Below are 72,089 nucleotides of genomic sequence, written 5' to 3' on the forward strand. Positions count from 1 at the left end.
GCAAACCAAGTAAAGGAATTACGCAGATCAGATAGGGGTACCGATTCAAGGACAACCTTAGCGTTTGAATGGTGGTAGTCAAACGCAGGTCTGAAATCACGTCCCTAATCTTTAGGTAAAAGAAATATTGGGGAAGCATAAGGAGATGTGGAAGGTCTAATCACTCCTTGTTGGAGCATCTGAGATATCCTAGCTTTGAGTACTGTATCTTCATCTTAGTAGCTAAGAGGCGGTATGGGGACTGCCCAACTGGAATACTGTCGGACAGACGTATATGATAATCAAGAACATTAGTAACACCCAGGTTATCACTAAGTTCAAAAAAATGGTTCAAATGGCTCTGAGCACTATGAGACTTAACATCTATTGTCATCAGTCCCCTAGAACATAGAACTACGTAAACCTAACTAACCTAAGGACATCACACAACACCCAGCCATCACGAGGCAGAGAAAATCCCTGACCCCGCCGGGAACCGAACCCGGGAACCCGGGCGTGGGAAGCGAGAACGCTACCGCACGACCACGAGATTCGGGCTATCACTAAGTAGCTGGGGAAAACTGTGCAACAAATCGCGTAACTGAGAATCCTAATGGGGCAAGAGATGGGCCAGATCAAACTCGTTAGCTACGGCCTCAACGACCAATGCCCCAGCAGTTCGATGAACGCTAGATCTAGCGCTTTCGCAAAGGCGAAACTTCTCTCCAGGAGCGAATTTAAAGAAAAGGGTGAGTCCGGAATAATTCAAGACCAACCTGGTTTTATTAATGAAATCACACCCCAAAATTAGATTAAGTGGGAGTTCCTTATCCAAGGCTAAAGCAAAGGCCAGGAAAATTTGTCGACCGATATACTCCTCCGGACCCACCCATACAGAGGCAACACCTGCTCGTTGGCCACGCAACATCTCTGCATCGGCAAAGGGACCGACAGAAGTTTCATGAGATGCCCAAATTCCTAAAACCACTCGAATCTCAATAATGAAAGGGAACTACAAGAATCCTGAAGAGCACAAACCGGCTAGCCACCTACCCGAGAACAAACGTAAGGCAAGGGGGGTGATGAGGGAGCGACCACCCCACTACGCTAATGTCACCACTTCTATCTCCTGATGGACCATGTTAATGAGTAATCTTACACAGACGCATGGACAACATCACAGCTCGCATCCTGTGACGCCTGATTCAAAACACTAACATGTTTACGGAGGTGACAGTAGAACTTTTGATTTGGTCACCACGTTGGTGTGGGCGTGGAGGAGCCACATCCTATAGAAAAAAATACGCTAAAGTCTGAAAGCTCGCATCCGGCTTTGCTGCCCAACCCGGCATCATATATTGGCCCTGGGTGCATGAGACTGAGCACAAGAGCGCACCAAATGAGCCATACTGCCACACCTGAAACAACGCCGGGGTTCCCGTTTGATAACTTCAGCGGATGTAGATACTGCGGAATCAGCGCCGACGTCCCGCCCCTTAACCTTGTGATGTACATGGTTCTCAAGTGGTAATGCGGATGCTGCTATGACCACGTCACGGAACCCTTCCCAGGTTGAAGGCTGCTTACGGAAGACAAAATGTGACTTACCTGCCTCACGCATTCCCCTAACAACGTTAGAGACCAATTCTTGTTCAGGTAAATCAACTAGCAAGGCCAAAGGGGGTATATGAACTCTATCGACATACTGATTGATGTAACTGCTCCTCACCTTGCTGCAATTCCCAATGTAACGACACTCAAGCTGCTTACGAACCCCGATGGTCAACCTTGGCCTAGTTACTAGTTCCCGTAATTGCTGCAAGGAAAACCCTTCCGCCATGGCTATCGAGAGGAGGTTCTGCAACTCGCCTCCAGGTAACGGGTACAATAGCGACACAATTACTTCGTTCGGAACATGAAAGGCCACCGCGTGTTGTCTCCACCTGATCAAGTCGCTCCACAGCCAATTCAGTAATATCTCGAAAGAAATAGGCTAGAGAATTAGGCAACCTGGCCAACACAGCATCTAACTTGACAGAGGGTGTAACACTACCACCCCACGTGCTGCCTCTCACTCTCTCCCTGACAGCGCAAGTCCCTGCCATCAACAATCCTTTCATCCAACACCAAACACGTAAGCTTAAACTGTAATGCGCTCACCAAAGTTCCGACTCAATGGTTAATTTTTTGTGATGATCTTTCAAATCTAACGTGCTTAAATCCGCTATCCGATTAGTTAAATGCATTAACTGTGTTCGCACCCTACCCAACTGACTGTCACTAGGTTGGGTTCCCTCCAAAAGACAATTACTGTCCTCAAGGCCTTTAATAGCCTCAAACAAAAATTCTGTTGCCGCTCCTGTCTCACCCACCACCGCTAGCGTGACGTCAACCGGCTCAAGAACGGCAGCACGCAAACGGGTTACCAGTTCTGGAACACTGCTCTCAACCGGTTGGCGCCGTATTGCCAACTCGTAAACAAAGTCCTCCTTTCTGAGCAGGCCGACCCACGGACACTGTCTGAGTGCTATGACGGTAAGCACCAGAAACAAGTAACAGCCAAAACAATATGGTGCTACAGAACACAAACGAAAGAAGAGTGAAACTGACAGCAACCAGAATGGCAAGCAAAAGCGCAATCACGCTCTGCTACCAATGAAACGCCCTGCTAAACCTGCAGGATAGGACAGGTAATTTAAGTCGTGAAAAGGGGCCAAAGTAATCGGCTGTCAGTTACATTCGAACATACAACCCTTTATTTGATCAAACGCTACAAGAGCAAAAAAAAAAAATTAAATTAATACACAGCTTTGGTTTTGGAACTTAATTATCAGCTTAATGCGCCGTACAATCTCGTGCCTTAAGGGGAAGATCACTTTAATTTAAAAACGGCCGAAAGCCAATAACTTAAAGCTCAACCAAAATCATAAATTCAAAAGGCAAAGCCTTAACTTAAAACAGTTCCTTAATTAAGCTGAAGGCCCAAAGAATCTGACACTTTAACAGCAAATCACTTAAATTCAAAATCGGCTGACGGCCCAACACATAAGACTCAATCACACTAGTTTTAAAAATGTCAAAGGCTTTACGTAAAATAGTTCTTAAATTAGGCTGAAGACCCAAACCATGTAACACCTTAAGAGCAGAACAGCTATAATTTAAATTCGACTGAAGGCCCAAAAAATCTGACACGTTAAGAGAATAATAACTTAAATTCAAAATCGGCTGAAAGCCCAACACTCAAGACTCAATAACGTCAATTTTAAAAATCCCAAATGCTTTACATAAAACAGTTCTTAAATTAGGCTGAAGGCCCAAACCATCTGTCAGCTTGGGAGCACAACAACTTTAATTGAAAATTGGCCGAAGGCCCAAAAAATCTGACACTTTAAGAGCAAAATGACTTTCATCTAAAAATCGGCTAGAATCCATATAAGTACAAACAACAAGAACAAACAAGAAAAGGCAGTACACCCAAGGGTGCTCAGACGTTCCGAGGATCGGTCTGGAATTCAAACACTAACGCTCGCTTAGGTGAGACAGGCAGTCGGTCGAACCATTGTCGATCCGACGACAACCAAACCGGCAGACAGTCAACGGACCTACCGACAAGATATCCTCCACTTCAACTCACCATCACACAACAAGGAGTTCAATGGAATAACGTAATAACGTATAAGGTCTTGGTGCCCACAACTAATTGTATATTGAGCTGTCAAACTACACATCGTGTTGGACAGCGACAACATGATGAGGAAAATACACTTCCTGAATTTACGTCAGTTACCAGGGCAGGTAACCGGAACTTTAACGGCCACAAGACTGAAGATGCCGCTGGTGCAGTTCAATTCAAATAACCAAGTAAACTCCACTGGAGGGTTACTACAATTTGCCAACTTGAGACCATACGTTGTTGCTGGTAGATTAAGTCAAAATCCAACTTTCGTGTCCAGAATCGGTGAGCCACGAACCTCGTAACAACGAAAACAGCAACACACACACCAACACTGCATAGAGGCCGCCAGCAGGCCTGGCCAAACGACACACCGTGGAGATTTCCTCGCTGCTCATTGCCAACCGACCAACAGCCCACAAACATTCCAGCTGGAAACTATAAGTACCAGGCCCAAGACAGACCAAGGAGCGAATATCGATACAAACCACTGTTGCCACCCGTAGAAAGAGAGCATAAGCTATGATCGCGATAACTGTGGAAGACTAAACACAGAATACCAACCAAGGTTTAATCCAACGCATAGCATGAGCCAGCTATGGCTCAAACTGCTAGCCTGTGGTTCCGACCACCGCTCACCACACATCTTCCGCGCACGCCCTCTAGGCCGGCAGGGGTGGCCGAGCTGTTCTAAGCGCTACAGTCTGGAACCGCGCGACCGCTACGGTCGCAGGTTCGAATCCTGCCTCGGGCATGGATCTGTGTGATGTCCTTAGGTTAGTTAGGTTTAAGTAGTTCTAAGTTCTAGGGGTCTGTTGACCTTAGAAGTTAAGTCACATAGTGCTCAGAGCCATTTTGAACGCCTTCTAGCACTTCCGTGTAGCTCACAGTCAAAATACTACAACATCTGCCGAAAAACAAGATCGATGGGAGAACACACGGCTCAGAATTGTTGGCTAGGATGTCCCATTGGATGGATTCAGCCGCTCGTTGGGGAGGATATTCTTCCTCAACCCACATTGCCCAATTCCTTGTTGATATGTGCCGTATGCGTGTTTGTAGCGTGAAGTTGAGTGCAATGGTGCATCTATATGACAGTGTTACGTTTGCGTGGTTTGATTATAATGAAGGATGAAACCTAATGCCACCACGACGCCTACCTACTCTCGAACTGCGCCAAGAATGCTGCCAATTTTGAAGTCCCCATCCGACAAACGTCAACAGTGCCACGTATCTTCTCTTCTTACCGCAGAGCCGTGAACTTCGTAATTTAATCCAGCATATTGTGGCAAAACACTCGTGATCAGGAACCTTACGCCTGTCTTCTCCTCCACCACCAGTATTCGAACTGGTTAACCTCTGAGTTCAGATCCCCCACACCAGAATTCGTTGGTGAGCTCGGCTAGGGAAGTAATTCATTTCTGGTAGGCTAGAAAACTTTTCCTGTCAGGCCAATGTACATGGCTATGAAGTCGTCTTGATTTTAGCTGTCTTTTATGGAGATATTTCTTAAAAATTCTGATAGCAATCTGATCAACTTTCCTTTCCCATCCTTACTGAGATGTCACAGAACTGTTCAAATGTGCCTTCTTAACAAGAACAAACTCAACTTTTTCCAGGTTCGTTGCTGAAGCTCTCATTACCAGATCACTTCTCTTCTTTGACTTAAGCCTAATAGCAGAACATCTCTTTCTTACTTCTCACTTCTTGTTGCCCTTCTCCCCACTTAATCTTCCCAGTTATTTTCCCAGCACTGTCAAGACGCATCTTAATGTCTCAGATGTTTCGCTCCTATTCAACAATAACATTGTCTCGTACACTAAATTACCACGGATGATTCTTAATTACACCATTATGGGCTCCGCCGCCACCAAGACTGTACTGTAACGAAAATTAGCTTTCCTATAGCAGCTCAAACACTTAGCTGTCATGTTTGTTTACAGAAACTATACTGATATCCTGTAGTCAGCATTCAACGCGATGTGTGTACACTTATTAAGTGCAAAGACTATCGAAACATAGTTATCAAGACTGTACTGTAACGAAAATTAGCTTTCCTATAGCAGCTCAAACACTTAACTGTCATGTTTGTTTACAGAAACTATACTGATATCCTGTAGTCAGCATTCAACGCGATGTGTGTACACTTATTAAGTACCAATACTGTCGAAACATAGTTATCTGAAAATTGATCCAAATGTTGCTAGCGAAAGTTTAGGACTACTTCCGAGTAAACACAATTCGAAAGACAAGCGATATTAAAAAATAAAACGCAAAACAAAAATTGAAACCTTTAATTACTCAACTAGACAGGCAGGTAATGTATTTATCAATGAAAAGTGTTCTTAAATATTATATTAGAAAATCATGAAAAAATTACTATTTTCTCATGCGAAATCATAACGTACTCAGTGAGGCGGAAACATTACACAGCACGGAGCTACCAGTTTGAGTCGTTCGTGTGTGGCGACAAAAACTAATGTTCTGCGTTCTCGGAACGGATGTCAATGGTGAACATCAAAGGAATCCATTAAGAGGCTTTAACAACACGGAACACAAATCTGCTAGATCTTCGTGCTATATAGCAGGCGCATAAACAAACAGCAGAGTGCACTTGTGTCGTTTCGTGTATGCGCTTAACCATTCTATTGATGGCAGTATAAAGCGGAAAATTCACGACAAATTTGCTGTGGATAGCGATTTACTACTCTGACACTAATTTATTTATTTATTTTATTTATTTATGCATCTATTTTACCTGCCAAGATTAGGGCCTTCAGGCCCTCTCTTACACCTAACCAGGCATACTCAGATTGAACGAGCTACAGTTTCTACATATCATTAAGGACATATAACGTATTATGCAGTATTGATGTTAAAGAAAAAAGTAGATATTATGACAGTAGTATAATGATAATTCTAACAATTAAAAATAATTATAACAATCAATAATAATAATAATAATAATAATAATAATACTAATAATAATGACCATGTGTATGAAAGTAAACATACTTTTCTTTTGTGAATATCAGTCCCATTGTTAGTTGGGAATTTTCTCGTTATGTTCTTGCAGCTTGTGGGTTATTCTCATCGAACAGAGACATAAGACGATAGAATGGGGTGAAAGAGATATGTAAGAGGTTGATAGGTTAGAGGAAGTGAAATAGAATGGTAAAATTCGAAGCTGTGATGGAGAGGAGAAAGAAAGAGATGGGAGGGGCACAACAATGGTCGCTATACCGTCCCTAATATTTAAGTTTTGAGTTCCCTCTTGAATGTTGAGTGGTTCTGGATAAGACGCAGATCACAGGGGAGCGCGTTCCATAGTCGTATGGCTGAGATGGAGAATGACACGGAGAAGGATTTTGTGTTATGTAAAGGTACAGCCAAGATGATAGACGTATCCGATCTGGTATTGCGATTGTGGAATGATGATAAGTGTTTAATGTGAGAAGATATGTATTGGGGGCACCAGTGGCTAAGAAATCGATGAAGTAAGCACATCGTGTGGAGATCATGTGCCTTATGTGGGCGTATCCTACCTAGCTGGGAGTATGAAGGACTGATATGATCATACAACCGAATATTGCACACGTATCTAACGCAAGCATTCATCACTAGCTCGAGGCATCTAGAATTTTCACTATTTGTGCCGTGTTGAACTACATCGCAGTAGTAAAGATTAGGCAAGACTGGTGTTTGGACTAATTTTTGTTTAACATGGGTTGGAAATATTTTTCTAAATTTTTGAATTGCATGTAGGGAGGAGAGCGATTTCCGGCAAGCTGTGACTGTTTGTTCTTCCCAGTTTAGGTGTTCATCCAAGATTATTCCAAGGTCTTTTACTGTTTTTTGGTATGGTAGTTGGGTACCATTGAGGAGTATTTTAGGGTTTTTTTCGCGAAAGTACCGGCTGATTAACTTTGGATGAGGTATAAGTATGACTTGGGATTTCTTGGGGTTTAGTTTCAGACCTAGGTTCTGCGCCCATCGAGAAATAGACCAAAGATCTGCATTCATACTCGCTACTGCGCCAGTAATGTTTCTGGGGCTTGCACTAATGTACAGTAGGATGTCGTCGGCATAAAGATGGTAGTTGCAGGAGTGAATCACTGAAGAAATATCTTTAATGTACAGTGAGAAGAGTAGTGGACCAAGGACGGAGCCTTGGGGAACTCCAGAGCGCACGCTTTTCCGTGATGACTTTTCCGACCCACAAATGACTTGTTGACTTCTGTTTTTGAGGTAGCTGTCGAACCAGTATATTGCGCTGTTTGAGAAATTAAGCTGTTTCATTTTAATTAGTAATATATCGAAGTCAACTGTGTCAAAAGCCTTGTTAAAGTCAAGCAGTGTTAGGATAGTAGCTTCACGTCTGTCCATAGCATGTTTAATGTCATCAGTTACTTTGATTAATGCAGTTGCTGTACTATGGTGCTTTCGAAAGCCTGACTGATATTCGTCATGGATGTTATGAGTTTTGAGGTAATCCGTCAGATGTTCATTGTCCATGTATTCTAGGGCTTTAGATATTGCAGGTAGTATGCTGATCGGCCTGTAGTCACCTGGAGACTTAGGGTTGTCAGTCTTGGGTATAGGCTGAATTAAACTTTGCTTCAACTCAGTAGGATATGTACTACTGACCAGAGACCAGTTGAAGATGTCTGTGATAACTGGAATAATAGTGTCTACGACGTCCTTAATCGTGCCAATGCTCACTCCATTATTTCCTACTGCCTCGGAAGAGATTCTCATAACTGCCTTGTGTAGTGTGCCGGTAGTGACATGTTTTAGGAAAAACGTGTCTCTCGAGAGATTGATATCTTGGGGCTGGTAATTTGTCGCTGCGTGGCAGTTTACAGCTGTGAGAAGAAATCGTTTAATTCTTCTGCAGACGCTTGATAAACAGCGTCAGATCTTCGCTTCCCTATACCGAAACTGCGCAGCTTTTTCCACAGTGCAGCAGGTTTTGATTTGCCGCATACGACAGAGCGGGCATGTCTGATTTTGGCATTCCTCACGCTTTGCTTGGTTCTGTTTCGGAGTTTCCTATAAGCTTCGTACGCCTCGGGAGTTGGGTTACGCTTGAAGGCCCTATGTGCAGCATCACGTTTATTAATTAACTGGCGTAATGCAGTGGTGAGCCACGGAGCGGGAGCTCTCTTTACCTTGACAGTGCGTTGAGGAGCATGTTTATCATATAGTGCAATAATTTTGCGACACAATTGCCGGATTTTTCCCTCTAAAGTCGGTTCATTGCTTATATCATGCCAAGGGATGTCTGAGCAATCCTTTTGAAGAGCGTCATGGTTAACATTTTTTAAGTTTCTGTAGGTTACCAGGTGAGATTTTTCTTTGGTAGTATGCATTGAGTAATTTAAGAATATCACGTCATGAGCAGAGAGTCCCGGAGCGGATGCCTGATTGGCGCGGATTATTTTATCTGGTCACTTTGTTGCTATTATATCTATGAGTGTGTGGCTGTGTGGCGTGTGATGAGTTGGGTCCAGCGGTGTTAAAATCATATCATTGGAGTGGAAGAGTCGCCTTAGTTTTTCGGCAGAGGGAGATTTTAACTGTAAGTCGGTGTTTGTGTCGCCCATAATGATTATGTGTTCATACTGTGTCACGAGTGAGGACAGGGCAGACTGAAAGGAGGACATGGCACCGACGTTTGGAGGCTTATAGATTACTCCAATTAGCAGTTTCTGATTTGAACTCTGCTTCTCCTTCGCCCTTTGCATCCGATGTGCATAGTACAGTAGATGTCAGATCAGAGCGAACATAGGCACCCACACCACCCCCGCGTCGTGTTTCACGATCTGCCCTTAGGAGACTAATACCTAACACCGTTCTGTAAAAGATGTTACGTATCCTTTCATGATGCCACAGTGAGACTGTACATTGTACGTTTCCATTTTCCGCTGAACCATAGCGCAATTGTTTAGGAATGCATAAGTTTTCAAAATTATTAATACTTTCATAATAAGATTATTGTTCTCACTTGTTTGTTCTTTATGGCTTCTTAATCTCTAATGTCTTAGTGATACAAGATTCTTAGAGAAATAATTACATGACAGGACTCAGAAACCACATGAGAATTCTAAAAACCATATTTTGGGATGGATACCAAAAACTATTCTGGTAAGACTAAATACTTCGATAATACATGTGCTGGTTGTTGTAATATGTTTCAGTGACGGTGCTGTGTCAAGCTTTAAGGTTACCGAACTGATGGGAGTACGAAGTGGACAAAATATGCAAGGAACATTAATTACCATCGACCGCTGAGAAATCGTTGCTGAAACCCACCAAAAGAAGCAAGAGTAAAAAGAAGAGGTATGAAAAAGATAACGGAGGGAGAACACCTTCAAAAACAAGGTGAATGTTGCCTTGGAATGCATTTGAGTTGTGGATAGTAGGTAGAGAAACAAACATTACAAAATGGTTAAAAACTATTAAAGAGAAAGGGATTAAATTTTTCATATTGTCTAAAACCATACTTAAAGACTACAATAAGCCTTTTGTTATGGCTTAAATTTGATAATTAAAGGACGAGCAACAAGGTAGTATTGTCAAAGGGAGTGAGCCGGAGTCGTAACATACAGAAACGTGGAGCAAAAACAGGGAAATATGACGAGGTGAAATTTAAATCAAATGGTTCAAATGGCTCTGAGGACTATGCGACTTAAATTCTGATGTCATCAGTCGCCTAGAACTTAGAAATAATTAAACCTAACTAACCTAAGGACATAACACACATCCATGCCCGAGGCAGGATTCGAACCTGCCACCGTAGCGGTCGCCCGGGTCCAGATTGTATCGCCTAGAACCGCTGGGCCACTCCGGCCAGCGAAGTTTAATTTTCGTGGAAGATAAGTACTAGACTCGTGACGAAAAAGACTACTTCTCTTCAGAAGTATTACAAAATATGCTGTATGCAGCACCACTGCCTAGGTTGGCTCTGTTAGACCTAAGTTAGAGATTCTTTGTAATCCAAATGGTTTAAATGGCTCTGAGCACTATGGGCCTTAACATCTGAGATCATCCGTCCCCTAGAACTTAAAACTACTTAAACCTAACTAACCTAAGGACATCACACACATCCATGCCCGAGGCAGGATTCGAACCTGCGACCGCAGCAGTCTCGTGGTTCCGGACTGGAGTGCCTAGAATCGCTTGGCCACCGCGGCCGGCGTATTTGAAGATACGTTTGCGATTGGTGGTGTTAAGTTCATGTCGCAATTTAGCTACCACTTAAAAAAAATAGCTCTCTCCTTCTGAAAGAAAGGAAGAAAGAAAGGGGTGACCTTGCCCCCAGGTCTGAAGGATGAGTTATTAGATCAGAGCAAGTGATAGTTGTTGAATGATGCTATGTGTTCCCATATATGAATCTCTAACCGGCGGTGCGAATGAATGTGTATGTTGAACTGTAACCAACCGGAACGCACGGAGTGAATTCTGGCCGCGTTTGATGTATGCTTCAGATAAGAACTGGTACTGAGTTTTGGTATGGTAATGTCGTCCTTATCTAGTTACCATGCACAGAATGTTCATGGACTTGGCTACACTTCATGTTCGTGTGATTTTATGTAGCAACTAACTTTGTGTCTGTGCACGTCATTAATAGACGTCTGATTACTTTATCCGGGTTCTATGAATCTAATTGCTCACTGTATTTTAATGTAGTTCTATATCGACAGCTTTTGTTTGAGTGCACGTTGTAGATGCACCGTCAGCTTACAGGACTTGCAGATAGTGCTGCTGTACTCCCTGACTGTGTGAAGAAGCCAAGGCTTCCAGTTTCTGATAATGACTTCTTTTATGGTTGTGTCTGAAGTTTCCTCATATTTGTATGAGCTGAGTGGATACACGTTCATGCGCCGAAGTAAATGATATGACAGGATGAGTGCTTGAGAACCAACGGACTATGATAGGAAAGTTACTGTTGTCTTCCTGGTTCCGTTTGTAGAGCGTTAGAAAGAGCTTATGATTTTTTAAAGACAGTTAAATTGAGATTTTATAGGATTTTGAAGGAAACTATTTGACGTCATTTTAAGGTATTTTATTGAAGAGTAGCGCTTACAACTTAAGTCCTCAATTATTTGCTGGATGTGTTCCAATCTCCGTTTTCTTATAAATATTTTACCTTCTTTAGCTCCCGCTATTACCAGGGACTTTATTCCCTGATGACTTACCAGATGTCCCTCCATCTTGTCCCTTCTTCTTCACAATGTTTTCCCTATATTCCTCTTGTCGCCGATTCTCCGGAGAACCTCCTCGTCCATTATCTGTCCAAGTATTTTCAAAATTCTTCCTTTACGCCACATCTCAAATGCTTCTGTTCTCTGCTGTTCTGGTTTTCCCACAGCCTGTGTCTCACTGACACACAATGATATGCTCCAAACGTATATTCTCAAGAATTCCTTCCTCAAATTACGAACTATGTTTGGTTATGGTAGATTCCTGTTGGAAAGGAGGGCCCTTATTCCTATGCTAGTCTGCTTTTTATGTCCTCTTTGCCCCGTCCATGGTGTTTATTTTGCTCCGTAAGTAACAGAACTCCTTAACTATGTCTACTTCATCCGAGCACAACGCTCTTGGTGTTCCACTGTTATTGTTCCCTCTTCGTTCCTGTATATATTGTATATTACCCACATTTACCTATGACTTATCCCTATTTTTTCCAGAATTTCAAACATCTTGCATCATTTTACGTAATCTAACGTTTTTTCCAGTTCGATAGATCCTGTAAAACTGTCTTGATCTTTCTTAAGTCTTCCTTCCATTATCAACCGCAAAAGCCTCGTTGGTGTCTTTACCTTTCCTGAAGCCAAGCTGTCCGTTATGTAAATTAAATGATCCTCAAATTCTTCTCCAGATTATTCTGGTAAGCCACTTGCATGGATGAAATGGTAAACTGATTGTGTGATAAGTCTCGCACTTGTCGGCTGTTAGTGTCTTCGGAATTGGGTGAATGATGTTTCTCCAAAGTCTGATAACACTTCCTCAGCCTCACACATTCTCTAAACCACTGTGAATAGTCGTTTTTAGCAACTTACCCTACTAATTTTAGAAATTCAGATGGAGTATTATGTGTCCATTCCGCCTTATTTAATATTAAGTCTTTAAAAGCTGTTTGAAATTCTGACTCCAATACTGTATCCCTTATCTCTTCGCGGTTCACTCCAGTTTCTTCTTTTATCACTCATCAAACAAGTGATCCTCGTCATTGAGGCCTTCAGTACACTATTTCCGCATATCCGCTCTCCTCTGAATTTAACAGTGGAATTCCCATTGAGCTCTTAATGTTACCGACTTGTTTTTAACATCAGCGAGGGTGTTTACATTTATCTATAGGCTGAGTCCATCCTTTCAACAATGATTCTTTCATTTCTTCACATTTTTCACGCTGCCATTTCGTGTCAGCTTCTCTGCACATCAAACCTATTTCGTTCCTCAGTGAACTGTATTTCTATATTCCTGAATTTCCCTACACAATTGTGTACTTCCTTTTTCCGTCGATCGACTGAAGTATTTTTTCTGGTAGCCATGGTTTCTTCGCAGTTATCTTCCTGGTACCCATGTTTGTCATTCCAGCCCTTTTTTTAGAGATGTCCATTCCTCTTCAACTCAATTGTCTACTGAGCTATTCGTTATCGCTGTTTCTATAGCCTAAAAATTTCATTATAGTGAATGACATTTGATTAAATTTGTATGAGTTGGAGCACACTGACGTTCACGTTTCACGTTTCGTGCTATGCCAGAACGGGAGTTTGGGAACCAACGGACTATGCTAGGAAAGTTGTAATTGTGCTCGTGATTCTATGTAAACTCAGATTTGATACTGATGAAAGTTCGAGAACTTCCACGGGCGGTGTCATTTTGGATAAAACGAAGAGGACTTCAGAAAGTCAGTAGAAACGTCGGAAATTCAGTTTTTTTAGTTGTTTGCAATGACGCGCCCCAATACCCAAAAGTTATTTTATCCAAAATTGATACTACCGGTTTGTACATTGTTACAAAGAGCGTGTGTTTTTCTAAAAGCAGTTGAATTGAAAGGTTACAGCATTTTAAAAGAAAATAGTACTGGCCACTTTAAGGATTTATGTTAAAGAATGTTCTTGTAAAAATTGCATTTTTCAAAAGTGAGCAAGATTTTGAAGCACTTGTACCATTGGTCATTATGCTTCTGGTTAATTTAGTGTGATACTAAGGAAAGGAGCAGAAGAATAGGTTACAGGAGAATACGGGCTTGAGGCAAGGAATGAGCCGGGAGAAAGACTAATTGAGTTCTGTAACAAGTTTCAGATAGTAATAGTGAATACTCTGTTCAAGACTCACAAGAGCAGGAGGACTGCTTCGAAAGGGCCCGGTGATACGGGAAGATTTCAGTTGGATTACATCATGGTCAGACATAGATTTCGAAATCAGATACTGGATTGTAAGGCGTACCCAGGAACAGATACAGACTCAGATAACAATACGGTGGGGATGAAGAGTAGCTGAAGTTTAAGACATTAGTCAGGAAGAATCAATACGCAAGGAAATGGGATATGGAAGTACTAAGGAATGACGGGTTACGGTTGCATTTCTCTAAGGCTATAGATACAGCAATAAGGAATAGATCAGTAGGCAGTACATTTATAGAGGAATGGACATCTCTACAAATGACCATCACAGAAATTGGGAAGTAAAACGTAGGTACAAAGAAGGTAACGAGAAGAAACCGTGGGTAACAGAAGAAATACTTCAATTGATCTATGAAAGGAGGAATTACAAAAATGTTCCGGGAAACTCGGGAATACAGAAAGACAAGTCGCTGAGGAACGAAATAAGTAGGAAGTGCAAGGAAGCTAAGACGGAATGGCTGCAGGAAAAATGTGAAGACATCGAAATAGAAATGATTGTCGGAAGGACAGGCTCAGCATACAGCAAAGTCAAAACAACCTCGGTGACATTAAAAGCAAGGGTGATAACATTAAGAGTGCAACGGGAATACCACTGTTAAATGCAGAGAGGAGAGAGCGGATTGGTGGAAAGAATGCATTGAAAGCCTCTATGAGGGGGAAGATTTGTCTGATGTGACACAAGAAGAAACAGGAGTCGATTTAGAGGAGATAGGGTATCCAGTAATAGAATCAGAATTTAAAGAGCTTTGGAGGACATAAGATCAGATAAGGCAGAAGGGATAGATAACACTTCAACAAAACGACTATTCACTTTGGTGTGTAGAATGTGTGAGTCTGCCGACAGACCATCTGACTTTCGGAAAAGCATCATCAACACAATTCCGAAGACAGCAAGGTCTGACAAGTGCGAGAACTATCGCACCATCAGCTTAACAGCTCATGCAGCCAAGTTGCTTATAAGAATGATATACAGAAGAATGGAAAAGAAATTTGAGGATGCGCTAGATGATGATCAGTTTGGCTTTAGGAAAGGTAAAAGCGCGAGAGAGGCAATTCTGACGTTGCGATTAATAAAGGAAGCAAAATTAAAGAAAATCAAGACACGTTCATAGGATTTGCCGACCTGGAAAAAGTGTTCGACAACGTAAAACGGGTTAAGATGTTCGGATTTCTAAAAAAAGTAGGGGTAAGCTATAGGGAGAGACGGGTCATTTACAATATGTACAGCAGCCAAGATAGAATAATAAAGAGTTGACGATCAATAACGAAGTGTTCAAATTAAAAAGGGTGTAAGGCTGGAATGTAGTCTTTTGCCCCTACTGTTCAATCTGTACAACGGAGAGGCAATGATAAAAATAAAAGAAAGGCTCAGGAGTGGAATTAAAATTCAAGATGAAAGGATATCAATGATACGATTCGCTGATGGCATTTCTATCCTGTGTGAAAATGAAGACTTACGTCATTGCTGAATGTAAAGAACAGTCTAGTGAGTACAGAGGATGGATTAAATCAAAGGAAGACAAAGGTAACGAGAATTAGTAGAAATGAGAACAACGAGGAACTTAACATCAAAATTGATGGTCATAAAGTAAATGAAGTTAAGGAATTCTCCTACCTAGGTAGTAAAATAATCAGTGACGGACGGAGCAAGGAGGACTTAAAAAGTACACTAGCAACGGCAAAAACCGCGTTCCTGTCCAAGAGAAGTGTACTAATATCAAATATCGGCCTTAAATTGAGGATGAAATTTCTGAGAATGTACGTCTGGAGTACAGCATTGTATGGTAGTGAAACATGGACTTCCTGGAAATCGGAAGAGAAGCGGTTGAGCTGTGGTGCTGCAGACAAGTACAGAAAATTAAATGGACTGATAAGGTAAGGAATGAGGAGGTTCTGCACAGAATAGGAGAGGAAAGGAACATGTGGAAAACGCTGATAAGGAAAACGGATAGGAAAGAGGACATCTGTTAAGACATGAGGGAATAACCTCCATGGTACTAGAGGGAACTGTAGAGGGCAAACACTGTAGAGGAAGACAGAAATTGGTATACATCCAGCAAATAATTGAGGACGTAGGTTGCAAATGCTACTCTGAGATGAAGAGATTTGCACTGGAGAGGAATTAGTGGCGAGCCGTATCAAACCATTCAGAAGACTGATGACAAAATAAATGGTGTAGAGTCAAAGTGTTTAAAACGTTTTGCTGTCCCCAATTCGACAGCTTTATTCTTTAAGTAAAGTTGCACTGTTGTATTTATCTTAACGCACATTATTAATAAACGTACGTGTTGAGATGTAAATCAGGACTCAACCAATCGATTCGATCTATTTCTCTTGGGCACCCAGTTAAACACGTAACAAGAAGAATGCTGGTGATGAAAGGTATAGATCGATTAACCCATGAAGAATTAGTGAATCAAATTCGGAAGAAAAGCTTTTTCAGGCTCAACTTGTAAAATACAATGGATCGGTTGATGGAACACGTCCTGATGCAATGAGGAGTAGTTAATATGGTAATGGAGATATTGGGAGTGGAGGGGGGGGGGGTTGGATGAATTTTAGATTAGATTAGACCAAGGCTTGAACACAGTAAACAGATTCAGATGTTTGTAGTATGCAGGAGCTACGAAATTGTGCACAGCATAGTATGTCTTGGTCCAGTCGATCAGTACCATAGGACCTTTTGAAGAGCAGATATCGCCAATAACGTGATACTGCAACATCGCCCTGCATGTACTAGTGTGCGCTGTTTTTGAGCATCATTCCGTATGGGTTACGGCGTATGTGGATACGAACATCGTCGAGGTGTGACAAGAAACGTGATTCATTCAATGAGGCGACACGATTCCATTGATACGGTCCAATCTTGATGATCCGTCGTTACTCTAACCGTAAATGACGACATCTTTGTGTCAAAATGGGAACATACACATCTATTCTGCTGCAGACAGCAATGTTTAACAGTGGACGCTTAACGGTGCTTGCCAAAACAGTTGCACATGGCCCAGCATGGTAGTATTGTCAGCATTACACAGCGGGGGAATTCCCCAAAATCTACATTCTGTGACGGGGCATGGGTGTTCAACGCATTGTCAGCTACTTGTGGTTTCACCGTCCTTCTAGCACTTTCCACGAATACTCACAGGCAGTAGCCATCGAACTGCTCTGCAGCTCTGCCGTTTCCGAGCATCTCGTTCCCAGGCACTGGGGCGTAACAATCTTACCTTTCCCAAAGTGGCTTATATGAGTGGATTTCCACTTATCCGGCCATTATCAGTGGTGAAATGATTTATAGAGGCTGCAACTGTGTAAGTGCAAATATTTTTATATGTGGAACCTTAATAGGTACACGCATCTGTGTGATGGCTGTTTCTTCTCCGACCAACTTGTCACATAATCTACTACCTGATGTTTTCTGAAAAGTCGCAACTACACCACTAAGTGGAATACCTTTCTCAATACTGACTTACTATTTTGCGTCCACGTGTACACACTTCAGCACCTGACCTGCTGCCTAGGGGGAAATGAGCGTTAATGGCTTGCACTTACCGCACGTACGTGGAGGTACCAACCAACCTAAAAACATACTGCTCCTAAAAGCTATAATTATCAGCCATCAAATGACGTAAATACTGTTGTAATGTTGTTCAGTAACCCCGCCACCAACAGAAATATGTGCACTTATACACCTGTCACATCCTGTATATACTCTCGTTACTGCATTAAGTTCTCCCACCAGGCAGCTTTCAGTGTTAGGGAGAGAAACGGTCATACTGTTTTGGCTCATCAACGTATATGACCTGTTCGCTATTAATAATTACCTGTGAAACTACGCTCCTCCTTTACATTCCTGTTTTGTGCTTGTGAGGATCTACGACATGGCTGTTGTTAGTGCAATTTATAACAGATTTTCTCATGCATAGTGTTTGAGACACAGTCTGTGCTGCCATCATAATATTTTACTAAGCTGCGAGATATTCTTTCCCCTCATAAGATGAGGAGTCGTAAAAGTATGGTGGCCTCAAAGTGTGGTACCGCACGCACAGAATGTCTGCTAACAAATCGCGTTCCCAGGTGGCGCGATAGAATAATGTTGCGTCGTAAGTTACCAAAATTAATTTAACCTTTTTCTTAATTACTTACTAGCTAGAAGTTTCTACAAGGATGTATGCAACCAAAAATCATTACCGACGATATTACTCGTTACAGGGGCTACATAATTTCTTATCTCTAATAATCTTTTTTCTTTTACTTTACAGACCTTCACGTTTTTGCGATAAAATAAGCAGTGCCCGCGCCTGTATCTTTTAAGGCTGTTCCAAGAAATTATTAGTATTAATGGATTTTCAAACAGTATAAATTATAGATAATTTTTTCATTTTGGAAAATTATGTAAGAGATACTACTGTTAATAATGGTATGGTGTAGTCAGTGGTCTAGGTTTTTCGTTCAGCAATGCCCGTTCGTGTATACGAGACGAGAGCTGTTGTTCCACATTTACTAAGAAATTTCGTATGCAGTTGAGCAGAACGTACTAGTACCACATTCTTATTCAGTATAATCCGTTGGTCTGCTACATTATTCTTCTAAAATTACTAACGCGACCGGGTACTTCCATAACGAAATGGTTTAATTGAGCATAGCAGTCTAACAAAGGTAAATGTCAGTGTGAAAGAAGAACTGAAGTTATGTGTTATTGGAAGAATTGGTCTAGTTATTTCCAGGATGTATCCTAATCAAGAACTCAATTAACAAAGTAAATATTATGCACTATTCTTCCTTTTAAAGACAGATCTTAATTTACACTGAACAACACACGACCATAGTTTTCAAAATCAAAGGGACACGTTTTCGTCTCACTGAGCTAGATGGCACAGTGGTTAGCACACTGGAGTCGCATTCGGGAAGATGACGATTTAAGTCCGTGTTCGACCATCCTGGTTTAGATTTTCTGCGATTTCCTCAAAATCGCTCCCGGCTTATGGCTTGATGGTTTCTTTGAAAGGGCACGACTGATTTCCTTCACCATCTCTGAGATCTTCCGAGCATTTCATCCGTCGCTAATGACCTCGATGTTGACGGGATCCTGCTTTCTTCCTTCGTTTTCGTTTAGGCAACAATGGTTGGGTAGTTTGGGGGAGGAGACCAGACAGCCAGGTCATCGGTCTCATCGGATTAGGGAAGGACGGGGAAGGAAGACTGCCGTGCACTTTGAAAGGAACCATCCCGGTATTTGTCTAGAGCGATTTAGGGAAATCACGGAAAACCTAAATCAGGATGGCCGGAGGCGGGATTGAACCGTCGTCCCCCCGAATGCGAGTCCAGTGTTAGGCAACAAGTTTAGGCTTCGTATTGCGTGTGTTCTCTGTGTTAACCACCGTTCAGGCTGTGTTGCTGGCGGGGCCGGAAGGTGCTAACTGCCACACCACGTATCGTTGTAAGTCTCATTGGCTCAGCGTGAATTGTTTGTACAACCAACCTACACAGCCTACACCTCAACCTCCAGTACACTAATAAATTCTGATCTGAAGCCTAAAGTCAGGCACCTCTTCAAGGGACCCACGCCCCTGGTAAGAGGTGGCGCACGGCCTGGATGAAAGGGATCTTAATTGTGGTCCCTCTCTTTTCAGCCCAACCGGACCAATACCTATGGTAGATCGGGGAAAACCACCGTTCAGGTCGTGTTGTCGGTGGGGCCGGGAGGTGCTTGCGCCTGATGTACTCTACTAGGAGCCTTGTACGCTCAACACAAATCGTTAGCGTCATTACCTTATTACTTTTGCCACAAGTACCCTTTCATTAGCAACTTTCAGCCAAGCACAAAATCAGTTACATCTCTATTGTATATCGAAAAAAGTTTAGCAGGCTGGACATGGAGGTCTTAGTTTCTAGCTTTAACGTACCCTAATCTCTTCTAGTTAAGTTATTTTTTAGGATGGTAGATGTTAAAGGCAAGGTGAGCGACGGGCAGCGTCTTGAAGGTCACTCCTAGATCCGGTCCGCCGCCCACAACCAGGTGATGGGCAATATTATACATATCCCTTCTCTATTCAGTACTCGTCTTTGCTTCTTTCTTAATACGCTCCTGGAAATGGAAAAAAGAACACATTGACACCGGTGTGTCAGACCCACCATACTTGCTCCGGACACTGCGAGAGGGCTGTACAAGCAATGATCACACGCACGGCACAGCGGACACACCAGGAACCGCGGTGTTGGCCGTCGAATGGCGCTAGCTGCGCAGCATTTGTGCACCGCCGCCGTCGGTGTCAGCCAGTTTGCCGTGGCATACGGAGCTCCATCGCAGTCTTTAACACTGGTAGCATGCCGCGACAGCGTGGACGTAAACCGTATGTGCAGTTGACGGACTTTGAGCGAGGGCGTATAGTGGGCATGCGGGAGGCCGGGTGGACGTACCACCGAATTGCTCAACACGTGGGGCGTGAGGTCTCCACAGTACATCGATGTTGTCGCCAGTGGTCGGCGGAAGGTGCACGTGTCCGTCGACCTGGGACCGGACCGCAGCGACGCACGGATGCACGCCAAGACCGTAGGATCCTACGCAGTGCCGTAGGGGACCGCACCGCCACTTCCCAGCAAATTAGGGACACTGTTGCTCCTGGGGTGTCGGCGAGGACCATTCGCAACCGTCTCCATGAAGCTGGGCTACGGTCCCGCACACCGTTAGGCCGTCTTCCGCTCACGCCCCAACATCGTGCAGCCCGCCTCCAGTGGTGTCGCGACAGGCGTGAATGGAGATACGAATGGAGACGTGTCGTCTTCAGCGATGAGAGTCGCTTCTCCCTTGGTGCCAATGATGGTCGTATGCGTGTTTGGCGCCGTGCAGGTGAGCGCCACAATCAGGACTGCATACGACCGAGGCACACAGGGCCAACACCCGGCATCATGGTGTGGGGAGCGATCTCCTACACTGGCCGTACACCTCTGGTGATCGTCGAGGGGACACTGAATAGTGCAAGGTACATCCAAACCGTCATCGAAGCCATCGTTCTACCATTCCTAGACCGGCAAGGGAACTTGCTGTTCCAACAGGACAATGCACGTCCGCATATATCCCGTGCCACCCAACGTGCTCTAGAAGGTGTAAGTCAACTACCCTGGCCAGCAAGATCTCCGGATCTGTCCCCCATTGAGAATGTTTGGGACTGGATGAAGCGTCGTCTCACGCGGTCTGCACGTCCAGCATGAACGCTGGTCCAACTGAGGCGCCAGGTGGAAATGGCATGGCAAGCCGTTCCACAGGACTACATCCAGATCTCTACGATCGTCTCCATGGGAGAATAGCAGCCTGCATTGCTGCGAAAGTTGGATGTACACTGTATTAGTGCCGACATTGTGCATGCTCTGTTGCCTGTGTCTATGTGCCTGTGGTTCTGTCAGTGTGATCATGTGATGTATCTGACCCCAGGAATGTGTCAATAAAGTTTCCCCTTCCTGGGACAATGAATTCACGGTGTTCTTATTTCAATTTCCAGGAGTGTATTTAATTTCGTTTTGTTCATTAATATCTCACTTGATTTTGTATTAGTTATAAGTTTTTCTAATGCTGCACAAAAAAAGACATCAAACGGATCTAAACAAATAGAGCCCGCCTCCACGTGGCGGGACACGGGCAACGGTGTGAGTGGGGACGGGAGCCGGTGTGGTGTTACTTTCAGACACTCCAGACCCCGGACCCACTCACAGCGACTAAGAAGGCAACATACGACCCACCATAAGAAATTAGACGGTGGGTCATAAAATATATGCAGCTAGTGAAAAAAAGGAAAAATGTGTTAACCATTCCATACGCTTGTCCGATCGCCTCAAAAGATGATTTAATCAAAATTAAGCCAAGAGGAGCGGTTATGGCCTTCACTTGCTGTAGCTCTTCACGTTAGTTTACCCAGAGTAAGCATCTTCATCACTGGTTAACTATTGCATTCTACGGCAGTCCATTTGAATATTGTTACTATATTCATCCTTTGGTCTCCTGTACAATTTTTACCCCTTCCCTCGCTTTTCCTCCACTACTAAACACAATTCCTTGAAACCTCTGAATGTCTATTGTCAATCGGTCTCTTCATTTAGTCAAGTTCCCAAATAACTTTCTTTCCTCCCCAGTTCAGTTCAGTGCATCTTCATTAGTTACTTTATCTACCCATCAATACTTCTGCATTATTCCATACTTCGACATTTTAGAAGTTGCCATTCTATCTTTGTCTGGTTACCATCCACGCTTCATTACCGTGTGATACTTCACTCCAGACAAATACGTCCAGAAAATATACCCTATGACAAAAACTCGATACACCACGAAGAAATTTCCCCTTTGGGCCGATAATCGGTACATGTAATGTACATGTACAGACAAACAAATGATTACAATTTCAGAAAATAGTTGATGATTCATTCAAGAGAAAGAGCTTGACAAACTGAGAAAGTCAATAACGCGTTGGTTCACATCTGGCCCTTATGAAAGCAGTTATCCAGTTTGGCATCCATTGATAGAGTGGTTAATTGTCAACTTCTGTCCAATTGGAGCGTTTGATCGTCAAAATCTCGAGCTCACTGAAGAACCGTGCCGATAATAATCCAAATATTCGCAAGTGTTTGGCAAGCATGAAAGTAAGCAGCAGAAACACTCACCGTGTGTGGGCAGGGAATAGCTTGTAAGTCTTGGATGGCTTGCTATGAAGGGCTCCTTTCTGTGAGCCGGGGTGTAGAATATCGTCGACGTACCGCTATGATGTAAGGATGTCGCAGATGACAGCCAAACGAACCAGCTAAGAAATGAAATGGCGTCACGGACCATCACTTGTGGTTGGCGGGCCGTATGGCGGGCGAGAGTTAAATAGGCTATTCGGTGAGTCTTCAGACAAGCCTTCGCTCGTCGACCGCTGAAGCACCAGTTGCACGTCGGTTTGATGATAATGATGAATGTGGTGCTCTGAGAGCCTTACTGACGACGTACTCTCATCTCTGTAGATCGACCACTTCCATCTTGATGCTGTGTTTCGCCATAGTTCACCCATTTTTGCCGACATTGTCGAATAAAAATGGTTCAAATGGCTCTGAGCACTAAGGGACTTAACTTCTGAAGTCATCAGTTCCCTAGAACTTAGAACTAATTATCCCTAGCTAACCTAAGGACATCACATCCATCCATGCCCGACGCAAGATTCGAACCTGCGACAGTTGTGGTCGCGCGGTCCCATACTGTAGCCCCTAGAACCGCTCGGTCACTACTGCCGGCCATTGTCGAATAGCGGCATAGCTTATATTCAAGTATTGACCCTAATGAATAGCTTAGAAAAGATAAACTTCTTTGCCATTACTGCTAACAGTGACTTTTATTCCCGATAACCGGTTTTGGTAGTCAGTGTCACCATCTTCAGATCTGGAAAGAATTTATCCTGTGTAACTATGCACAAAGCAGTTGGGATATCAGTAACGTGTACAATATAAATGAAAAACCGGAAATACAATATACCTCGGCGGACAGGTTATTGCACATTTCTTAAAATAGTAGTACTTCAAATATGGTTCAAATGGCTCTGAGCACTATGGGACTTAACATATGAGGTCATCAGTCCCCTAGAACTTAGAACTACTTAAAATTAACTCACTGAGGACATCACACACATCCACGCCCGAGGTAGGTTCAAATGGCTCTGAGTACTTTGCGACTTAAATTCTGAGGTCATCAGTCGCCTAGAAATTAGAACTAATTAAACCTAACTAACCTAAGGACATCACACACATCCATGCCCGAGGCAGGATTCGAACCTGTGACCTAGTGGTCGCGTGGTTCTAGACTGTAGCGCCTAGAACCGCTCGGCCACTCCGGCCGGCAGTAGTACTCCTAGGCTGGCAGGTACGTAACAGACTAGAAAACTGGTACCTCGGGATGTCAAAATGAAGACAACTATACACATCATTATCCACCACATACACCTGTCTTATGCTACTCCCAACAGAGCACGTCAGTGCAATGGAGGTGCCACTAGACTCACAGGCGTGACCAGTAAAGCATAGACGTTGACAGATAGGCCGACATGTGTCACTACTGTAACATGTGTATTCATCACATCTGAAGATGATAACAGCCGGCCGCGGTTGTCTCGCGGTTCTAGGAGCGCAGTCCGGAACCGTGTTACTGCTACGGTCTCAGGTTCGAATCCTGCCTCGGGCATGGATGTGTGTGATGTCCTTAGGTTAGTTAGGTTTAAGTAGTTCTAAGTTCTAGGGGACTGATAACTACAGCCGTTGAGTCCCATAGTGCTCAGAGCCATTTGATGATAACACTGCTTACCGATACCGGTTATGGAGAGTAGAGGTTATCGTTAGCGATCTTGGCAAAGAAGTTTATCTTCTCTAATCTGTTATCACAAATCGCTCCTTGCGTAAACTGTATAAGTATTGCATTCATTACGTTGAATCATATTATGCATATTATATGAAACAATAAAAGGGTTTCCAAAAATTTGATAAAGTTGAAAACTCAAAGAGAAAATAGGTTATTTAGTGAATAATTATTGTTCCATATTTCGTGTTACATTATACAAACTAATAAATATATTGTGCTATGCAGTCTTTTAAGCTCCCTATGTTCATCTTCAGTATTCAATCTATCTTCGTACGAAATTTCATCAAAACCGGCTCAGCTGTGTAGTCGTGTAAAAGTAGCAGAGAGAGAGTTACTTTTGCCCATATAATATTAGTATGGATTAAAATTAATATAATATTTTCGCAACAATGCACGTTCGTGTTGGAACCTTGAAGCGCCAAGTTTCATTACGATCACAGCAGGAACAGCAAGACCCTCTGCAATAACGTTGTTTCAGTAACTCCCCCGAGCTCTCTGAGAGTGCCCCTGTTGCAGATAGCGAGCCAGGGCCCCCCACATTACCATAAAACCGTCCCTGCCCGACCGGGCTCTGCTTGGGACGGATCGACGAGCGCCGCAATTATCTGTTGCCGCCCCACGGTAAAAGCGGACCCCTTAATGGCAGCAGCGGAGGAATCAATGGCGTCTCCACGGTAACCACGATCGCCCAATTACAGGTCCCGGCTAAAATCTGGCAGCCCGCCAGCCTGTCAACCGCGCGGCTCCTGAGAGGCCACTTTCCGATGAGTAAGGAACGCACGCCCTGTATCCCGGCATCGTTCCAGTAGGATACTGTGGCCTGACTAGCAACTGTAGCCGCTGAGTAGAATGTTGTGTAACAGTTTACCTGTTCCATAAGTTGTCGGGCGTGTAGCCGCATAAATTCACCTTCTTCTTCTAACATTTCGGCTGAATACCGCCCAGTCATCTTAAGAGTGAACCGAGGTGACTAACGCTCCAGCACTCTTCTACACCCGAGGGCTGAACCACTGCGTATGCGGCCAAGGATACACAAGGCGCCTTGTGTGCTGGAGTGTTAGTCATCTCGTCTCACTCTGCAGATGACTGAACGGTAATCAGCCGAAATATTAGAAGAAGAAGCTTAATTTATTGGGCTGCACACCCGAAATTTTAATGTAACAGTCTTTACGCTGCAGAAACATGAAGAAGCACTACAGTTTAGCTGTCTGTTACCAACTACTTAATAAAAAAAATTTTTCCTTAGTTATTCATATATCGTTTACTTTTCATTCCCTGTTTCACAATCTTTTTACAGTTTCACTTGTTTCTACTGACTTGCAACATCTTCAGGTCTATGCATAATGCAACTGCAAAGATCTGAAGATGATACAGGGAGACAGAATCGCTTTACAAATATTGCGCAACTGCGACTGCAAAATAAACGACTACAAGGCTTTCTCGATCTGGAGCTGAAGACCACGCGATAGTGGACCGAACTCCATGTCATCCTCAGCCATTCTTCATCGGTTGCAGTGACTGGGGCCATCGGGTCAGCGAACAGTACTTCCGGCTGTTGTCGAGGTTTCGACCTTGGATGAGGTTTCGAACTTGGATCACTCATACAGGTCATTTGCCATCACGAGACTGGGTGCACCCCAGTCAGTCCTCTCATCAAGAAAAAGTTCTTGGCAGTACAGAGAATCCAACCCAAGTTCTCCGCGTGGGAGTCGACCGCGTTGACCACGGACGCGGAAAACAACATACAACGATTTCCTTTTCAAATACCAACACAGTTGCTGTATTCTGTCACGACGAAGGTGTGAACCACAGTCAAAATTACGTGTTGAAAGGGGAGTGTTGTAAATGACACCATCTCGAATGTGAAGGAGAACGTTACCGGTATGAAATATTACACGGAAAAAAATGCTCAGCTAAAATTAATGTCGAGTGCGATTCCATATTCCAATATTGTCCACTCGAGGAATGGAAATGAAATACGGTCCCACGCAACTGGATAATATCGCTTGCTGCAAAAATAAAACATCATGGTGTTCAAGATCCATTTGCCGCCCTACCAGGATTTGATCTAGACAGAAGTGGATAAGACTGAACAGGACAAGAATGGGTCATCAGGTGCAATACTATGATGCACAATCGGGATATCATAAACGCTCCAGTCTGCGATTGTGGGTCCCAGGATCAAATCATTCAGCATACTGTCAGAGAGTACTTTCTGAAAAATTATACAGAACCACCCAGTGACTCCCTCTATCAATTAGCTTCATTCCCAAAATTTGAATTTATTTATGTTAATTAACAGTCCAAGTCTTAAATGTTATCCTGGTTTGTATCATTACATTATTAAATTCTGAAATTTAAATATATTAGCTTTGTGCATAAATCCTTTAATGTACAGCTGCGAAATCTAAGTACTACATAATGTTCGCTATTGTCGCCGCTCGATAAATAAATAGATGAATAAAATTCCTTGTATTCTCCACTTGCAGTGACCGATAAACTTCGATAGTTTGTCGTTCCTGATGAACCCTTTTCACTGCAATTGATTCCATCTTTTCCTAGTGTATCCTTGCAATTGCCGCGCGGTGTTAGCCATGGTAGGAGACGAGGCACTGACAGAAGTAAAGCTGTAAGGATGGCTGGGTAGCTCAGACGGTAGAGCCCTTGCCCGCGAAAAGCCAAGGTCTGGAGTTAGAGAGACGATCCGACACACTATTTTAATCTGCCAGGTGATTTCAAGAAGCAATCCAATTATTCCAAAGAGTTGTGTATCAAGTAACAGGAAGGAAGACTGGGTTTAACGTTCCGTCAACATCGAGGTCACTAGACACGGAGCAAAAGCTCGAATTGTGTCAAGGGTAGGGAACGATATCGGCTGTACTCTTTCAAAGGAGCCATTCCGGCATTTACCTGGAGCTGTTTAGGGAAGTCGCGGAAAACCTACATCTGGATTGTCGGACGCGGATTTGAGCCACCGTCCTCCCGGAAGCACACCAGTGCATCAAATATACAGGTGCATGACACAATAACGACAGATGAAGACCGCAGGAAGATTTTGGAATTCATCTTGTTGACCATCAAGAATATGATTCCGCGTGGGAACGACTTGTGGTATCAGTGTTGAGGTTGGTATGCCATTTCAAAAGCCAACATTTTACCTTATCAGTGATGTATGACTGCCTTTCGTGATGTTGGCAGTTGATAACGTGTTCTCACTCACTGTCAAATGGAAATGGAAATGCCGTGTGGCTTGGGCCTCCCGTCGTTACACCGTTCGCCTGGTGCTAGTCTTTCTAGTTCACGCCACTTCGGCGACTTGTGTCTCCATGCCGATGAAATGATGATCATAAGGACAACACAACATCCGGTCCCTGAGTGGAGAAAATCTCCGACCCAGCCAGGAATCGAACACGGGCTGTTCGGTATGACAGTCCGTCGCGCTGACCACTCTGCTACCAGAAAATGAAAGGGCTACTGATGTAACACAGAAAGGTAAACGGTGTTCGTGAAGACAGCAGCGCTCCTTTCATTTGTTGGCACAGCACAACTTGTCTTACTCATCAATACCGCCACCATGTAGTTGATGCCGATGAACGCATTTACGTGGTAATTATCCCTAACACAGATACCACATTTTTGTCATCTTCTGTGCGCAGTTACTTATGGTAGATCCTGCAAGGTGTGAGGTAGGAGAGCCGGCCAGAGTGGCCGAGCGGTTCTAGGCGCTACAGTCTGGAGGTGCGCGACCGCTACGGTCGCAGGTTCGAATCCAGCCTCCAGGCATGGATGTGTGTGAGGTCCTTAGGTTAGTTAGGTTTAAGTAGTTCGACGTTCTATGGGACTGATGACCTCAGAACTTAAGTGCTCAGAGCCATTTGAACCATTTTTTTAAGGTAGGAGACCAGTATTTCCGAAGGCGCAGCACCCAACGAGGGTGGATGCTTTTGGATTTTCAGTTCGAAACTGTTGCCGCCATGTAACGTGTCCAATGGAAACGTTCCATCGAATACCCACAAAATCAAATGAATTTAGGTTCTCAACAGCGTCCAATTCTCGTATCTAATATACGTGCGGGATGCTAGCCAGAATAATTCATAACCTCGTGCGCTCAGCTGAGATATATTTTTCTAAGATGCAACGGAACTTCAGTTTAAGCAAGGCAGCCCGATCAGATAACTTTCGCCCGAATGTTCCGTTAGCTGAGAAGACTGTACCTAGTGTGGGACGACTAGGCGATACGATACTCATCTTCTTTCTTTGGGCTGCGGATAAATCCTCCTCTTCGACTGTTTGTAATGTAGCGTTTCCTACATTTGTCTTCCGATTATCAAATAACGGCTTCTTATCATTTGTCGAGGTAGTTTACTTCCCAAGTGATAATTTGTTCACCTTAAATAACATGTGGTTTCCTACTGCTTGTCCTCAAATCAGCCTGAGTTAGATATTCCTAGTCCTAAAGGTAAGTTCTTTACGCTTTCTCACGTGGTTTCTAATGGGCGAAATTTACTGAAAATCAGGCTTGTTCGATAGTTGCGTGGGCTCTCTAAATGCATCAACTTCTGCTTTTACAAAGTGTGTATTTTCAAATTAATAGAATAAGTGTTTCAATTTCTAAATGTAGCTTTTGTCTTATTCAGTTCCAGCAGCTAATTAGCGTGGTAGTACACTGAACACAAGTAAGCACTGGTGGTTCGCTAGGGCTCACAGTACATGGAGTATGTTGGCATTATCCGTTGCGCATATGAGGCGGTGTCGAAAATGAATAGATTCATTATTCAACATGAAGAAAATTATATACATGCCTCCGGTTATTGGGTCACTCAACAAACATGGATAAGTATAATACCTCCTAATACCGTGTCGGACCTCCTTTTGGTCTGTGTAATGGAGAAACTGGACTTTGCATGGCCTCAACAAGTCGCTGGAAGTCAACTGAAAAAATATGGAGATACTCGAATATAGCCGTCCATAACGCAGTGTTGTCGGCGCAGGATGTATTTTCGGTACACTCTTCGCACTGTGTAGATCGTAATATTGAATTTTTTAACGATTTTCAAAATGGAATGTCCCACGCTTCTAGCTCTAACTACTGTTCAGCGTTCATTGTCTGTTAATTCCCATCGTATGGCCATTATTAGGTCGGAAACCTTTTCACATGAATCACCTGAGTACAAAGGATAGCTCCGCCAATGCACTGACCTTTTATATCTTGTGTACGCTATACTACCGCCGTCTGTATACATGCGTATCGTTATCCCATGACTTTTGTCACCCCAGTGTGCTATTATAAAAATATCAAACATTCCCCTTCCACCGGAATATAAGGAAAATGATCTGCCTATCACCTCTCTATAGCTATCTATTCGAAACCGTTCGCTAAATTCCATAGTCAAGTTCCCATTTTGCTTCGTTCCACCACTCTCCCAGCATTTCTTTATGTTGTCTTCACAGTATCCATTGTCACCCTACTCCTATTGTGATTTTGTCGTTCTTTAAGTAAATTTGTAAAACTCATTGCATAAAACTAAATTTTTGTTCTTTATGTTATTCCTAGTGTGTTTCTAAAACTATGGCGTAAAATACCACAGACAACTTCAAGTGAATGTATACTATTGATTAATGTACTCTCCTAGAACTTATTCTGTCGTCTTTTGAAATAAAAAGTTCTTCAGAGCTCAATTGTTTAAGTGAACAGAAAAAATATTTTGAATTTTGCACTAGAGGGGTAGTGTGGGGGACATTCACCTAATACCTCAAAAAGTTATTTTTTTACTCGAATTTCCTTTGTTTTAAAGACCAGATGAAATTTTTCGCATACTGACGCACAGACATATTATCCCATTTGAGTCCAAATTGTTCGCATATCTGTGTAATTAACAATAATCGGCAGTGGTAACTGCCAGCTAGAACCATATATATGGCTTTACTGAAGTTGTTTGCACATGCGGTAGCCTACTCCAGGTTCGTGACTGAATTGTGTCAACAAATATTTTCTGATTCAGAACGCCAGTGGTTACTGAGATTGCAACAGCCACAAGCACACATTTCCGCTAGTAAATATAATGCGATACAGTCTCTAATCCTGCTAAAGTAGAGCGAACTCCGGAATTTTCTGGTGTTCTTAATTATCTTTTTGCTGGTTCCCTTACTGTTTCTCATAAACAGTGTGGATCTCTTCAGCCTCATAACGAATACTGGAATTCAACACGAAGTCTTTCCATTGTAACGTTACATTCACAAGTGTGAGGATGTACGAGATCGCAGATCAAGTTTTCTTACCCCTAATTAACTTCAGTTCTCAGAACTAACAAAGCTGTTGTGTGATATGCATATCTTAAGGCGCCTCGCTTTATCTATAAAAACTTGCAATTTTTATGACAAATTCTCTCGTGCTGGGAGAAAATTAGAACTCAGCTTCCAAGAATAAAAACTTATTTATGCTTTGCAGCTATATGCAAATTAGTAAACTAAGGAGTAAAAAATGTTCGGAATAACTTGGATTTCAGAAATCGTTGTGGAGGAAGTGAATAACTGTTTATGACCTATGTTATTTGCGAGTTTGTCTAATGGTTCTCTGCTGCTGAGTATCTCTTCGCCGTATGAGCGAACAAGCGGCGTCTTTACCTGCAGTTGCTCGTACGTTAGGGTACTTTGGATACGTACGAATCTGTTCAAAAAGAATAGCTCAGTGTAGTCATAGGGTCGAGCCACGCATGTCTGCTTTCATGCCACGCATCTAGGTCGCTGCAGATAATATCCTACAGCTGTGACCCTGCAGTTCAATAGCCTATGCATTGGCTAGAATTGCAAGTTAATAAAATACACAATAAAGGTTACATGAGTAATTTAATAACGAAGGTTCTATTCGAACGTCTGTAATTGATGTAGATAACAGAAAATTATAGTCAATAATGTTTATCTGAGAAAGAATAACTCAAACAAATGGGAAGTCATCCAGCGATATTCAGTTACTACAAAGACAGAAAATACCCTTATCAAAACCCAAAACAGTTCAGAGTTCAACATGATGAGTTACAAATTATCACATGTGATACAAAAATATTACTCATACTCAGGAACATAGTACAAGTGGAAAACTTACAGTACTACTCTGGAGAACAGTCAGACTTCCCGAAGCATAAAGTCTCTTCAGAAGCTAAAGCATGGTAGCGGCTGTTCACCGCTCAGAATCAGTCACCTGTACAATTAAATACCACTTCTTACCATAGTCTGGTGAGCAAGATGTATGAAACAGGCGAAATACCGTCAGACTTCAAGAAGAATATAATAATTCCAATCCCAAAGAAAGCAGATGTTGACAGATGTGCAAATTACCGAAGAATCAGTTTGATAAGTCATAGCTGCATAATACTAACACTAATTCTTTACAGACGAATGGAAGAACTAGTAGAAGCCGACCTCGGGGAAGATCAGTTTGGATTCCGTAGAAATACTGGAACACGTGAGGCAATACTGACCTTACGACTTATCTTAGAAGAAAGGTTAAGGAAAGCCAAACCTACGTTTATAGCATTTGTAGACTTAGAGAAAGCTTTTGGCAATGTTGACTGGAATACTCTCTTTCAAATTCTAAAGGTGGCAGGGGTAAAATACAGGGAGCGAAAGGCTATTTACAATTTGTACAGAAACCAGATGGCAGTTATAAGAGTCGAGGGACATCAAAGGTGGTTGCGAAGGAAGTGAGACAGGGTTGTAGCCTCTCCCCGATGTTATTCAATCTGTATATTGAGCAAGCAGTAAAGGAAACGAAAAATACGGAGTACGTATTAAAATCCATGGTGAGGAAATAAAAACTTTGAGGTTCGCCGATGACATTGTAATTCTGTCAGAGACAGCAAGGGACCTGGACGAGCAGTTGAATGGAATGGACAGTGTATTAAGGGGAGTATTTAAGATAAACATCAACAAAAGCAAAACGATGATAATGGAATGTAGTCGAGATAATTCGGGTGATGCTGAGGGAATTAGGTTAGGAAATGAGACGTTTAAAGTAGTAAAGGAATTTTGCTATTTGGGGAGCAAAATAACTGATGATGGTCGAAGTAGAGAGGATATAAAATGTAGACTGGCAATGGCAAGGAAAGCGTTTCTGAAGAAGCGAAATTTGTTAACATCGAGTATAGATTTAAGTGTCAGGAAGTCTTTTCTGAAAGTATTTGTATTGAGTGTAGCCATTTATGGAAGTGAAACATGGACGATAAATAGTTTAGACAAGAAGAGAATAGAAGCTTTCGAAATGTGGTGCTACAGAAGAATGCTGAAGATTAGATGGGTAGATCACATAACTAATGAGGAAGTATTGAATAGGATTGGGGAGAAGAGAAGTTTGTGGCACAACTTGACCAGAAGAAGGGATCGGTTGGTAGGACATGTTCTGAGGCATCAAGGGATCACCAATTTAGTATTGGAGGGCAGCGTGGAGGGTAAAAATCGTAAAGGGAGACCAAGAGATGAATACACTCAGCAGATTCAGAAGGATGTAGGTTGCAGTAGGTACTGGGAGATGAAGAAGCTTGCACAGGATAGAGCAGCATGGAGAGCTGCATCAAACCAGTCTCGGGACTGAAGACCACAACAACAACAACAACCACAGTCTGGTTTGCCTCCTTCAAGCACAAACGTAATAGTATGCCCACAGTCGCTCCCTTGAGCTCTTCTCTCAAAAAGTACCAAGTCTTCACTTGCTATCTGCTTTTCCGTTGATGAAAGGCAATCCCCACCAGAAATACATTATTCCTCAGTTCTAGAGACATTATTTGATTTAACTTGACTGCTTTCCCACGCTGAGCTAATGTATTACAATAATATCTAAATAAAAGTATTGGTATAAACATTCGGCGACGCTCAGGCCAAGCACAATGAATATATATATATATATATATATATATATATATATATATATATATATATATATATATATATATTACATTAATAAATAAACCAGCATTCTTGCGTAAGTCCATTCACAACAGACTGTTGTTGAACTCCGTTTAAATAATTATTTTGGCCTGGTTGTCAGTAGTGCCTTTGGCACTCCTCTACGGAGGTGGTATCATTTAACGGATGTGATTGACCATTTCTAAAATTACCACGATTCTGTATTGTCAGTTGCAACTAATATTTAAATAAAGTGACTGGCAAACTAAAAAAAATTGTAATCAAATAAATAGCTAATTGTGACAAAATGTAAGGTATTCATGTTATATTGATTTGTTGTGTAATTGTGAAGGATACGACGTTCGTACAAACATTTTCATAATGAAAAGGTGTAAAAACGTAATAAATGAAGTAATAAAATAGATACTATTACATAGCTTTTAGGGAAGATAGCTATAGAGCAATGCTCTCTTCTGAAATACCGTATTTTGAAGTCGCACAAGACGTTTAAATGTTATTAATTGTAAAAAATGTTAGTGAAAATGTTTATTCGCTGTGAAACATTGACTTACATAGTTTCAAAGATACTGATATGTTGTTGTGTCATTGGGTGCACCTCATTTTTATGATATTGCAAATGTATTCAAATTTCCTTTATACTTTACTATGAATTACTATAGATTCTCAAAGATCTCCCAGTTTGTCTGACACTCCACCATTTTTGGTGCATTTCCTGTAAGAGGGTCATGCGAGCAACAGCCATCCAAATTACCAGCTTTGGGATTTACCCATTTCCCATGACGCTGCTCATACCTGCACTCGTCCATACTGGTCATCTAGCTGGACCTGTGGACCTGCAATAGTGTGTCCTGAGGCTTGGGCGCACTAACATTCAGGCAATTTGATCTCAACTCGTGACACTTCCAGGCGGCTACATTGCTCGCCCACATATGCGTACCATTACACATGGTTTCTTTCGAAATTAAGAATATTGTTTCTCTATACATCCACATCTAACAACTCCGTTACTTGCTTCGACTTCCTCTGGACACTGAATTGGAGAACTACTTTTTTCTTTCATTTAAATTTGTGGTAAGGTCTTATGGGACCAAACTGCCGAGGTCATCGGTCCCCAAGCTTACACACAATTTAATCTCACTTAAACTAACTTGGGGCTAAGGACGACACACACGACCGAGGAGGACTCGAACCTCTGACGGGTGCATCCGCGCGGGCGGACTGCGACAACACGCCTCAGAACGCACGGCCACCCCCGCGCGGCTACTTTTGCTTAATGTACACTCCTGGAAATGGAAAAAAGAACACATTGACACCGGTGTGTCAGACCCACCATACTTGCTCCGGACACAGCGAGAGGGCTGTACAAGCAATGATCAGACGCACGGCACAGCGGACACACCAGGAAGCGCGGTGTTGGCCGTCGAATAGCGCTAGCTGCGCAGCATTTGTGCACCGCCGCTGTCAGTATCAGCCAATTTGCCGTGGCATAGGGAGCTCTATCGCAGTCTTTAAGCGTGGACGTGAACCGTATGTGCAGTTGACGGACTTTGAGCGAGGGCGTATAGTGGGCATGCGGGAGGCCGGGTGGACGTACCGCCGAATTGCTCAACACGTGGGGCGTGAGGTCTCCACAGTACATCGATGTTGTCGCCAGTGGTCAGCGGAAGGTGCACGTGCCCGTCGACCTGGGACCGGACCGCAGCGACGCACGGATGCACGCCAAGACCGTAGGATCCTACGCAGTGCCGTAGGGGACCGCACCGCCACATCCCAGCAAATTAGGGACACTGTTGCTCCTGGGGTACCGGCGAGGACCATTCGCAACCGTCTCCATGAACCTGGCCTACGGTCCCGCACACCGTTAGGCCGTCTTCCGCTCACGCCCCAACATCGTGCAGCCCACCTCCAGTAGTGTCGCGACAGGCGTGAATGGAGGGACGAATGGAGACGTGTCGTCTTCAGCGATGAGAGTCGCTTCTGCCTTGGGGCCAATGATGGTCGTATGCGTGTTTGGCGCCGTGCATGTGAGCGCCACAATCAGGACTGCATACGACCGAGGCACACAGGGCCAACACCCGACATTATGGTGTGGCGAGCGATCTCCTACACTGGCCGTACACCTCTGGTGATCGTCGAGGGGACACTGAATAGTGCACGGTACATCCAAACCGTCATCGAACCCATCGTTCTACCATTCCTAGACCGGCAAGGGAACTTGCTGTTCCAACAGGACAATGCACGTCCGCATGTATCCTGTGCCACCCAACGTGCTCTAGAAGGTGTAAGTCAACTACCCTGGCCAGCAAGATCTCCGGATCTGTCCCCCATTGAGCATGTTTGGGACTGGAAGAAGCGTCGTCTCACGCGGTCTGCACGTCCAGCAAGAACGCTGGTTCAACTGAGGCGCCAGGTGGAAATGGCGTGGCAAGCCGTTCCACAGGACTACATCCAGCATCTCTACGATCGTCTCCATGGGAGAATAGCAGCCTGCATTGCTGCGAAAGGTGGATATACACTGTACTAGTGCCGACATTGTGCATGCTCTGTTGCCTGTGTCTATGTGCCTGTGGTTCTGTCAGTGTGATCATGTGATGTATCTGATCCCAGGAATGTGTCAATAAAGTTTCCCCTTCCTGGGACAATGAATTCACGGTGTTTTATTTCAATTTCCAGGAGTGTATCTTTGTGTATAGACCTTAAATTACCATTAGATATCGATTTCTGTTATTCATCTGTATGATGGCGAGTCTTTCAGATTGATATACTCAAAGCTGGTTCTCTGCCTTTCCAAAGTCTTCGATTCTCGTCATTGTCAATTCTAGACATTCGGTTTTGTAAAGAAAATTTTCATTTCATTGCTTTCTTGTACATTATTATCTCAGCAACCTACGTTGTCTGTACTTTCTGACAGGATACTTATGTCCATGATACACCAATGTTATAACCTCCCCCCCCCCCTCCGAGTTCATGGGTTGTAATATGACAGAACGACCAAGATGTATAGTTTGGGAGGGAGGGGTGATTCATGCAAAAGCGTGCAGAGAAACAGAAGCAAGTTCTAAACATTCATGGTGGTGTCTGTTTGTACTATATCGTGTCTCCCTACCACTTTCGCGCAACGACGCTCTGAGCGTGTTTTTTAGGGAATTAACTAGTTTGAACCTGGGACCTGTTGTTGGTAAGGAGACGCCAGACCACACATGACTTGTAGAATTCAGAAGAGTTCAGTGAGACTAGCGATGATATAACCAAATACTAAATGATCTCAGCGTCAGCTCCACTGCACTCCCTGTAAAAGAATCTTAATAGTAACTAAATTTAGTGGAAAGTGTTCAAAGCTTTCCTATTTTTAGTTAGCTGGTAAAATAACGTCGAAAAAGCAGTTAAGTTTACCATTGATAATTTTATTCTACTCTTAAAACATCGTTTATAAATTGCACTATTGATAAAAGGAAATGTTTTAATACAGGATAGTAAAAACCAACTGCGTTCAACAAAAGTGTGAACGAATATTCCCTGAATGGGTTTCCAAGTTCTACAATTGATCGAAGGATGACCTATGCCAAATCACATCTATAATCTAGGTTTAAATTAAGTTTCACAAAAGAGAAAACTATCAAAATGGTCTACGGTGACTCTCAATTATCTTTAATTACTTATCTAACCTATCGTAAATTACAGTGGCTGATGTGGCTTCTCAATAACTATATAAAACAAAAATCATCGCGTTTCAGATCTTTTCTTCAAGTGGCAAATGTGAACACCATGAGTTTTAATTAACGATCGGCACTAGTATTAAGCAAAAAAGGGGTGTAATAGATGAGACTTCTGCAGTTCTGAGTGAAGCTTTATGCGCTCAAAAATGCGGCATCGCGGGCGTTCATTACCTTGTCGGTGTTTAGGCAGCGTCAGGGCGGCAGCGGCCGGCGCAGCAGCCATCCAGCTCGCCGTCTCGGAACCAACTCTCCTCTAACTTCTCCTTACTACAATTTACCGATGTTAGTTTAAAAAAACTATCTGGCTATGTTTTCATCTGACCAATCAGGGTCTCAATGTTAACCTTAAGCTCCGCCTACAAAAATTCTGTCTATCCTATAAGAAACGTTATACTTTTCGTGGTGGGGCAATGTATTTAAAGTTTGCAACGTAACAGAGACGCTAAAAAGTCTCACGCTAAAACCTGCAGCTGGTGTGGTCCTTTTAGCGTTATCGTGAGATCTATACTGTTCTTCTGGAGGGCTCTATCTTTTAACATGGGCTGGGGAGTGATCCTAATGTAACAGACACGCGAAAAAGTCTCACGCTAAAACTTGCGGGTGGTAGTGGCCCTTTTTGTGTTATCGTAAGATCTATACTGCTTTTCTGGAGGGCTCTAGCTTTTAACATAGGCTGGGGTTTGTCCTTGACATACCTGAGACGCGAAAAAGCCTCACGCTAAAACATGCGGGTTGTATAGTTGTACAGGTAGGCTCGCGGCGTGGGTGCCCAGCCCCTCCCTTATCTGCTTAACACGGTTCTGCTCTCGGCTTCTGTCCTCGTTTCTCCCCTCGGAACTGCGTCTGCCTCACGGTGGGAAGGTACGACACGCATTCAGGTATTCTTGTGTTAGTCTGTGGTATTCCATTTGCTCACTCGTTACTCGTATTACTTTGATTAATTTAATGTCACGATTTATTCCGAGCTATGTGACATACTACTGGATTTGCTTATCATGTCAGGGTTTTCATGTAAGGTGTTGGATTTGCCTGACACCTTACAAAGTGTGTCATTAACATTACTACATCGAAGGTACACAGCCGGCCTCGCGCTGAACTCGGCCACGGCGCTGTCCAGCGTGTGAGCGTGTGTGGGTCAGCACCAACACGAATTCCGGAATCTGCAGCGTTGGCGTCTGGATGCCCAGCCTCGCGGTTCTTCTCGTGCCGTGGCTAAGTGTCCGCTGCGTGCGTTAGCTGTGCCCGTGGCGCGGAACACCACTGGCTGCTCCATCAGGCGCGACTCGGGCGCCATAGAGAAGCAGCCGACCGCCGTCGCTGTGGAGAGCCTCAGCAACTCTGGTCGTGCGCCCAAGGTAGCTCGTTCAGTGTCCGCAGATAACTCTGCATCCGGGAGACCGCGCGGTCACGCCGCGCCCCCTCCCCTGCCGACCGTCACCTGCAGTCCGCCGGACGATACCATCCAGAGAACGGAGGCTAGCGTCCCTCTTGCACCTCACGCCGGGGTAGCAACTTAATCGTAATTCCCTCCGGTTCTAGACGCGGGCAAAATGGCGACACGACTGCCTGCTTAGAGCGTCTGTGCTCGCTTATTTACACGTCTTTTCCCTATGGCTGTAACGTAGTTCCTCTGGAGGGGACAAGTGGAGTGCTCTTTGATAATTATAACGTCAGCTTTCCTCAGCCCGCATTGGCCCCTACACACAGGTCTCTAAGCGTTGTTGCAGTTGTAATGCATATGTCCTTCACAGCGCGTCGGTGTCCTGTGCTGCCCTGACTACTTCACACGCACGCCGGACCGTGTCTTCCCGCCTTCATTGCAGTTGTTTGCAAAATACCAACGTGGCCCACTCCTGCCATTCGATGCACCAATTGGTCCCTAATCTCCTATATTCCAGCCATAGCTGGAACTCCCCAACTCCACGAATGCTCTTATTCGTGGCACAGCATCAAGTTAACAGAACTGTCTGCCACGGCCGGCGGGGATGTGTGAGAAGAGCCTTTGTTGCGGTTAGTGTTCTTGCACTGTTGTGTTGAATAGCCATGAAATAACTTTTATCTAGTATGGCTGGTGGTGGTGTAGACATTTTGCCATGCTGCTTCAACCGTCCGTTGCTTAGAGTAAGACTTGCACTCGGCTCCCGAACTTCTCCAATAGGGGCCTTCCGGCCGACGTTGCCATACGCTCATTTCCATTTTCCAGTACAGCATCTAGGAGATTTTTTGCGTGTCGTACCCCGCGCCTTGAAGTTTTACAAGACTAAGATGTTGCTTTTCCAATGACGCTGATAGCAGGAAATGTACGAACGTGCAGGGACAAAATAACGGCTACTTGAAGACTATTCTTGCATCTCTCAGTGAGGGTACCAGGATCTGATGCCCTGTCATTTGGGAATATTCCAGGGAAAATGTCTCGTGGTAGGTAGTGAGGAACGGGTATTGGATGTTGGTACAGACTCATTCTGCGGACGTGGGACCGCCAATGTACCACCAGGAAAATCTGATCACCTAGTAGACGTTCCACACTAAGAGTAAAAAGATAATTTAATTTCTGAAAGGACTACAGTAGACCAGGAAAAGTCAAAAGGGACACAGTACGTCAGTATTAGAGTCTTGTTATATTGAGTAGCCGTGTTTTATTATGTGAATAATTAAGTGCAGATTAGAAACGTCGAAGCGCTAGCAGCTTCAAGCATCACCTGCTTCTCTTACTAGACGTGACGGGCCATCGACACCGACCGTTCGTCGTCTTCCTAAAGGATGGGGCCCTTCCACGCCCACACCAAAGTGGTGACCAAACCAAAAGTTCTACTGTCACCTCAATATAACATGTTAGTTTTTGAATCAGGAGACACAGGATGCCGGCTGTGATGTTATCCATGCGTCTGGGTAGGATTAGTCATTAACATTGTCCATCAGCAGATATAAAGGGGACGAAAGCGATCGAAGGGTAGCGGTTGTAAGGGCAGAGGAAAAAAAGTGCCAAGGCCATCGTCAAGGGAAAAAAACGTCTGCGACAGTAGGACGGGTAGTAAGGGCAGTAGCGGCTTGGTTTCTGCGACAGTGCATGCAAGGTGTGGTTATGTTGGTGCGAGGTATCGTGCATCGTTACCTTCGTCGTTGCGGAGGATCGTTGCGGGGCTTGCTGCAGTTGCTGCGTCCCTGCAACAGTTCAAGGTCGTTGTAGATTAGTGGGCGATCATAGATCGGCTCACAGACGGTGTAGGGTGTGTGTGTGGTTGGTTTGCGTGCTGTGTACAGTACGGTTTCCCTGCGGTTGCCTGTTTTTCGGCTGGTCAAGCATCTGGGGTTACCAGTGGTAGCTGTGTTGCAGGGGCTCACCAGTAGTGTTAGCGTGCTATGGACCATAGATTTTTAGTTCCTAGCCAATAGTGTTATGCTTCCATCTATGATTGTGCTCGTAGTTATCCAGAGAAAGGATGAACGGGTTGCGCGAGTGTCTCGTGTTACTTCAAAAATGGTGCAAATGGCTCTGAGCACTACGGAACTTAACATCTGTGGTCATCAGTCCCCTAGAACTTAGAACTACTTAAACCTAACTAACCTAAGGACATCACACACATCCATGCCCGAAGCAGGATTTGAACCTGCGACCGTAGCAGTCGCGCGGGTCCGGACTGAGCGCCTAGAACCGCTCGGCCACCGCGGCCGGCTTCTCGTGTTACTGTACAGTCGTGTGGAGAGTTTTTGGAATACCTGCAAGATGGTATCTAGCCGATACTCCCGGTGAAGGTCCGCGGTGCGCGTGTAGCGCGGAGCGTTGCTTATGATTTTGAGTACTTTGTTCTGTATGAGCTGCAGACGGCGCAGGCGAGTGGGCGCAGCGTATCCCCAGACAGGTGCTGCGTACGTCATCAGGGGTCGAATAAGTGGCATGTACATGGACCTAGACACCCTCCTATTCAGTGTGCTACGCCTGTTAAGCATAGGATGGTGTTGTTTGAGCCTCGCGTTTGCTTTGTTGGTCACGTGTTGAATGTGTTCCCCCCCCCCCTCCCCCCCCCCCCCCCCCCGAGTAGTTTTCGTTCCAGCCAGACACCGAGATATTTGACCTTCTCGCGGAAACGTATTCGGCGTGCTCGCAGTGTTATTGGGTTGCAGTTCTGATGTTAGCTTCGGACTTCTAGTGAACAGAAAGGCTTCGCACTTCCCGACGTTTACTCTAACTCGCCATTTCACCAACCAAGTTTCTGCCTTCCTGAGTCCTGTTTGTAGTCGTGAGTTAATGTTAGACGTCTTCCAATCTTGCGCAAGGATGGCGGTGTCATCTGCGTAGATTGCCACCGACGTGTTGTGTGCAGCTGGGAGATCGTTAATGTAGAGGTTAAACAGTAAGGGCCCTAGGATGCTCCCTTGCGGTACTCCCTCCTGGATACCATGTCGTGTCGATTGTTTGCCCTGCACGTCGGTGTTGAAACTCCTGTCCGTGAGATATGAGTGTATGAGACGTACGAGCTCGTCGGGGAACCCATCGTCGCTGAGTTTGCGTATTAGGCCGTTGTGCCATAGACGATCGAAAGCCTTTTCGATGTCCAGGAACACCGACCCAGTTGCTTTGTTTGTGTTGTATCCGTGTGTTATGTATTCAACGACCCGTCCGCCGTGTCGTCCTCTGCTTCGCGGAATCATGGGGATGCAGTATCGAGGGGCATGTGGTCAACACAACGCTCTCCCGGCCCTAATTCATGTCTCAGACCTTACGGCCACTACTATATATTCATTTAGCTCCTGGATTGGCAACACGAGGCAGAGTACACACTGTTGCATTTCACCTACACAAAAAATGTGGAATGGAACACTGGTCCCCCACATTGCAGTTACACAGTTATCGTGGTGGACTAGCTCCGAGAGTACTGGGGCATAATTTCTAAGTGAAATGGCACATCTATTTAACATGACATAATGATCCCGTTGTATTATCTTTGACACGCTTTAGGAATTATCTCCATGCAGAACGCACTTGCTTCTCAACGACTAGTGATGCTTTCTTGTTTTCGATTATGCTATTGATCCACACCCGCCCCCTACATGCTGGCTGAACTTCTTCGTGCTCCTTTATTAGTGCCACTGTAGTTTCACCGCTCCAGCTCCTGATGTCCGAAGCTACGGATACATTTCTATGATAATTCATAGAAAAGTCCTCACAATATAATAATTAAGCTATAATAAAGGTGTCCAATACCATATAATTGAGTTATGAATGCATCGTTCCAATTATTGCCACATTTCCAGTTCATATTATACAGGCTGGGATAATAAATTTGATACTGAAAATATTTCATACAGTGTAAGATGGGAAACCCACCTTACACTTTCCGTACATGGGGCAGATGATTATTGTGGGGTTGGGTATCTTAATGTGCATGAACTATTTTCTGTACCAATTTTACTTCACCATTACATAACAAGAGAGCACATTTAGTTTCTAATAGCAATATACAAATTTTAAAAAATGTAGCTGAAAAATGGTTTTCCAATACAGCCTTGAGAAATTTAAATAGAAATAATTCCTACGTCTCGTGACTGGTATGTATGTCATCACACGTTGTCCTACCGTCAGTACGTCAGCTGAACGCAGAAGGGGACAGATGTGCAGTATCAGCGAATACGCTAATTGTATCTCCGAAGGAGAGGGTACAGCCAGCTATTGGAAAGCCACCTATTTCTAGCCACAGTGGCCCCTTTCCTTCCGTATATGCGTGAATTTTGTGGTATGTGAGTGTAAGGACTGCGTGTATAGTGCAATGTTAGCGTACTCTCGAATAGCAGCAACAACGCCATCGAGCTACAATATCACATGCTCTTTCTCCACGATACACTGTGAAGATGCCTGGAATTTAATGCAGGACATTGGCGCAAAGACTGATGATCTAGAATTTCCCTTCCATCTCTTCTGCTCTTGCCGGCAATGAAAATTTGGTCCACAATCAGGAATCGAACCACCTCATCTTCGAGTCGACAATCGCCGCGCCGGCCGTGCGATTGTAGGCGCTGCAATCCGGAACCGCGGGACTGCTACGGCCGCAGGTTCGAATAGTGCCTCCGCATGGATGTGTGTGATGTCCTTAGGTTAGATAGATTTAAGTATTTCTAAAGTTCTAAGGGACTGATGACCTAAGATATTAAGTCGCATAGAGCTTAGAGCCATTTGAATCATTTGAACAACCGCCGCACAGCCGTGTGTTAGCGACCTTGGCCCTCGAACACCACTATAGACTGTAAGTAGATTTATCTATATCATTACTAACCTATAGTCATGCCATTAATTATCAAGCGTTTTGAAGATTCTGTTTTCTTAAAAAAAAAAAAAAAAAAAAAACTTACGTCGTTTGGCGATATTATAAGTAAACGATTTTTTTATGAAAAGTGTTAAACAAATTACTTCTTTCGACAATATTGTGGTACCAGTTCGTAATAATTATTGGCAGATCAGAGTGGAACAGAGCGTGTAAGTGAAACTTGGGGTAATTTGAAGAGCGTAAAATACAATTCAATACAAAATCGTGACGGCGAGTATATAGCTCAAACTTTCTAAAATACTAACAGCTCACGTCACTGCTTTAAAAACACTGCACACTCATTCACACATTCACGCGACTAATATTATTATTATAATTATTTGTAGGTGCTTGGAGATGTGGTACATCTCTACAGCCCAATAAGAGGAAGTTTGTCTCTATGCTGTACCATACCCTTCTTTTTATTTTCATAGTAACCTCAGTGGCCTGTACTACGTGTTTGCCGTGTGCATTAATAAATGTGTAGAACCACTTGGTAGAACTAATTAGCAATTTAACCTTACCAAATTTTATCCATAATTTGTTTCTTATCCAAAAATTGGAGGAGTGCGAGTAGGACTCTCGCACTGAGAGCCAAATACAGTCTTAATTACGTATATAGACAGTTCATCCATTCCTGGAATCAAGAATTTCGACCAATTTTGCCTGTTATTGACATTGAGGATGGCAAGGTATAGGTTCCAGGTACTCCAAGGTTTTCGAGAATGTTTTAATTTCTATATTATAAACGTGACATAAAGTCACGTAAGAAGCAGGTGACAATTATTATAACAGTCAGTAGTTCTCCATTTTTTCGTGTGATATAATTACACATTAACAGTTCTCGGATATTCGCTTTACTCACACCCTGACTTACTTCTTTCCAAATTTCATCTCTGTATGTCAACGGGAGGTAGTCTATAGGTTTTGATGAGTGAGATTGGGAATATCAAAGTATGTGACATAAAAGGCGGTACCTTCCGATTGCGTTGACTTGGAAGGTAACTTTTCAGTACCGCCAAGGGACCATAGATATGTGAAAAATTTTAGTTTTATCGTCTACCAGTCCCACAAAAAAAGCGGTTTTAACAGTCTGATAGACAGACGTTCAGACTGGCAACAAAGGTTCGATTTGTATCGATTCAGGCACGGAATCGCAAAAATTAGAGAGTAATTAAAAGCCTCTGAAATAGTACTACAGGGTGTATAATGACCTGTTCCAAAATCTTTAGAGATTTTTTCACGACGTCGAAGTATTACAAAATATTCATATCAACATGGGTCCTTAAATCCCTCTTAAGTCAAGTTTGAAATACTTTATTATTCATGGTACAAAGAAGGTACATTTAGTAAAAATATTTACGTGTATAAAATATTTCATTATGGATGGTACAAGAATGATACATTTGCCAAACATATTTACAACCAGACAAATTGCGCGATCTATACTTCCATTCTTTGCCGTCAATATAGACATTGCTCACAGTTACTTGTATCATCATACAAACACGATACGCAATAGCACAACTGTTTAACTACGCTGGACATATTCTAAACAGTGTGAATCCACTTTAAATGGCGTATAAGGTACACCTCATCGACACAGCTTGCTGCACAAGCTGCTTCATGTTTAGCAAGCTGCTTCATGTTTTTAAACATTTTAGCTATCACAGACCTTTCATAATGTGCTATTTTTAACCGTGTAACAATTTGTAGGTGAGGTCAATGTAATATGAACGTGTTTTACAACAAAATATTTGAAGACCTGAAGACGACAGTATAGTATGTTGAAACAGGTTGTCTTAAATAAAAGAAACAAAATGTTTTATGCCATCTTGGCACTTGAACGGTTTTTAAGAAACTGCAGATAAGACGCTGCGGGAAAGGTGCGGGCAAAAGAGATGGTCAAGAATAATTCCATCCAACATGTTGACACTGAACCCTGTTTCCGTCTGTCTCATCCAATTCATGAGGTTCTCATAATCTCATGCGTGACCGTTACGGAAAAAGTTTAAAATGTGGGACTGTATCTCGTCAGTGTGAGCTAAATGAAAGCCCATAATATTCTGGTAAAGTGAGCTAAAAGAAAGAGGTCTGTTATTAATATGTGGGTAACACTCTGGCAGGGAGGAACTAAGTGTACTGTTGCTATTTGACTCCACAAATAATTCAATATATGGATCGCCAGAATCCTGAATATGAGTGATTATTTTTGCATTAAAGGACTGTCTCCTATGGCATGTTGGCTAACACATAGAATTATGTCTGATGGCCTAGGTTAATCCATATCCAAATGACGGGGGGTTAACTAACTACTGAAATGGTATCCAAAGGAATTCGAACCTGCAAATTTATTTCACCAAGATCTACACACATTGGTTAATCCATATTCAAATGACGTGTGATTAACTAACTACTGAAATGATATCCACAGGAATTCCAATACTGCACATTTATTTCCCCAAAATCTACACACATGAGAAAAACTAAACACTGTGAACATCTTCATTCAAAAATAACAAGAAATAAGTACCAAACTGTTTCAGTTACAAATATTACACTTATGGTGAGTCTGCAAAGAACTAGAGAAGACTGTGTAAGAGAGACGTCAATTCCAGAGATCGTGATTCTATGTAAATTAAATGATATGGCAGGAATAACTGCGCTACCCAGAATGTTAAAGAGGGGTCAGACATGCAGCGTACTTAATACACGCATCAGGCGAGTTAATTAACATGCCATGTTAACTAAAGGTCCACTGTAACAAACGTTGAGTCCCGAATAGCGAAGAAACTGAAATTGAAAGTTAAGAAACACGCTCACAGCTATGAAACATCTCTAATTTGGTCGCAAGGTTCCTCAACGTCACATGATGCTAACAGTAATAGTTAAATCCTAATCTTCTCAATATGAATACCCATTATTCTGGCTGTCACCTCGGATCTCGATAGATTACCAACTGCTGCCCATCGTTGTCGGTACCAGAAAGTCGGTGTTCTCCGCCACTCTCTGAAATGGAATTATCCCTCAACCACTCTCTGAAACGGAATTCTCCCCTCTCCAAAACCAAATTTTCCCTATACCTTTTTTCGTTTCCCTAACACTGGTGTCTCGACAAAAACAGTTCCGCAAAGCAATCAGCTATCCAGAGCTCGTGCTTCTTTGGTTTATCTATCGGAGGAAAGAGAAAATATTCAACACGACTTCTGTCCTCCAGTCTCAAGAGTTTGAAGAAGATGAACGCCACATTTTAGAGACCAATGAGAGCTCTAGCCGTGGAGTCCGCTTGTGAGACATGAGCGCCAATTGCCTTGCGACAGTGGCAACACCGTCTCCCGTCATATCACCGAAGTTAAGCGCTGTTGTGGTTGGCTAGCAGTTGTATGGGTCTCCTGTCCGGGTCTGCCGAGTGCTGTTGGCAAGCGGGGTGCACTCAGCCCTGTTGAGGTCACTTGAGGAGCTACTTGATTGAGGAATAGCGGTACCGGTCACGGAAACTGACAACGACTAAGTGAGCAGTGTGATGACCACATGCCCCTTCATATTCCCATCCAGTGCCACCTATCGACCAAGGATGACACGGCTTGCGGTCGATACTGTTGGGCTTTTAAGGCATGTTCCGTCGGTACTTTTTATTGTATTTGATTTTATTTTTATGAGAATTGAGCAAAAGCAACTGTCTCCCCCAACCACCCAGCTTATTTTTTGAAATTAGGTCCACCAATGGTTTTGATGAAGATCTTTGGCTTCGGTACGTCTGTCGGAGGCAAACTTCCTACTATCAACATTCAACTGGCGCCAGTGGGTCACCTGGGGGCGTAAACGGTCATCAGATTCTGAACAGTCATACCTGCGTTGGAGCCCTCGAGTCTGCAAGAAGCGTGTCTCCACTATTAATCAACCAAGTGCTCTTTTCAGTGAATGCTATCGAGAATGGTTCTACCTATGGATCACGGGAACTCGGGTTTGATTCCTGGCCGGGTTGGAGATATTCTTTGTCCGGGGACTGGGTGTTTGTATTGTCCATATCATTTCATCATCATCATAGTGCCTAGATTGGCCTGTGTAAGAAATTGGACTGTGTAAGAGTTGGGACTTCGCACAGGCGCCGTTGGCGCGCAGTTGAGAGCCCCACAAAGCAAACCAAACATCACTATCGAGAATGGACCACCGCAAACCCTTCCAGGCTTGTAAGGCGACCACCCTGGACAGTTCCTCCCTTCAGCACGTGGCACGAGGAATCTTAATTCTCTAAGGGACACGAAGGGGGCCACCCAGCCCTAAGAGGCCCACAACTCGCGTATGATACCCCATACACATGCAAAACCATTATTTCCAAAAGACCTGACTTGCCCGTTCCTGAGTTGTTAAGAAGAGTATAGAACTGTCTAAGGTCTATGAAACTGAGGTAATTACGAGGGAGGTTGCAATTGTTTCTGCTCTCTTTACACTGAAATTACTGGTGGAAATCATTCTTGGCTGACTTTTAATTACAGAAGGAGGATGTCATGGGCAATATGCAAGTAGTGAGACATATCTTTCAATGTTTCTTTCACTAATATACCTCTTGGACCTCTGTTGTCAAATTGGATTTTCACATTAGCTGGATGAGGAAGGTAATAACGAGTGCAGACACAGCCTCTGATTTATGAAACATGTAAACCTAAAGATAACAATAGCACATTTCTCTCCGAATGGTTGGTTAGAGACGGATCTGACAGATGTCATAATCTAAAACGCCACTCTGTCGGTACATGCTATGACAGTACGAAGAACCCGTTCCCCAAGCTCATGTGTACGTAAGTCAGCTGCTGATCCACCATCTGAAACTCTTGTCAGACCAGTCTGTCTCTCACAAACGCTGACGGAGGCGTACAGATGTTGTTGCACATGGTAACTGCTTCCCGAATAAAGATCAACATTATGTTCACGTCCTGCGTCCGTATTACCATCTGACGAACTGCAAATGTAGTGTGTATATCCGCCGTTTCAGTTGCGAAATACATCACTGTGATGTACTATTATGGAAGTTACTTTAAAACAAGACAAACGCAATCAGAAAAAACAATTGCCATGACTAACTGTAAGCAAGGAAGTATTTAAGGTAAAGTGCTCATCTGGGAGTCACTATATAGAATTGCTTTCATAACCCCATAACCAAGGACTTTCACACTCTTGATCATAGAACTATGGAAGGGTTCTCAAGTGTGTGTGTGTGTGTGCGCGCGCGCGCGCATGCACACTGTGTTTCAGTTGACAGATTTTCTTGCCTCCATACAACAAACGTGTATTACAGGGCACTGTAGATCGTAGGCGTGCGCAGAAATGTATCTAAGAGAGGACAAACTTAAAAAACTGCCGTTTTTGATATAGATAATACAGTCAGTTTGAATACATTGGTCACAAAGTTCTCATTGTGACAGGAAGTACACGAAACAAAGTGTACGGTACCTCAAAAATTTAATAATTATCCACGTCGTTTTAATAAGGTGCTGCAGAACAGCAGCAAACTGCAGCCGCATCAAGGAATCGTCATAATTTTTCAAATCCTATATTCCTATATTGTGATTCTGTATGTCACTGGGTTTTCGTTTGTGACAGCAGTTCTATACAGTGGTCGGTAATCATTGACAGAAATGAGTGAGAATTCTGTAATGAATAAATATCCTCTAATCAGATTCCAGGAGGGGGCATGTGCCCCATCTTGCCACTCCTATCCACACCTTGCGCACGTTAATTCTGAGTCGGGTGTTGTGGCCGAGCGGTTCTAGGCACTACAGTCTGGAACCGCGTGGCCGCTTCGGTCGCAGGTTCGAATCCTGCATGGATGTGTATGATATCCTTGGTTAGTTACGTTTAAGTAGGTCTAAGTTCTAGGGGACTGATGACCTCAGATGTTGAGTCCCATAGTCCTCAGAGCCATTTGAACCATTTTTGAACCAATTTTTAGGATGCTTCGCAAATGGAAAGAGTTGAAACACATAAAAACCTGCATCCTTTTCTTCAGTTACATACATGAAGATAAGTTACGTTATGAACATGAATTTTGATGTTTGTTTAATTTTCATTGTTCCTAAAGTATTTTTCAGCGGTGGTTTCAGGTCTCTTTTAGGTTTTTTGTCACATACAGTTGTTTCACAAATTAATAAACTCACTTTTCACTTAAATCTAAGTTCCACAAAGAGAAATTTTGTTTCGTGAAAGAAAATTTTTATTTAAGTAAGATGTAGTACTTGGACCCACTACTGACACCCATATGCTTCCTTAGCCGGAAACTTTATTGTTGACATGCTATGGTGTTGAAACGCTATATTTGTGCTGTTAAATGAAGTTTTGCAGTTTCTTAGAAATGAGTTCCCGGAAGTTTCAATAAACTAAACGTGTCCTTTCACATTTGTGATAGGTACATAATTGCGAATGAAAAATCAGACATCAATAGTTTCGTGCAAAATGTCTAGTAGTCATACTTTGGTTCAAAGCTTGGTGATCAAGGGAAAAGCTGGTCACCACACAAGGAATGCCTTGGCTTCAGCACACCATTCGGAGACTATGACAACCTCTTGGCTGTGTTCAATTACATGAACCATGAGAAATATTCTTGGACAGTATGTGGGGATTTGAAAGTGGTTAGCACGTTATTTCATAATCGGACAACACATAAATGCCTTATTTCGTTTTTTAGTTGGACAGTCGAACCAAAGACAAGAATTGGAAAGTAACCATCTGGCCCAGAAGAAAGAGTATCTAAGTCGATAACCGAAATACAGTAAACGAACCACTTGGTCAACGAAGCTGAATACTGTTACCTCTTCTTCACATCAAGCTTGGATTAATCAAATACTTGACTGAAGCATTTCCAAAATATTATGTCTGCTCTCTGCACTTTGTAACAAGATTTCTAAAAGTATCTCATGAGAAACTCAAGGAACGGATCTTTTTGTGGCTGAAGATGAGAAATTTAATGAAAGTTTGTTTGAAGGTAAAATAAATTCAGTGGAAACAAGACATTGGTTTTTTAAGAAAGTTGCAAATTCCAAAACCATCGTGAAAACAATGTTGCTTACTTTCGCAAAATTAGGATACAGCATATGTAAGAAGCTTTATCCTCTACATTCAGGTAATGATTTTATCGGTGCGAACATTCGTAATGACAATGAAGATCAAGAAGTACGGTTACCCAAGAACATTTAGGATAAAGGGAATATTACTACGGACTACTGTTTTATGCCAAAGAGAGATGACACTGGTGAGGTGACAGGGCCAAGGAAGAGATCTGTCGTGTCAGAACTTGATGCAGTGAAATCAGTGAAGAAAAGTTAAATTGTCGTTTATGTTTTATGATTTCGTAATAATTATTAGCATTTTTAAGTAAACACAAATAATTAGGGAGGATCGACACAGGGTCGGGTTAAAGGAAGACATCGAAACAATTTAGGCAAGATTGGAGAAACAGAGGTCGTTCGGAGGCAAATATTTCGTAATAATTATTAGCATTTTTAAGTAAACACAAATAATTAGGGAGGATCGACACAAGGTCGGTTTAAAGGAAGACATCGAAACAATTTAGGCAAAGATTGGAGAAACAGAGGTCGTTCGGAGGCAAATAGACAGTCGTTTTCCCCTCCCTCTATTTGCGAGTGGAACAGAAAAGGAAATGATTAGTAGTGGTACAATGCACCCACCGCCACGCATCATACGGTAGTCTGCACAGATGCGACGTTGTAGGAGGATTAGACGCTCACACGCTACTGTTCATAAAGCAGTGGACAATATCAAAGTAATTGTTAAAACTTATGGGTCCCAGAATGTTCGGGATGGTCCTGCAGTGTTTGTAGGAGGAATATTGAATTCCACTTCTGAAAAGAACGATGCTACCTCACATGGATGTGTTTGGATTACAGTGGCTATTGTTCGCTGCGGTGCTATTAAAAATATTTGTTGCCCTGAGAGTTTTAATACCCATGATGTTATTGCTTATCGTACTTTTGAGATTAATGAAGTGTGTAATACGTCTTACTTTCGTTCTAGTACGCCTCTTATTTGTTAGGATTTGTATATGTAGATCGCCGACTACAATGAAGTGTGAAGTGATTCAATATAAAGTGACAAAATAAATATTTTATTTTTAATGCAATTCTTTTTAAAAAAGTAGGTTGTTAGAAGAAAATTGTGACTTCAGCTAAATTTCAGACGTCAATTGTTCAAAAATTTTATATTGTGCACAGAAACCAAAGTTAGATGCAAAATCAGAATGAATTATTCTATAAATTTCGCCTGAGAGTCATAAAACATCGTCCAGAAAGTCTTATAGCGTAGCGTTGTTTTTGTAATAGTAAAAATAACTAAGCAAATAATGAATAACAGAAAACATATAAGTGCCAGTATTATTATTGTCAGTTCAGATCTACTAGTGGTTAATTATCTCTGGAAAAGCTCGTCAGTGAAGTTCAGGGCCCAAAAATTTCAAATGTTCAAATGTGTGTGAAATCTTATTGGACTCAACTGCTAAGGTCATCAGTTCCTAAGCTTACACACTACATAACCTAAATGATCCTAAGGACAAACAGAGACACCCATGCCCGAGGGAGGACTCGAACCTCTGCCGGGACCAGCCTCAAAGTCCATCACTGCAACGCCTCAGACCGCTCGGCTAATATTCAGGGCACCTGTAAGCACGGAGCGCGTAGCTAAATGCATAAACCGCCTCTACTCCAGTCAAATCGTGCTCAAAAGTAACGGAAAATTTGTAAAAAAAATTTCTAATCCCCATAATTTCGCTCCATAAATGAGTAGAGAAATGCACCGAACAGTTAGATCTATTTTATCGACAATATTATCCTATTTATATTCAACAGTCAACACTGCCGAAAATTAAGTTGTCGGGTTATAGCAAAAAACACCAAAAAATCCCATTTTTTCACATTTTTAACCTATTTGCGGTCAGAAACTTTGGTGAGCCTTTGAAAACAAAAATTAAAAACCGTCGAAAAGCTATAAAAACCTTGTCTTTAAAAAAATGGCTTTGAGCACAATGGGACTTAATTTCTGAGGTCATCAGTCCCCTAGAACTTAAAACGACGTAAACCAAACTAGCCAAAGGACATCACACACATCCATGCCCGAGGCAGGATTCGAACCTGCGACCGTAGCGGTCGCGCGGTTCCAGACAGTAGCACCTAGAACCGCTCGACCACTCCGACCAGCTTTGTCTGAAAGCTTTGCATTAAGAATCGCCATTTGACCGGAATACTCCTCTCCTGGATCTATCCATTCGTAGTAATGCATCCTGATTTAGGACGAGATAACGTAGGTTTCGACTTGCGTCCATATATTTCGGCGTTCGATGCTTTCGTGTACGGCACGCTTAAGCTAGCTCTCGGATTGCACAGAGCAGACGCGGGACGCATGTCACGGGGGTTTCCTGTGGCGCGGTCGTCTTTAACGCAGCCGACTCCCCTGCAGGGGTGGCGCGTCAGATATCAAGAGGGATGCCGTCATTTCGGGCACGGCTGAGAGCGGGCCCGTGATTGGCCAGGGCGAGGGCTCTCTCCGCGCGTCCAATAACGCGGGAGTCGCAATAACCGGCCACCAATACCAGCCACCCCCCGCCGCGACACAGCGCGCCGCACACGTCACGCAAACCCAGTGCCAACAATGCGGGTAGCGCCGACACCAGTGGATGTATTCGCGCGCCCCGACGCTCCGGCAGCGCCAAATAAGAAGGCCCTTCACCGCTTCTTCAGCGGCCAACGCCGTGTCTCCCGATCCGTCGGCCTACAATCCAATTACACATCTCAGCAGCACGTGCCAGTAAGACATAACAAAAGGGCGAGATTTCATCTTTCCAACAATATCTCATCGCTTCTTGCGTCAGTCCTGGAACTGGCATTCATCATGCTACACGAGAAAATAGTGGAATGATATAACGAGACAGGGGAGTGTATTCAATCCGTCAATAGCGATCCACCTGCGCTGTGTCGTCACACGACTGACACTAGAGTGGGCGAGAAATATGGGTCCACAACGAACTTGTTGTCAGCTTCTGCCACCCTTCCAAAACGCTTGCTTCAGTTTAGGACCAACGGGAAATCAATATGTAACTGAAGTTACCCTCTTAACTTTCCTATGTACTGTCGACAGATTGCATACATTCAAACGAACAGTCAAGAATTACTCAATTGGTTTGAAATAGTTACTCTTGATGCTAGCACTTAAGGTGCTAACATCCTGAAACGGATGCCAGCACTCTTCAGACCGGCAGTGCCACACATGCTATGATGTGCGCATCTCAGTCTGTCTTTCTCGTGGGCCTCAGCGGACACGGTTCTAGAGGGTTCGGTCACGTGCTACGGTCTGAAAGTTTTAGTGGCCTTGCGAGGGATTACAAGTGAGTTTAGTGGTGTGCGATATTTTTGGAAGCAGTGTTAAGTTCAGGTTCATTTGCTATCTCGTAATCAATACTGAAAACGAATGAAAGCAGGACTGACTGCGCTGTTACCACTTGCAAAGACGTTGTTCACAAAACTTCAAGAGGCCAGACGATAGTTTGTAGGGTCGGGGGCATGGACCTAGAGTAATGGAGTATTTTTAGCCTTCTGGAAGACATATGGTGACTTTTAAGTACCCATAAAAAAGTTGCACTTTTGACCCTGTTACAAACCTTCGTAAGACCTACTATTAAATGACGTGGCTACACTAGAACCTCCCTTTCCATGAAATCAGTTGGGGTTGGGGAAGGAGGTTGAGGGAGGCCGCCCTACCCCCTCCCCCCCCCCCCCCTCCCGGGTTTGGGCACCTTTGCCTACGAGACTACATGAGGGATTTAAGAAAAGAATTACTAAGTCTTCTTAAACCAAACGCCATATCGTCGTGGAAAGTACCCAAGTCTTTAGACAACTTCAGCGTGTTCTACTAAAACACAAGAGCACGCACGAGTTCGTTAATACTAACGCTATTTTTCCTTTAACGAAACCGTATATATGTTTTGGTCGCTCAATTTGTGGACTGTTTTTGAAAACTGAAGTTTGGCTAGGCATGGAGCTAATGGGCTTCCCATAGCCACACCGTCCAACTGGTCGAAATACTGGCCACCATGTAGGAAATACGACGATGCCAACGGGTGTTTAAACGGTTCTACATGGCAGCCAGTATTTCGACCAGTTGGTCGACGTGTCTATGGGAAGCCCATTAGCTCCATCCATAGCCACTTTTTCTACGGAAAAATTTGAAGACATCGCCTTGGACACGGCTCCAGCTAAGCCAAGTTATTCTTATCGTTACCTCGATAACCCTTTTATCATCTGCCTCCATGGCCGTGTAAAACTGGGAGAATTCTTAGAACACCTGAACGGCATTCACAGCCACATCAAGTTTACGATGGAAGTCAAGACAGATGGTGCATTGCCCTCCCTTGACGTCCTCGTTCGACGGAAAACCAATGAGCACCTCAGCCACAGTGTCTACAGGAATCCGACACACACAGATCGTTATCTGCACGCTCCCAGCCACCACCATCCAGCACAAAAAGGTGGCGTTCTGAATACCCTCGTCCATCGTGCTAAAGTCGTCTCAGACGCTGAAGTGAGACACTAGAATTGAGCCACCTCTGAAAACTCTTCCGGGAAAACGGGTACAGCTACGGACAGATGTCACAGACTATATCTGGTGTGACACGCAAGAAACACACAAACAGAGAAGAAAACACCACCAAAGAAGCAAGCAAGAAACTCGTGGTTTTGCCTTTCTGTGGTACAGTGTCGGGAAAGATTAACTGGCTCCTGAAGAGATATAACATTTCATCGGTGTTCAGGCCCCAGCAAAAATTCGACATCTCATGAGGCCAGTGAAGGATGATCTAGGGCTTAGAACGCCTGGAGTGTACAAGATACCATGTCAGTGTGGCTGTTGCTGCGTTGGCCAAAGAGTACGCACTGTGGAGCAACGCCGGGCGGAGCACTAGAGGTACTTACACCTACGATATCCAGAAAAATCAGCCGTGGCAGAACACGCATTCGAAAATGGACACCGAATTCTTTTCGACGAAACATCTGTCGTTATGAGGACGAAGGGATTTTGAGAAGCTATTGAAATAAAAACCTCTGAAAACACCATCAACAAGGAAGGCGGTTTGCAGCTCAGCACAGCCTGTGACCTGGCCATCGCGAGGTTAAAACGGCCGCGACGGACGCGGGATGAAAACATTACCACATATGGCGAGGAAGAGAGCACTAGTGACGTCACAGCCAGCAATGCGGCTATATAACGACGCGGCCACGGCGACACAGCAGTCATTCTTACCACTTGACAATGAATGGCTGAGGAGAGCTCGGTCGAAAGCTCGTAGGATTTTAACCACCTGATGCAGCTGGAAGCCCAAGAAAATTTTATTAATTCATATCGCCGTGGACCCATACCTTCACACATATATTAACTATTGGCAACTATGGAGAACATGACCCAAGGGCGAGTGCACCGTACAGAGGGGGAAGCTCATACCAAAGAGACTTGCACATCGACAAAGACTTAACTAATTGTATAAATAGTTATTGAGTAATAATACAGACAGCATGTAGGTAGTCGAAACTTCCTCGCAGATCAAAACTACGTGCCAGATCGAGACTAGAGCTTTCGCGGACGAGTATTCTACGACTGAGCTACAATGCGCCACACATGACGTGTCTCCCGGAATTTACTTCTGGCAGTACCTCACATGCTACCTTCCAAACGTTCAGCAGTTCTCCTGCGAAACCTGCATTACTAACAGTTAGATTTGTAACTGTAGGATACGTAGGTTATCGTGACTAAGTTCCGTGGGACCAAATCTAGGAGCACATATCTAAGGTGAGGGAAAGTGTCAGTACATGAAGTTAGAGATAAAACTAATAACAGATAAAAATAAATTTTTTATGAAGCCAAAGAAAGTCAGGCCACAAGTTTCAGAAAACGCATTCAGCAATATAATATAAGAATCAGCTTAAGTTTTCAAGGAACTCCTCAACAGAATAGGAGTGGCCCATGAGGAAATTTTCGATCTGAAAGCGCATGGATTACAACAAAGATTTTTGATTTCTTGTGGTAGCTTATTGAAAACGGATGTAGCTGTATACTGCACAACTTTCTGTACAAGATTTAAGGAAGTCGGATCCAAATACAGGTTGGATTTCTGCCGAGCATTAGCTGAGTGATAGCTCCTTATTCTTGGAAATAAGCTGATATTGATTACAAGAAACAACAGTAAAGAATATATATATATATATATATATATATATATATATATATATATATATATATATATATAGAGAGAGAGAGAGAGAGAGAGAGAGAGAGAGAGAGAGAGAGAGAGATCTATGTCAAAATACCCAGACTAGTGAACAGGGGTGGACAAGAGATCCGCGAGCTTACACCACTTACTGCCCGAACCGCCCGTTTCTGAGCCACAAGTATCCATTTAAAATGGGAAGACGTACCCCAAAATATAATACCAGACGACATAAGGGAATGAAAGAAAAGCTAAGTAGAATAATTTTCGTGCCGAACGATCACTTACTTCAGATACCGTTCGAATAGTAAAATTGATAGCATTAAGTATTTGAACATGATCCTGCATGTGGGCTTTCCATGATGGTGTACTATCTATCTGAACACCCAGAAATTTTAACTGTTCAGTTTCACTAATTATATGCCCATTCAGTCAAATAAAACGTCGGATTTAGTTGAACTATTTGTTAGAAACTGTAAAAACTGAATCTTACTGTGATGTAGCGTTAGTTCATTTCTACAAGCCATGAACTTATGTCATGAACTGCACTGTTTTAATCCGAGCCACTGTCGCAAACAACATCCTATACTACCAAGCCAGTGCCATCAGGAAACGAAAATATATTAGATTTAACTGTAATACTAAAAGGCATATCACTTACATAAATGTGGAACAGAAGTGGTCCCAACATTGATCCCTGGGGCACCCCCCATTTGACCATAACCCACTGAGACCTCACATCACGGCCATTCTCAACAATGTGAATGATGACCTTTTGTTGTCTGTTGGTAAAGCCAGAGGTAAACCAGTTGTGAGCTACTCCCTGTATTCTGTAATGGTCCAACTTCTGGAGCAATGTTTTGTGATCAATGCAATCAAACACCTTAGTTAAATTTTTAAAAATATGCCTAGCGTTCGAAACCTTTTGTTCAACCCATCCACTACCTTTCAGAGAAAAGAAAATATATCTATTTCAGTTGTTAAACAACTTCCAAAGCCGAAATGTAAATCTGATAGCAAATTATTTGATATAAAAAGATCAATTATCCTTACAGGTACAGCATATTCAGTAACTATAGCAAAAACTGATGGCATAGAAATAGGTCTAAAATTCTACATTATCTCTTTCTCCCTTTTTATCAAGCGGCTTTACTACTGAATACTTCAATCGTTCAGTAAATTGACAATTCCTTAAGGAAAAATTACAAATATGTCTAAACACAGGGCTAACATGTGCAGCACAGTACTTTAATATTCTGCTAGGGACTCCATCATATCCATGAGAATCTTTAGTCTTCAGTGATTTAATCATGGACTCAATCTCCTCCTTGTCAGTATCACAGAGGTGTATTTCAGACATCAGTCTCAGAAAAGCATTTTTCAAGAGAGTTATATGATTTCCTGTAGAAACTAAATTTTTATTTAATTCACCATCAATGTTCAGAAAATGATTGTTAAATAGTGTGCCCCCATATATCGGATTTATCAGTAACAGAAATATTTTTACTATGAACTTACTTTATATCATCGACCTTGTGCTGCTGATCAGACACTTCCTTCACAACTGACCATATGGTTTTCATTTTACCCTGTGAATTAGCTATTCTATTTGCGTGCGACATACTCTTCGCCTTCCTAATAACATTTTAAGCACCTTACAATACTGTTTGTAATGGGTAACTGTAGCTTGATGGTGACTACTTTTAACATTTTGATATAATTCCCACTTTGTTCTACATATTGTTCTTATCCCACTAGTCAGCCACCCAGGCTGCCTTTTACTGCTAGTACCCCGTTTAGTGCGTTCTAACGGAAAGCAGCTCCCAAAGAGCATGAGAAATTTGTTAAGTAAAGAGTTATATTTGTCATCTATGTTAGCGGCACTGTAAACATCCTGCCACTCTTTTTCCTTGACGAGTTTTAAAAAAAACTCTCTATTGCTGTTGGATTAACATTCCTACATAGTTTGTAATTATACGTGACATTTGTTTGAGTACAAAAGCTTTTTAATGTTAAAATTTGTGTATCGTAGGCTGAAAGGCCATACACCCTTTACTATCAGAGTGCCCATCTAGTAATGAAGAAAGGATAAAAATATTGTCTATGGTTGTGCTACTGTTCCCTTGTACCCTAGTTGGAAAAAACAAACACCGTCTGCATCAGATCATATGAATTTAGGAGACCTACAACATTCTTTGCCTGGCTCAATCATATACAAAATTAATATTGAAGTCACCATATATAACTATTTCCTGGTACTTCCTATAAAGGGGAATCAAGAACCCTCTCTAGCTTGAGCTGAAATGCTCTGAAGTCAGAGTTAGGGGACCTATAAACAACAAAAATTAGAAGTTTAGTTTCATTCAATTCAACTGACCCTTCACAACATTAAAATATTAGTTCAGTGCAGTGCCGTGATACGTCTATGTACTCAAATGGAATACTGCTTTTTACGTACATGACCACTCCGCCAACACCCAAGCAACTCCTTGAAAAACAGTCAGCTAATCTGTATCCTGGTAAAGGAAGCCTCCGAATTGTAAAATTATTTTAGTGGTGCCCCAATGTACCAATAATTTTAGGGTCAACATCTACAAGCAGTTTATTAACTTTATCCCTAATATCTCTTATATTTTGATGAAATATGCTAATTCCTTCTCCACTTGGAAAAATGACATCCTCCTTATTTAGAGGGACTTCCTTTAAGCAGTTATACATATTAGTTGACTTCAATCTAAGAAAGGTGCAGCTCTAATACCAACTACTACAGCAATTTTCCCGTGAGTGATCCTACCACCGGCCACTACACTGTCACCTATAAGCTTTGCCACCCTCCCCTTGCCATAACTATTGAGAGGCAGGCCATGCATGGTGAAACCCGATCTACTGATAGACTCGTCTGGAAAAACACCAATGAGATTCATGGCCTCTGCAACCAGCGCCCTCTCCAGCCCCATGTTAATGGGCCTAACAGGCGCATTAAAATGTTACACAGCTCGTTTCGCTATCCTTGCTGGCGTATGCGATCAGTCTCCTATTAGATTCCACCAGAAACCGGTAGTGGTGAACCATCTAGCAACTGAGTATGGATGTATAAAGTGCCGCGAAAGCTACGAATATTTTTGTTCTACGTAGTTATTTGCCTGTATGGTACTTAACAATAAACAGTATTCAAAGGAAATTTGAAACTGGCATTGTTTAATACAATTTTTATTCGAAAATTGTTGGTCTTTAATATGAAACAGAGGGAAGTTGTTCTAGAAATTAAAAAGAAAAGATACAGGTCTATTACATAGTGCTAGAAAATGTAATTACCTCAAAAAATGTAAAATATGAAAAAAATCAAAACACATACATATGGAACATCGCTTCAGTACTTGGTTGAGCTTGCATAAAGCATATTCCTGTTATTGCTAAGCAACTTTCCCACATACGAACTATAATAGGAAACTCTTACCTTTGATCATGATGGAGAACGTTCTGCTGAGTATAAAATAACTAAAATGTGTAGATTTTTCTGTATTTGTGCGTGTAAACTGTAAAAGTAATTATTTCGGCTGTATAAAGCCGCAAAAGTTACGTTAGCAGTTAACTTCCAACGTTTCTAAGACTATAAATTACACAATGTACTAACAAAGAACGATGTACGGTTCTAATTATGTGCAAAACAAACGAATAAAAAGTTCTTCTCTCTCTCTCATTCATTTATGTTTCCTTTCCTACCAATGCTACCAATAGTATCGTTAATCCTTCAATTTATTACGTCATTTATGTACTGTACCGAAACTGCCAAAAAGTAGTTTCGATAGAGCGCTGCTCTACTATCGCTTCTTGAAGAAAGAAAGAAAGAGAACTTGACTGCGAAATGCAAAGTCCCTAGTTCGAGTCTCGGTCTGGCACAGTTCTAACCTATTAGGAAGGGCACACTCCACTGCAGGGTACAATATTAATCAGGATTCATGTAGGTAGTCGCTCGACAAAGACTTTAGAGTCCTCCACAGTGTGAAGGACAACATTTCATTATATGTGAAACCATGAACATATAGTACGGTGGTGAACAAAAATCTTAGCATTACTCACAAAGAGAAAACCACAACAATGGTCATAAAGGTCATCCAGATTTCTACGCGAGCGATCTCTGGACAGGTATTAAAAAGCTACGAACACCTTATGCTTAAGGCATGAGGTCCATGAACATATAGTACGGTGGTGAACAAAAATATTCGCATTACTCACAAAGAGAAAACCACAACAATGGTCATAAAGGTCATCCAGATTTCTATGCTAGCGATCTATGGACAAGTATTAAAATGCTACGAACTCATTATGCTTAAGGCATGAGGTAATTGGGCAGGTATCGGTGACTGTCCAACATAACGTGATGACCATCAGGCCGGCCGCAGTGGCAGAGCGGTTCTAGGCGCTTCAGTCCGGAACCGCGCGACCGCTACCATATTACGAATAATTTCATAAAAGTATAAAAATTAGTGGACGTAGACTTAGTTGCCCACGTAAATGATGCTGAAAGAAAAATAATTACGTGATTCCACAACTAAATAATGTATTCTGATATCTGTATCCATAACTGAGACAAGACAGCCCTACAGAGCATAGTCTGTCAGCTCATCACGCGGGACCCCAGACGCGAAATCACCATGCTTAGAAAGAGTGAGTGACACTTTCAAATGAGTGATGGGGGGAAGGACACGTTGATCCCGGCCAACTACAGCATTGTCAAAGTTCAAACCTGGTGTGTAGCTCTGACTAGTCTGCTACGATTCGTTCTTTGCTAAGGTGCAAATGGTCTAAATGGCTTTGAGCACTATGGGACTGAACTGCTGGGGTCATCAGTCCTCTGGAACTTAGGACTACTTTAACCTAACTAACCTAAGGACATCACACACATCCATGCCCGATGCAGGATTCGAACCTGCGACCGTAGCGGAGTAGCGGTTCCATACTGTAGCGCCTAGAGCCGCTCGGCCACCACGTCCGGCGTTCTTTTCTAAGGCATTCGAACTTACGATACATTCATTTTAATTTGGCAAATATATTCACAATTGCAAATATTGCGAATATGGACAAACATCAGCTGTACAATGGAAAGACGACAGTGAAAATTTATGGCGAATCGGGGATCGAACCTTGATGTCATGTATGTCGTGAAAAGGCGCCTTACCATTAGGTTATGAGAGCACCGTTTACTTACAGGAAAAAATTCCACTTGTAATCAACCAAGTGTCTATAAAATGCACCCGTACATCCATTATGTATATTGCCGTACACGGGAGACATTTTAAGTGAAAGTCGTCTACTTGGGGTCGAACAATAAATACGACATTGCTGTGCCTGTGTTGTTCAGAAATACGATGCAATGTTCTGTTAAAATGTCTCCCCTCTATGGGAATGTAAATAGTAGACCTACGAGTGCAATTTCTAAACACGTGGTTGACGACATATGGAAGTTTTGGACTGGCCGTAAAGCATACTCCGATAGCCTGTTCAGACGACCGCTCGAGATAAGCGAGAAATCCGGGTTCGAGTCTAGGTCGTAATTCTGTTACACAATTGACAGTTATCCATATTCGCAGATGCGAATACACCTCATGTCGTTTTTAACGGCTTTAGTCGCCGCACAGCCTGTTTCTTCCGGCATGAAGAACATTCCACCATACTTCTGAACAATAGAGACACTGTAGTATCGCATTTACATTCTCTCAGGGCCACAGGAATGGAACAAAAGACTTGAAACGATGGTTCTTATGGACCCGTTTCAACATTTCATTTCCTTAATTATCCCTGTGAGGCAGCACAGCTGGCTGTGTAACTGATTACATAAGCGAATACCACAGACATCAAAAAATGCTAATTTCTATAGCCCTTGGAGGCTATTTGTTGGAGTTAACATGCTTTAAACCATTTATGTTGCTGAAGCTCCACTTGTAATTGAAATGTGTGTACTATAACTACAAGCACGTTTCTGTATCGATCCAATGTTGCAAAAAGATTTCCTCTTAAATACAGGAGGAAGTAAGTAATGAACGTGTGACAAACAGTTGCCTTAAAGCGTATTTGGCCCCTGAAGATACGTGAACGTTAAGCAGCTATTTTCTGTCCAAACACCGCTACTGTCACTGTACACATTTGTTTTCACCAACAAGAAATTCCTTAAAATGAGGTGAAGTTGATCGATTTTGTATTTCAAACTTATATTTTCGGAAACCAATAAAATAAGTATACGATTTTTTCTTTCGGAACACGAACATTGAGCTGTATTAGCAAAGTTTGTGGTCTTTGTTATCTTTTGCTCTAACAAAACGCAAAATTATAAAAAAGAAAAACTGCCCTAGGGAGACTTTAATTCTTAAGAAATTTCATCAATAACTGAAAACTGAATCTAGTTTTATAATTACATTTTAATGTTAGTTTCATAATAACACAAAAAGAAAGTTTAAGGACAGAAAATACGATCACAGAAAACACGACCACAAATTTCCGAAGAAGAATACACTCTTCTTCACGCGATTTGGGTGCATAGATCCTGAGAAATCAGTACCCAGGACAACCACCTCTGGCTGTAATAACGGCCTTGAGTGAGCCAAGCAGAGCTTGGATGGCGTGTACATGTACAGATGCCCATGCAGCTTCAACACGATACCACAGTTCATCAAGAGAAGTGACTGGTGTATTGTGACGAACCAGTTGCTGGTGAGTGATCTGGAGAATGTGCTTGCCAGGGCAGCAGTCAAACATTTTCTGTATCCAGAAAGGTCTACACAGGACCTGCAACATGCGGTCATGTATTATCCTGCTGAAATGTAGAGTTTCGCAGGGATCGAATGAGGGATAAAGCCACGGGCCGTAACACATCTGAAAAGTAACATCCACTGTTCAAAGTGCCGTCAGTGCGAACAAGAGGTGACCGAGACGTGTAACCAATGGCACCCCATACCATCACGCCGAGTATGGCGATGACGAATACACGCTTCCAACGTGTGTTCACCGCGACGTCGCCAAACACGGATGCTACCATCCTGATGCTGTAAACAGAACCTGGATTCACCCGAAAAAATGACGTTTTGCCATTCGTGCACCCAGGTTCGTCGTTGAGTACACCATCGCAGACGCTCCTGTCTGTGATGCAGCATCAAGGGTAACCGCAGACATGGTCTCCGAGCAGATAGTCTATTCTGCTGCAAACGTCGTCGAACTGTTCGTGCAGATGGTTGTCGTCTTGCAAACGTCCCCATCTGTTGACTCAGGGATCTAGACGTGGCTGCAAGACCAGTTACAGCCATGCAGATAAGATTCCTGTCATCTCCACTGCTAGTGATACGAGGCCGTTGGGACCCAGCACGGCGTTCCGTATTACCCTCCTGAACCCACCGATTCCATATTCTGCTAACAGTCATTGGATCTCGACCAACGCGAGCAGCAATGTCGCGATACGGTAAACAGCAGTCGCGATAGGCTACCATCCGACCTTTATCAAAGTCGGAAACGTGATGGGACGCATTTCTCCACCGTACACGAGGCATCACGACAACGTTTCACCAGGTAACGCTGGTCAACTGCTGTTTATGTATGAGAAATCGGTTGGAAACTTTCCTCATGTCAGCACGTTGTCGGTGTCGCCACCGGCGCCAACCTTGTGTGAATGTTCTCAAAAGCTAATCATTTGCATATCGCAGCATCTTCTGTCGGCTAAATTTCGCGTCTGTAGTACGTCATCTTCGTGGTGTAGCAGTTTTAATGGCCAGTAGTGTATTAGTACACCCGTGGCATTTTCTCATTGGCAACTCTCACGATATCAGCTGTACGATACAGCGAACAGAACTGCGATTTTGTGATACATTGGTAAGTTAAGATACAGACACATGCTACACTGACATCCTCACACCATCACAATGCTATTGTAGACAGTTATTGCCGCAGCCATTAGGTTACATTTTTTCTGCGATTATCAGGTTGCCTTCTTGCCAGATTTGCGAATGTTTATTCATGACTGAACTATTCACAACATAACCACTGGAGGAGAGACGGTTAGTTTCTTCACTATTCCACCAAGAATTTGCAGAGTTTTCCTATGTGTCTCTAAACTATAGCTTTCGTTATCGCTCTATTGTCTTTTCGAAGAGTCGATGCACGACACAGGTGAGACGTACACACGTGATTTGTTTGATGCCATGCACACAAATGTAAGTTTTAGCTCATTACAAGTTTTAAAGTCAGTCCTTCTGAAGTTATAACTGTTCAGATGGAGGTTCAGGATATTGTACATTTAGCCATTGTCACGAATTAAGCATTTCAGAACAGTAAATGTAATACTTAAAATAAAAGAACTTTCATCAGCAATGAGTAAATATTTAATATAAAATATTTGTTGAGCTTCTCGGTCGACTTTACCCCAGCGGTCGACTTTATCCACTTCGACGGTACGTAGTTTCTTCCTTTACTCACTCTGCTACTGAAAACTCCTCGGTCTTAGTTCCTCTTTCTACGACATTCTGAGATAAATACAATACAGCTCCTCAGGAAGCAACTCTTTCCTTTAGGAGTCCGTTTTAATTCCATGTAACAAACCTTCTAGGGAAACTAGAAAATCTAAAAAAGGGAAATACAAAGGCTCAATCTAGATACAGTGAGGGTCAGTGAAGTGAAGTGGAAGGAAGACAAGGAATTCTGGTCAGATGAGTATCGAATAATATCATCAGCAGCAGGAAGTGGTATAACAGGTGTAGGATTCGTTATGAATAGGAAGGTAGGGTAGAGGGTGTGTTACTGTGAACAGTTCAATGACCGGATTGTTCTAGTTAGAATCGACAGCAGACCAACACCGACAACGACAGTTCAGGTATACATGCAGACGTCGCAAGCTGAAGATGAACAGATAGAGAAAGTGTATGAGGATATTGAAAGGGTAATGCAGTATGTAAAGGGGGACGAAAATCTAATAGTCATGGGCAACTGGAATGCAGTTGTAGGGGAAGGAGTAGAAGAAAAGGTTACAGGAGAATATGGGTTTGGGACAAGGAATGAAAGAGGAGAAAGACTAATTGAGTTATGTACCAAGTTTCAGCTAATAATAGCGAATACCCTGTTCAAGAATCACAAGAGGAGAAGGTATACTTGGAAAAGGCCGGGAGATACGGGCAGATTTCAATTAGATTACATCATGGTCAGACAGAGATTCCGAAATCAGATATTGGATTGTAAGGCGTACCCAGAAGCAGATATAGACTCAGATCACAATATAGTAGTGATGAAGAGTAGGCTGAAGTTCAAGACATTAGTCAGGAAGAATCAACTCGCAAAGAAGTGGGATACGGAAGTTCTAAGGAATGACGAGATACGTTTGAAGTTCTCTAACTCTATAGATACAGCAATAAGGAATAGCGCAGTAGTCAACACAGTTGAAGAGGAATGGACATCTCTAAAAAGGGCCATCACAGAAGTTGGGAAGGAAAAAATAGGTACAAAGAAGGTAGCTGCGAAGAAACCATGGGTAACAGAAGAAATACTTCAGTTGATTGATGAAAGAAGGAAGTACAAACATGTTCCGGGAAAATCAGGAATACAGATATACAAGTCACTGAGGAATGAAATCAGTAGGAAGTGCAGGGAAGCTAAGACGAAATGGCTGAAGGAAAAATGTGACGACATCGAAAAAGATGTGATTGTCGGCAGAATAGTCTCAGCATACAGGAAAGTCAAAACAAACTTTGGTGACACTAAAACAACGGTGGTAACATTAAGAGTATGACGGGAATTCCACTGTTAAATGCAGAGGAGAAAACAGAAAGGTGGAAACAATACATTGAAAGCCTCTATGAGGGTGAAGATTTGTCTGATGTGATAGAAGAAGAAACAGGAGTCGATTTAGAAGAGATAGGGGATCCAGTATTAGAATCGGAATTTAAAAGAGCTTTAGAGGACTTACGGTCAAATAAGGCAGAAGGGATAGATAACATTCCATCAGAATTTCTAAAATCATTAGGGGAAGTGGCAACAAAACGACTATTCACATTGGTGTGTAGGATATATGAGTCTGGCGACATACCATCTGAGTTTCGGAAAAGCATCATCCACACAATTCCGAAGACGGCAAGAGCTGACAAGTGCGAGAATTATCGCACAATCACCTTAACAGCTCATGCATCGAAGCTGCTTACAAGAATAATATACAGAAGAATGGAAAAGAAAATTGAGAATGCGCTAGGTGACGATCAGTTTGGCTTTAGGAAAAGTAAAGGCACGAGAGAGGCAAATCTGACGTTAGGCTAATAATGGAAGCAAAGGTAAAGAAAAATCAAGACACGTTCGACAGTATAAAATGGTGCAAGCTGTTCGAGATACTGAAAAAAGTAGGGGTAGGCTATAGGGAGAGACGGGTCATATACAATATGTACAACAACCAAGAGGGAATAATAAGAGTGGACGATCAAAAACGACGTGCTCGTATTAAGAAGGGAGTAAGACAAGGCTGTAGCCTTTCGCCCCTACTCTTCAATCTGTACATCGAGGAAGCAATGATGGAAGTAAAAGAAAGGTTCAGGAGTGGAATTAAAATACAAGGTGAAAGGATATCAATGATACGATTCGCTGATGACATTGCTATCCTGAGTGAAAGTGAAGAAGAATTAAATGATCTGCTGAACGGAATGGTCTAATGAGTACACAGTATGGTTTGAGAGTAAATCGGAGAAAGACGAAGGTAATGAGAAGTAGTAGAAATGAGAACAGCGAGAAACTTAACATCAGGATTGATGGTCACGAAGTCAATGAAGTTAAGGAATTCTGCTACCTAGGCAGTAAAATAACCAGTGACGGACGGAGCAAGGAGGACATCAAAAGCAAACTCGCTATGGCAAAAAAAGGCATTTCTGGCCAAGAGAAGTCTACTAATATCAAATACCGGCCTTAATTTGAGGAAGAAATTTCTGAGGATGTACGACTGGAGTACAGCATTGTATGGTAGTGAAACATGGACTGTGGGAAAACCGGAACAGAAGAGAATCGAAGAATTTGAGTTCCAGAAGGACAGTGATAGCATGAGCTGCACTCTTCTAACGAATATTTATCGATGGACTGATTGGGGTGAGCTAATAATGGGAAGCGTTTACCAAGTGGCTTCTTTGTGTTACCTTTAAAAAATATTGTATGTTAGCATCACAGTATTTAAGCGACCAATATTTTGTTCCTATTGCACTAAAGTACATTGCAGAAGTTCAGGTTCATGCAACATAATGGCGTTCAGTCCACCTCAGTCGTTGCTGGCATTGTCTAACGTTTGTGCTCTTGATAAAATTTAATCATCATATCTGAAATGCCTGGGATAGCATGACAGAGCGGAATAGGTTGTGGAAAGGGGCCAAATTAAGTTGCTGTAAGTTGCACTCAACATAAAAACTTTATTTATCAACACACAATATTACAACAAGGATGCAAAACACTCAATACCTTAATCGACCTCCTATCATTAACTTTAGACAGGCTGAAGGCCACACTCAAAATCCAAGACACAAGGGCTAAGCAAGGAATTGAAATACAAGTTTCTTCTGGAGGTTTCACCCAATATTTTCTAAATCTTCAATCTGAACAGGTTGAAGGCCTTAGCAATTTAATTTTAATGGAACTTGGCTGGAGGCCACATATTAAGCAATAAGAAGACTTTCAATCCAAAGGCATAAGGCCTTACCTTAAAACCTTTAATGCAAAATTCGGCTGAAGGCCCCATACAAAAGCATAACATTCTTATGTCTTAAGGGCAAGACAAGAACATTAATTTAAGAGATATTAAAACTCGGCTGAAGGCTGCAAATCAGCAAATAATTTAACGGCTTAAGTCCTAGAAAGAAGAGATTCAATTTTAAAACATTTCATACAAATTTCGGCTGAAGACACCTACAAAGAATAACAATCTCATGTCTTAACGGCAAGACAAGAACATTAATTCAAAAAAGATATTAATACTCGGCTTAAGGAGACGTATCAACAAAATATGTTGATCGGCTTAAGGCCTAGAAAAAGAGTTTCAGTGTAAAAGGCAAAAGGCCTAATCTTAAAACATGTCATGTAAAATTCGGCTGAAGGCCCAACATAAAAGAATAACAATTCCATGCCTTAATGGCAAGAGAAGAACATTAATTTAAGAGATACTGATACTCAGCTGAAGGCCACACATCAACTAAAACCCAAACAGGGAAGTTACTATGTAACATACAAGGAACGGTACTCAGAAGTTTCCAAGTGTCGGCCTGGGATTGTAACACTAACGCTCGTTTAGGTGAGACAGGTAGCCTGTCCAACGACTTCTTAATCTGAAGGCAACCCAAACGACAGACAGCCGAACGACCAATCAACAAAATCACTTCCGCTGCTTGCAACCAGCCAAACAACCGCAAGATTTCAGTACAACGACACACTGAATATTGGCGCCCACAACGACCAACAACACCTCAGCTGTCGAATTACACGTCGCACTGGACAGCAACAACACGACGAGGAAAATACACCATCGAAAATTACCCCAACGACCAGGGTAGGTAACCAGAACGACAACGGCCACAAGGAAGAAGATACCGCTGGTCAACTTCGATAACAGGGAATAAATTTAGTTAAACTTTGCAGGAAGATGGCTGGAATCTTAGCCGACTTGAATACATACACGTTGTTGCTTGCGGGAATGTCCCAAAAGTGACAACCAGGATCAAACGTTAAGTGAGGACTCAAATTTCATGTCCAAGATCGGTGGGCGACGAACTTCGTTGCACTCGCAAGCAGCACCTCACAGTCCAACCGTGTGTGCAGACCGCCAGCGGCCCCGGCCATAGTACGTGCGACGGAGACTTCCTTAGTGATCCACTCCAATCGACCAACTAGTCACACACCGCCCAGACGGAAACTGTATCGGCCACACCAAAGATTGTGGAGCAGTACTAGTATCGATACATGCTGCTCCTGCCTGTCACGGAGCGGACACCAACGTTATCGCAATAACCGCAGGAGAAATAAAACTACAGAACTGTAACCAAGGTTTAACCCTAGACAAGCATGACTCGAGCCAGCCACTGCTCAAGGTCCCTTCGGTTTATTATAATGTATCAACTCATATCCAGCAGCTTCCCTTGGCAAAACTTAATTGATTAGTAATTCTTGTTACTGTTACCACAAGTAAAATTAAGGAGTGTCGAGCTATGACTGAGTAACATACAGTTCCAGTAAACAGTGATGCCAAACTGTGATGACAACCATGTTAATTTCGAGATAAACTGTACCACATCGGACAGCTATCTGCTTCCTTGTGCTTGATGTCGGTTTCACCACTATATTGGAGTCAGCGAATATCCCACAAGAACTCCAGTAACACGCATGAGATTGGTTTTCATCACCTTGAGGGGGTAGTTCTCATGACTCCCCAGCTTCTACCATTGTGCTGTAACCTAAGACCACTTTTGCAACGAGCCATCCAGAACACTGGAAAAGAACTGGCTGAAACGGGCACCTTCAGACACGCAGCAACAATGCTCTTCCGCGGCGTTCAGTGGCAGAAGCGCCAATAGGCCAGGCTGACGAGACACTGCACTCAAAAGCGGCCTTCACACCACGCCACTCGGTGCTTCAGCTGAGCGGGCAGGCAGCGGATAAAAGCCGCATGTTAGCAGCCGACTCGTGACGTACTGGGATTGATTATCGCTGTTATTTGGTAGTGCTGTCGTGTACGTCCTACAATTGGCTAGAGATGGAAGCCAATGCAGAAGATTTGAACTGTGAATCTGAAAAACATCGATCGAAATGTCTAAACATTCATGGTGGTGTCTGTTTGTTCTATATCGTGTCTCCCCACCACTTTCGCGCAACGACGCTCTGAGCGTGTTTTTTTTTTTTTTTTTTTTTTTTTTTTTTTTTTTTTTTTTTTTTTTTTTTAGGGGATTGACTAGTTTGAACCTGGGACCTGTTGCCTGTTGCTGGTAAGGAGACGCCAGACCACATGCAGAATTTAGAAGAGTTCAGTGAGACTACCGATGATATAACCAAATACTAAATGATCTCGGCGTCAGCTCCACTGCACTCCCTGTAAAAGAATCTTAATACTAACTAAATTTAGTGGAAGAGGTTCAAGGCTTTCCTATTTTTAGTTAGCTGGTAAAATAAAGTCGAAAAAGCAGTTAAGTTTACCATTGGAAATTTTATTCTACTCGTAAAACATTGTTTATAAATTGCACTATTGATAAAAGGAAGTGTTTTAATACAGGATGGTAAAAACCAACTGCGTTCAACAAAAATGTGAACGAATATTCCCTGAATGGGTTTCCAAGTTCTACAATGGATCGAAGGATGACCTATGCCATATCACATCTATAATCTAGGTTTAAATTAAGTTTCACAAAAGACAAAACTATCAAAATGGTCTACAGTGACCCTCAATTATCTTTAATTACTTATCTAACTTGTCGTAAATTACAGTGGCTGATGTGGCTTCTCAATAATTATATAGCAGAGAAATCATCGCGTTTCAGATTTTTACTTCAAGTGGCAAATGTGTACACCAAGAGCTTTAATTTACTATCGACACTAGTATTACGCAAAAAGGGGTGTAACAGATGAGACTTCTGCAGTTCTGAGTGAAGCGCTATGCGCTCAAAAAATGCGGCATCACGTGCGTTCATTACCTTGTCGGTGTTTAGGCAGCGTCAGGGCGGCAGCGTCCGGCGCAGCAGCCATCCAGCTCGTCGTCTCGGAAGTAACTCTCTCCTAACTTCTCCTTACTACAGTTTACCGAAGTTGCTTAAAAAAAAAAACTATCTGGCTGTATTTTCATCTGACCAATCAGGGTCTCAATGTTAATTGTAAGCTCCGCCTACAAAATTTCTTTCTATCCAATGAGAAACGTTATACTTTTCGTGGTGGGGCAATGTTTTTTAAGGTTTGCAACGTAACAGAGACGTGAAAAAGTCGCACGCTAAAACTGTTCTTCTGGAGGGCTCTATCTTTTAACTTGGGCTGGGGGGGGGGGGGGGGGTCGTAACGTAACAGAGACGCAAAAAAGTCCCACGCTAAACTTTGCGGGTGGTGTGGCCCTTTTTGTGTTATCGTAAGATCTATACTGTTTTTTCTGGAGGGCTTAACTTTTAACACGGGCTGGGGGGGTGGTCCTTGACGTAACAGAGACGCGAAAAAGTCTCATGCTAAAACTTGCGGGTCGTGTGGTCTTAGCGGTAGGCTGGCGACGTGGGTGTCCAGTCCGTCCCTTATCGTAGGGCCTTCAGCTTAACGCGGTTCTGCTCTCGGCTTCTCGTTCCTCCCCTCGGAACTGCGTCGGTCTCACGGTGGGAAGGTATGACATGCGTTTAGGCGTTCTTGTGTTAGTCTGTGGTATTCCATTTGCTCACTCGTTACTCTTATTACTTTGGTAAATTTAATGTCACGATTTATTCGGAGCTATGCGATATACTACTGGA

Source organism: Schistocerca gregaria, chromosome 6, assembly GCF_023897955.1.
Source record: "Schistocerca gregaria isolate iqSchGreg1 chromosome 6, iqSchGreg1.2, whole genome shotgun sequence".
NCBI classification, from domain to species: domain Eukaryota; kingdom Metazoa; phylum Arthropoda; class Insecta; order Orthoptera; family Acrididae; genus Schistocerca; species Schistocerca gregaria.